Source organism: Lynx canadensis, chromosome D3, assembly GCF_007474595.2.
Source record: "Lynx canadensis isolate LIC74 chromosome D3, mLynCan4.pri.v2, whole genome shotgun sequence".
Taxonomy (NCBI): domain Eukaryota; kingdom Metazoa; phylum Chordata; class Mammalia; order Carnivora; family Felidae; genus Lynx; species Lynx canadensis.
The window spans coordinates 54,375,675-54,447,763 of NC_044314.2; positions in this window are offsets into that span (position 1 = coordinate 54,375,675).

Genomic DNA, 72,089 nt, shown 5'->3' on the forward strand with positions numbered 1-72,089 from the left:
ACAGGGTAGGTAGGGCCTGGGAGTCTGTGTTCATAATTACTCGCAGATGACTCACAGGTAACTCTAACATAGCACATCTGGAATTTGGGAAGCAAGGATGGGGTCAGAATTGGGACAAGCACTTGACCCAGTGGGAACAATCTAAACAGAGGATTATCTGTCCAAATGGAAGTAATTATGGCAATAATTAACTGCACTTAAAGAAGATATTGTTATTATTATTATTATTATTATTATGCAAGTTTAGACTATAAATACACACGAAAGGCATTTAGGAGTTCACATTTTGCTTCCTACATCATCTTGGCCTTCATTGTGACTCATTTCCCTCTTCCAGCAATGGTAGGATGGATTCATCTGCCCCCCTCTGGCTTGCATGCCCTTAGGAGTGCACCCTGGGTCTCTGAGCATTCCCTCCCATCTTGCTGCACCGATTGCTTCCTTATGTGCATGTCTCTCTTAAGGAGACCGGCTGCGGCAGACCCCAAACACCCACAGGCCTGGTCACAGAAGTAGAAAGGTGGTATGAGGGTGATCGGAATGCACTTAAACAGTCTACTAAGGCTCCTTCCCAACTCCCAGAGGGTTATATCTAAGGAGATCAGGGATGTCCCTGTCCTTTTGGGAAGGGCCATTTGAAAGCCATTGGGCAGATGGAGGTTGTCCTAGCAGCTTGAGGTGGGTAGGTGAGTGAGGGGATACATCCTAAACCAAAGAAGTCATGACATTCCACCTCCCATAGATGGTGGGGTCAAAAAGTCCTCCTGCATTTTTGCCGCCTCTGCAGGTCTAGCCAACAACAACAACAACAACCAAATGCTCAGTGGCAGGTGGGAACAACCCTCCCTCTCCCAAAGGTTTGTGCTAGACTGACGCTGTGGTATTGGTTCCTAAAAAGGAAAGATGCAGAAAAAGCCTTGGGAAGAGCTCAGGCCCTGCTCTCCAGCAGATGGCAAATCCCCACCTCCTGAGATCCCTAAAGGGCTCAAGAAGTGTGGCTGGCAAGGAAGTCAACGTATGGGATGTGACAAGGGCAGCAGGGATGGAGCCACATTTGGAGAGGACATATCCTCTCTGTTCAGAATATGTCATGGAGAAAAATGGAATCAAGGGGCACGACTGGAACATGAACAGGACCAATGAACAAAATGACTTTAGCATTGGCTTTCCCTATCCCTAAATTCTGATTCCATATCCATTTGACCACTCGATGCCAGGCACTCCCTGGCCAGAAATAGAAAACATTTAAATCAATGGTACCTGTCACTAGGGGGGGAAAAAGATTCAGTTTCAAGAGCATGTACCTGGGGTGTAGTGTGGGAAGTCAGGTAAGGCAAGCTGGATTTCTACTTGAACATTGAAAAGGGAGGCTGGTGATAGGGGTAAGGAGTATAGGACAGAGGTTAGGGATTCAGTTTGCTGTGTAGGTAGGCTCTACAATTTACGGATGGTGAATGGGAAAATTTGACCCTGGGAGTTGGGGTGGATTTAAGATAATAGATGAGTGGGTGATGTACTGCCCTTGGGAATTCATCCATTTATGCAACTAATATTCTAAGACTCCGGCCCTCTATCTTCAGAGCTGTATCCTTGATCAGTCTGCCTCTTGTTGCTCTGGAGAGCACTCATTGAGCTCAGAGCTGAGGATAAAATGAGAGGAAAGTACAATGGCCTCTGTCGTCTTTGTAGCTTATAGTCTGGTGAGGGAAATGGACATGAATAAAATGGCCAAACACACGCAGCAGAGTCACAATTTAGAATCACAATTTAGGTGACCGAATGCAATGTTCTGTTTTTCCATATCTGGACTCCATTTGTTCTCAAGACCCCATTTCTGCTAAGGAGTTGGAGTCTTTTTCATAACCTTTTTGGTAATTTCAAATAAAGAGGTCAATCTAGAAATCAAGTTTAATTCAAAATCACAAATCTCTTTCTACCTTTGCTTCTGGGAGCAGAGAAAACGACAGAACAGTGTAGCCCTGGCCAGGGGCTTTCTCCTTCTGCCTGATTATTGTTCTCTTTCTGAAAGCCTGGCCCTCCTGGTCATTGGCTACTGGCCTTAATCACAGCCTGCTTACCCTGTTGTCTAGTCCCCCCTGAGAGAGGAACTGAAGACCTTGGGTGCAAGCTCCCTTTCTCATAACTCACTCAGTTGGTCTGGAACCTGATCTCTTGTTCAGACAGAATTGAGGGACACATTGAAGGGGTAGGCTAAAGGAGGGGAGCTGGTACAATGTTTTCCAGGAGCCACAATTACAACAGAAAAGCCGGTAGACTCCTCACATGGAAAGTCTTTTAATTTTTTTTTTCAACGTTTTTTTATTTATTTTTGGGACAGAGAGAGACAGAGCATGAACGGGGGAGGGGCAGAGAGAGAGGGAGACACAGAATCGGAAGCAGGCTCCAGGCTCTGAGCCATCAGCCCAGAGCCTGACTCGGGGCTCGAACCCACGGACCGCGAGATCATGACCTGGCTGAAGTCGGACGCTTAACCGACTGCGCCACCCAGGCGCCCCTGGAAAGTCTTTTAGAAAGAGATGGTATCTTTGGCACAGTACTCAAACTGTCTCCCGTAGACCCACTGGTCTCTAGACCCTAGGTTGCTGAGTCTTGGTCACATGAAGTCATCACAAGCAGTTGAGTGAGCTCCTGAGGTTATGGATGTGATCTATGCATCATCCCCGGCAGGGAGCAGCCATGCAGGAAGAACCATCTCCCTGGATTAGATATGCTAGCTAAGTGTTATTTTTATTTAGTGACTTTGCCTAGTCACTTAAAAATGGAACTGCATTTACTAAAAAAGAGGTAGTGACAAAGTACAGGCATTTCTGTTGTAGTTCATTCATTTGAATTAGTGATCATGCCTGTGATGCTGTAAAAGCAGATTGCAGCTGTGTGAATTTCCCTCCAGGTTCTGGACCTGAACAGAATGCTTTCAAGGTCTACATACAGGAGGCAAGCTAGTAGGCTCCCTGGAAAGAGGAGGCCCTCCAGAGGAGACTCACAAAGATAAGATGATTTAAACTCCCGGTCGGTTGACTCCTTCACTCCTCCATTCATTCCATTCATGTGTAAATATCTAGAGGCATCTACCATATGTTGGTGAAGATAGACGGATGGATCAATAGTTAGGATGCTAGGCATTACAGAAAAGGGGTAGTCTCTGTCTTCAAAAAACGTAGAGACTTACCGAAGAGATAAGAGTATATATAAAGTAAGATTTTTAGAGTTAAGGGGAATACCAGACAGTAGTACAAAAGATTCCTCGTGCTGTCTGTATTATGAGTTAGTGTCAAATAAAGAGGTCAGGGGGAGGGGACATGACTGGTTGTTTGGGATGTAGTTGGGTACAAAGCAGAGCCATGAGGAGGGGATACAGTTTGGGTAGACAGCAAAGAGAAAATGTGTTCACGGAGCAGGAACTCGATAAGTCTGGATAGAGTGGAGGGGAGGGTACTTTTTTTTTTTTTTTTTTTTTTTTTTTTTAAGAAGCATGAAACACAATGAGGAATCAAAAAAAAGAAAAAGCTATTCTGAACTCAAACCTCTATTTCATTCCTGAGAGCCATGCATCTTTCCCCAAGGGACGTAATCTTGTTGAGCCTCAGATTATTTTTAATCTTTGAAAATGGGACCAAAAAAAAACCTGTTACTATAATGACTGTAAGAAAGAATACATACTTGCCTGGCGTACAGTAGGCCCTCAGTGAGTGCTGTTTCCTTTTTTTTCTTTAATAGTTTATAAAACACTTTATAGACACTATCTCCTGCGATCCTCACCACAAGCTTGTGAAGTGGATAAAGCAGGTATGAATACCCTCATTTTATAGGTCCTTATGAGATTTCTACTATGCCACCCCTCCTTAGGGAAATAGAAATGAAACAATACGCTATGGTTAGGTCAAACGTAGACTTGAGAATTAGTTAAGTTGTTGGGGTTTTAATTCAATAGGTGATGGGATATCCCTGAACATGCTAAAACAGAAATGGAATAGCAGTAGTCGGGAGAGGTAAATCTGGCAATGGTGGGCAAAATGAATTGAGAAGCACTTATTCAAGGGTGACTCAAACAAGCGTCTTGGTATTTGTTGTTTGTAGGAATAACAGGTTACCACACCCAAGGGTGGGCGGATGACGCAGTTTGACGTTTCCTCACATCAACAAGACAGGTGCGGTGGTCTATCTGCTGCTCCTGCCTACTTCTTTGCAAAGCAAAAATGGTGTTAATAACAGTAATGCAAATAACATAATAGCTACCAGGTCCGAGTACCAATGGTATATTACAACTGTGTATATATATGGTAAACCATTACAGATGAGGATAGTCATGATCAGAGAGCTTTGATAACTTATCTAGGGTCACACAGCTAGTGCTAGAACAAAGATTTGAACCCAGCTCTCATTCCAAAGTTCAATCCTTTTCCATTCTGCCATTTTCCCCTTTAGGGTTTGGGAGGTTGTCTTTTGCCAAAGAAAGTATTTTACTCATACAAACGCTGTACAAGGGTCAAACCTTTAACGATGGCTTTAGTAACTACTTCCAAAAAGAGACTTAAACAGCCTCTAATACATAGTTGTCCCTTTGGAGTTATTCTGGGCTCATCCTCTAGAGGTCAAACCGCCATCTTACAGATGGGGTTAGAGCCTGGACCACTCAGACTCATGAGGGGCCTCCTACCACTTTCCCTTTGCAAGTCTAATCTCTACACCGACTTTAGACATGTTCAACCGTTGTTCTCATCGTGGCATGAATGTGCTGAAAACCTTCAGTTCTGTGTGCCTTCCCTGTACCAAAGCCTTTGTGATCCAACCTGTGCCTCTCTCTGTTTCACTCCATGTTGTCGTTCTAAAGTTTTCACCTCAGAGACATGTGAGTTGTGGTTTGCCCCCACTGATCATGTCATTTCTGGCTGGGATAGAAAAGCCTTTCCTTTTCTATCCCATTGCTTTTCACTTGCCTAATTACCCCTTGTTCCAGGATGGGTGCTAACTCCCCCGAGTGCCTCCATTATTCCATGCGCATTTTGTCATTATTTCACTAATGCTGTGTTGAAATCGGGGTATACTCCTGTCTATTAGATTGTGACTGCCTTGAGAAAGGGTCCTCTCATCTGTCTGACCACCCTTGCAAAATTTCTAGTCAACAGTAAGGGTTTACATACGATGTTTGAATGAATGAATGAGTGAGGGAATGAATGAATAAGATGATCTCGGAATGCTGAAATTTTGTGAAATGCTGTTTAATATGTATAAAACTGTTCACAATTTGGAGAGATGTATGGGGTATGTGGCAATTGTTAGATTATCCAAGAACCGAGAACTAGGAAAGAGGACCCCAACTGAGAAGTTCTAACCTGGAAAGAGCCCAAATGTCCTTTGACTGATGGATGGATTTGGTACATATTTATAATGGAATACTACTCAGTAATGAAAAAGAATGAAATTTTGCCATTTGCAACAATATGGATGGAACTGGAGGGTATTACGTTAAGTGAAATGAGTCACAGAAAGAGATATTATATGATTTCACTCATGTGGAATTTGAGAAACTCAATGAGCGTAGGGGGAAGGGAAGGAAAAATAAGATAAAAACCGAAAAGGAGGCAAAGCATGAGAGACTCTTTAAATACAGAGAACAAGCTGAGGGTTGATGGGGGTGAGGGCTGGGGGGGATGAATTAAATGGGTGACCGGCATTAAGGAGGGCACTTGTTAAGATGAGCACTGGGTGTCCTAGGTAAGAGATGAATCACTGGGTTCTACTGAAGCCAAGATTACACTGTATGCTAACTAACTTCAATATAAACAAAAAGAAAAAAACCTGAAGAAGGTGGATGGAGGGAGAAAGACTCAATCTGCATGGGTATTTGAAGTCTGTCATCTCTGACACATGAGCTACATGCCTCAGCACTTACTAAAAATGAGTTTGCAGGGAAATCATGGAGGGAGCACATGGAGGGCTTATGAGATCTGAATGGAGGGAATGAGCTCTGAACGGAGGCTGAAACATGGGTATACCTTGGAGGAGCCAGCTTCTTAAATAATGTGTGGAGGAAGGGAAGGGAAGGGGGTGCTCTAGCCTGCGTTACTGTCCATATGCTTTCAGGTCAGTATTGTGCATTTTGTTGCAATCCCTGCCTATAGAAGATGACAATTTGCATATCTAGAATTGAGCCATCTAATCCTTTCACCTCTCTGAGACGCAGTGCTAGGTCAGAAGTAACCAAAACAGGTATGTCCCCGAATTCTTGCATTAGCATGCCTTTCACTCCTAGGAGGTCCCCTGAGACACTTACAGTCAGTTTATCTGCATTTTCCATGCACTTGTAGAAAGGGATAGGTACGTGTTACAGTGCTGAAGGGCGAGTGCATTTGAGCCAGACTGCATTCATTCTAACCTGGCTCTGGCATTTATTAGCTGAGTCACCATGTGCCAGCTCTTTATATTCTGTGCCGCAGTGGCCTGAACTGTACGGTGGAAAGAAGAATAGATCACAACAGGGCTGTTGTGAGAATGGAGGCATGGGACAGACACTGGCTATTATAAAGTGTGGTCATCTAGCGTCTAAGCTCAGAGTGGAGCAGAAGCAGGGAATGAAATGGCCCTGCTAAGGAAGATGTGCTGACGGCAGAGTCAGCTGGGGTCTTGGCAGCAATGTGGGCATGAAACAAAACAGACCTAAAAAGGTCAATACTTTGGGGCCCCCAAAATGGAAAAGATGAAAAAGTGCCCTGTCTTCTTGGATCTTCCAGTCTGACCAGGAAGCTGGACATATGAACACGTGAACATAGAATGAACATAGAATGTCAGCTATAATGGGTGGTTTGAGGGAAAATGAAGCAGAGCATGGAGAAAGTGGGGAGGGGGTCAGAGAAAGCCTCTCTGAGGAGAAGGCTGGGCTGAGACCTAAAGGATGTGAGGATGTGGCTAGGAAAGTACGAAGAACATTCTAGGCAAGGAGCCTTGGGATGCCTGGTGGGCATTCAGACATTGGAACAAAAGTTCCATGAGGCAGATTTGTTTTTTGTTGTTGTTGTTGTTCACTGCTGTATCCCAGGAACCTAGGAGAATGTTGGACACATAGTACTTGATGAATTAATGTTTTCTAAAGAATGATTCAAGGAATTCAGTGTAGGTGGGGCATCAGAAGCAAGAAGTGTAGGGGAAGACAAGGTCAGCAAGATAGGGTTCAGATGATGGAAGGCCCCTGTGGGCCATGGTGGGAGCTTCGGCATTGGTCTACGAACAATGGGAGGCTGCTAGGGAGGAGCAAGTGAATGGCATGATCAACAACATGTGGGCTGGTGCCTTGCTGTCTTGGATCACTGAATTTAGGGGAAGCTGGTTGCCATGTTGTAAGGGCACTCAAGCAGCTCCATGGAGAGGTCCATGTGGCCAGTAACTGAGGCTTTCCACCAACAGCCAGAATGACCTTGCCAGTCATGTGAGTAAACCATCTCAGCACCAAATCCCACAGTCCCTGTGACGTTAACGGATGACTTACAAGCACCAATACCTTGAACACAACCTCATCAGAGACCAAGCCACAGCACTCAAATAAACGACTCCTGGAATTCTTGGCCCACAGAAACTATATGGGTACTAAATGGTTATTGTTGTTTAAAGTTGCTGACTTCTGGGGTAATTTGTTATATAACAGTAGATTAAATGGACCCTACTTTAGTCAGTACCTTCAACTCTTTTACTCAGTACTGCCTTACTAAGAGTTGCTAAGGACCAAAACCACATTTGACTTGGGACTGATTGATGGCTTCTTGTCCTCTCCTCATTCCCACCCATTGATAAAGGTGTTAAAAGCAGTAGCTTAAGTCAAAAAGGGAGAACTGTGTGGTTCAGGTGAAATCAAGTCCTGTAAAACTGGTCTCTGTAAATCAAGTGTTGGGCACTGCAGTCAACTTTTGCATCTTTAAGAGACAAATTAATCCTAAAATTACACAGCCGTTTTCATTAAAGCTTCCTTTTCTTCGTCCAGATTTCTAAAAAAAACAAAAAAAAAAAAAACAAAAAAAACCCCAAAAAACAAAAAAAAAAACAACACCTCGCTTTGAAACCTCTTCTGTTTGCTCTCTTTATAGAGCTTTTTAAGGCAGATGTATAGAATACAATAAAGACACGAGCTTAAATGAGTGAAAACATCTAGCATTTTGTGACTTTTAGCAGGGACGTAAAAATTTCCCACAGAGAGAGATGAGAGAGAGAGAGAGAAAGAGAGAATGGTATATGAAAGATCCTTTTAGTCAATTAAGGAACTTGGCAGGAACAAATGAACACCTTAGTGCATCACAGCGGAGAAAGCCACAGGCTATGAAGTGGGAATAGCATCTTCTTCCCTTGTTGAAAATGATGTCTACTCGTTGCCCTAATACTTCAAATAAAGGTGCAGTAAAAGACAAAACGATGATTAAGTTCTAGTAAATCAGAAGACAAGGATGTAAATGGAACTTGTAACCTGGGGCAAAAAACCTTTAGCTTGACCTGAATTTGCAATTTGCCAATGATTTCTACTTGGCCAATGATTTGCACTTGTCAGATATGTAACAAGGTGTAGAACACCAGGCTTAAAATGGAAATGGAGCCTACGGAGACGAGGAGAGGGATGTGCGCTGGCATCTGGAGTAAGGTCAGGCTTCGGGATGTGTTATTTCTCCCATGGGGCCACTTGGTCTAAAGTGAGATGCTGGCTGAGAGCCTTGGGGACAGGAGCCAAAGTGAGCAGAGGTGAAAGGAGTCTTAACAATTGGAAGATAAATACAACAGGCTGGAGGGAAGCAGATTGAGAAAGGTTGATTCCCAGAATCTGAAGACCATTGTAGAAAAGGCGAAAGGGAAAGCCGTAAGATCAGAAGCTTGGAAGACTTCTGAGATTCAGAGGGAGAAATGCCTTCTTTATCCAAGAGAAGCATTAGGGGTCACCCATTCAATTAACAGCAACATAAGTTAATATTTATTGAGAGCCAGGCACTGTGCCCAGGGACCTGCACACATGTCCCTGCTGGATTCCAACAGCGACCCTCTGAGTATTATTCTTCCAATTTATGAATGAGGAAACTGAGGTAAAAGAGCAGCTAAGGACTTTTGCCCAAGGACTCCCAACTAAAAGCGTGGGTGTGTCAGGGCAGGCATCTGACTATAGAGCCTGAACTCTCCAACTCTATGTTAGATGTCTTCCCACCGACAAGAAAGCTATAGAATATAGTCAGCATTGCGGGACCTGAAGACTGAAGACATTATCTGGGAAAATCCTACTCCGACTGGGAACTCTCATATTTAGATTTGAGCTGTTGGAAGAATACACAAACGGATTGGATCTGAACCTGTGACCACCAAATTTGCCTTAAGAAAGGACTGTGGTATCTGTGTGTCACCACCATCCTGGACAGGAGGGAAGGGGTGCAGGTACCCCTTCACGGAGAGTCAGGACAGTCTGCAGCCAGAGTTAGGACCAGAAACCTTTATCTGTTTGGGTTTTTTTTTTTCCCCTTTGAGGACAGAAATTCATTTATACGGTTCTAACACCTAGTAGTTCATGAACATTTCTCGAGTTGAAATTATTCTCAAAATTCTACAGTTCTTTGTTCTGTCTAAACGATGAAAAAAATTTTTCTACACCTAAAATACCCTCTAGGGATTGCCCAAGGTGGCGGGCAGTTTGGGTAAAACTTGGAAGACAGGGAACTTAGTGGGGGGAATTCAGCCTAAGGAAGAGAATGACTGGAGACCGGTTACATTCTTGGCTTTTCCTAAGAATTCTCTTGATGTTATTAAAAAAAAATGGTTTCATATTCAGCTTTCTTTACCATTCACTTTCAGAGAAAACTGGTTACCATTTTCTTTCATGCTCTTTAGTCCGTTTCCTATCTCCTGTCTCTTTTCTGGTTATTTAGTTCTCTGGGATCCATCCTTGTCTTTATTTCACTGACTCCTATCATCTGCCATTTCTGAATTTGCTTGCCTCTGTCATTTTCCAAGGATCAAAGAGGTTAAACTGACAAATGCATATTTTAGAAGGAAGGAAGGAAGGAAAAAAAAAGGAAAAACAAACTTGGAGGTTTGGCTCCACCGATGGTCAGGCTTTGCTGGTTTAATTATGAAACATTATTTTGATTTTTGGCATCATCAAAGAACTTATTCATGTCAAGGTTTTAAAGGTGATCAACTACAAAAATGGAGGATTATCTACTGTGAAAAAGATTTTTTTTTTCTGGCATGAAGAAAAGAACATCGCTGCCAGGAATTGGTCACAAACCAGGAATCAGTTTGTGAATTTGCAAATGAGTAGAACTGCTCAGCCATTGGAAAGGGGAGATAACTCAGACTGCAAACTGTACCTAAGAAATACTGGCATTAAAAATAAACCCAGATTCAAATAACAACCAATATCTCAATTTTCTTCTAAGTGATTCTATTTAATCTAATAAAGCAATTAGAGTGATACTGTATAATCTTTTCAAATTTATGTGTGTGATTCATATCTCCTCAGTGTCACAGTGCTTGGATTTAAGTCTCTGTTCTGGGCCAAATGGTGTTCCCCCCAGATTCATAGGTTGGAAGTCCTAACCTCCAGTATCACAAAAGGTGACTGTATTTGGAAATAGTCCTTAAATGGGATAATTAAAGTCAACTGAAGTCATTAAGGTGAACCCCAATTCAATATGATTGAGGTTCCTTCCAAGAAGAAGACACCAGGGCCCAGACCAAAACAGGGGTGACCATGTGGAAACAGAAGATGCCCATCTACAAGTCAAGGACAGGAGTCTCGGAAGAAACCAAGACTGCTAGCACCCTGATCTTGGATTTGTAGCCTCCAGAATTGAGAGAGAATGAATTTGTGTTAACTACCCAGCCTATGGTACTTCGTTATGGCAACTGTAGCCAACTAAAGTCTTTCATGCATATTTCATCACATGTCTCTCTGTCTCTCTGTCTCTCTCTCTCTCTCTCTCACACACACACACACACACACACACACACACACACACACTATGATTGGAGAAAATGGAAGAAAAATGCCTTTACCTTTCTTCCTGCTCAGTACTCTCCAAACTAAAAATATGAAAAAAGGACAAGATTTTGGCTACTCCAAAAAATAGTGAGAGTGGCCCCCTTCCCTAAGAGCATTTCTAATGTTGACCCTAAGCTGACCCAGCCAACTTTCTGCTTATGGGAGGAGCTGGGGCCAAGGCCACATAAGACTGACAGATCCCATTTCCAGGGCATTCTTGGTTTAAGAATTACTGCCTGTAATAAGCACAGCTACTGAAGACAGTGTATTTCCTTCAAAGGAAGGGTGTGAAAGCATCAAGAAGTTAAGACTTGTCTTGTCATTGAGAGGGTTCTTGCTGTGCTTCTACGTTGGGCCTTTGGGGTGGACAGAGGGACAAACTTGATGACTGAGGGACCTACTAAGCCTTTTGCCCAGATGAGGTGGGATTGGAACCTGTCCATGGTATCCCTGGAGAAAATGGTGAATGTGGCTCATGTTCTAATAATCAAGTTTGGTTGCTTTTAATAAGCAATTGGGTGGACTTTTATTAACTTTGTTTTCATTTCAAAAACACCTTGAATTCCTTACATCTAGGGTAAGAATCTCAGAGGCTGTACGGGGAGAGAGCATGGGTCGGAATCCCACAAGCTTTAACTAACCTCTCTATGTTTTTAGTTTGCTGGTCTGTAAAAGAGAATAACAATATTAAAAAAAATTTTTTTTTACATTTATTTATTTTTGATAGAGCACAAGTGGGGGAGGGACAGAGAGAGAAGGAGACACAGAATCCAAAGCAGGCTCCAGGCTCCGAGCTGTCAGCACAGAGCCCGACGTGGGGCTTGAACTCACAAACCCGTAGGATCATGACCTGAGCCGAAGTCAGACGCTCAACCGACGGAGCCACCCAGGCTCCCCGAGAATAACAATATTTACTTCATCAGATTGAAGTGAAGGTTAAATGAGTTAATGCACATAACCTCCTTAGAACAGTGCCTGGCATCTGAATTCATTAACATTACTTCTGATAGAATATCTCCAATGGTACCTAATAGTGTACTTTAAGAAGAAAATAGGACTCGTCAGCCAGAGTATCAGCCATCTTACAGAAGCAAACTTGAAGCAACAAACATATACCACCTTTTGATCTCTTCATATCTCACTGGAAATACATAACACTTTAAAATTGTTTTGTTTGGAGAAGGATACAAGACTTGAAAGTATCATGAGCACTAGGGTTGACTCTAACATTTATGTAGAAGTAAAAAAGGTTAAAGGGAATTTCAAGGTAAAATTTCAAAGGAAAAAAAAAAAACCTTCCAAGAGTTCTTGAACATACTTGCACAGGATCTTTTGTATAAAAGAAAGACAATAGCATCTTCTTGTGGAATTTCAAGAGTTACTATGTTCTCTAAAGCAGTGGTTTCAAATAATGAGGTTTCCTTCAAATATAATGAATATATTAACATACAGTTCTAAGAATAGATGCCAAAGATAATTTTAGGCCATGTATTTAGAATCTCTGTAGGGGAAATTATTAGACAAGACTGAGGACAATACTATTAGCAACTTCATCTTCTAGGAAATGGGTTCTCAAAACTTGAATCTTAAGAGCATCCGGGTGGCTCAGTCAGTTGAGCGTCCCACTTCTGATTTCAGCTCAGGTCACAATCCCGGGGTTGTGGGATCTGCTCCAGGCTGAGCATGGAGGCTGCTTAAGATTCTCTTTCTCCCCCTCTACCCCTCTCCTTCACTCATACGCATATGCGCTCTCTCTCTCTCTCTCTCTCTCTAAAAAAAAAAAAAAAAAAAAAACCCAAAACTTTGATCTTAATGTTGGATAATGGTCTTGACTTTGGTAGAAAGCTGTAACATATATACTTAATATCAACATTTGTCTGATTAGGGATTTCATACCTTAGGTTACTTTATTCTCTCGTTTTTCCTTGAATCGTTTGGTTGCAAAAATGACTTTAAAAGAATGGTAAATAATGAGCTCCTCCTCTGAAAGCCTCTTCATTCTCTATTGCTGTCTCAGATGGCTGGGCAACTGTGGATTTTCTCTGGCCAATGGATGATAATAGTTATTTTTTTTTTTTTAATTTTTTTTTTTCAACGTTTATTTATTTTTGGGACAGAGAGAGACAGAGCATGAACGGGGGAGGGGCAGAGAGAGAGGGAGACACAGAATCAGAAACAGGCTCCAGGCTCTGAGCCATCAGCCCAGAGCCTGACGCGGGGCTCGAACTCCCGAACCGCGAGATCGTGAACTGGCTGAAGTCGGACGCTTAACCGACTGCGCCACCCAGGCGCCCCGATAATAGTTATTAAACCAGATTAGTTCAGGGCCTTAACTAATGTGTCAGCTGTCTGCTTTCCACAAGCAATGGGGATCAGTGAAAAGGAAATCAACATCTTACATATAAAGCCAAACATTAAGAAAGAAGAAATAAGTCCTTTCCCAAGCCCAAAATATATTTGATCAATTTTATATGTGCCTTATCGCCTGGTCAAATTACTTACATTACTATATTTGCAGAGAGTTTCTTCTGGGAATTTACCAGATCTAAAGCAAGCAAACAGATAACAACAAATCTTATGAGTATTTCCTCTGGTGAAGAAAATTATTAAGCATTAGAATGATTTGGTCTGTAACTGATGAAAACCTTTTTGAAAAAGTCCTATCATTTTCTTTATGGGTTGAAGTTCTTCAAAATGAAAGAGTCTGGTTTGTTGCTAATAAAGGATGCCAGCGATGAGTTGAGTCACCACTAAAATTAACACCAAATTTTGACTGAAAAAAAAACCCAAACAAAACCTAATCACATTTTTCTCATTTTGTTTCAACCCTGACATGCTTTTGGACCTGCTGCTTTAATTTGAAGATAGATTTATAAGATTTTGCACTAAGCTCTTGATAGTGTTAGAAAGCAGTCTTACTTCATGGGGGCGCCTGGGTGGCGCAGTCGGTTAAGCGTCCGACTTCAGCCAGGTCACGATCTCGCGGTCTGGGAGTTCGAGCCCCGCATCAGGCTCTGGGCTGATGGCTCAGAGCCTGGAGCCTGTTTCCGATTCTGTGTCTCCTTCTCTCTCTGCCCCTCCCCCGTTCATGCTCTGTCTCTCTCTGTCCCAAAAATAAATAAACGTTGAAAGCAGTCTTACGTCATGAATGGATATATCTCCTTGTTTTGTTCTTTGGATGGATCTTCAACAATAAAGAAGGCAGGCTGAAGGAGAGAAAAGATGTCTCTAGGTTGGGCCTCCGTGCTCTGCTCCCCTCAATCCTTAAACCCACAATTCCACAGTTTTCCTCCCACTGGGGGGCGGAGCGGGGGTGGTGGCAACCACTGCATTCTCGTCTACACGTTTTGGGTCATGTATAGACTAGTTCCTCTTGCCCATTGTCCACCCTGCCGTCAGAGTTATGCAGAATTCTTTCTTTGCACTATGCATGTGACTGTGTGTGTTGCCTTAGCGTGGCTTCTCAAGCACTGCAGGTGAGTGGAGCCAGTTAGTCTGGTGTCTTTTACAGGGGAATAGTCAAATATGAATGTCTAACATTGGTGAAGGCATAGAAGGAAAAATAACCTATTCAATAAGGGACCACTAAAAATTGCTCTAAGGAGAGATTGTTTTGAAGAAAAGCTTAAGAAAAGAAGCACCTATAGTCCTAGGGCCCTGTATCTTTATGCCTGGTACCAATCATCATTGTCTTCTGGCTCTGTGCCAGTCATCTGTCTGCCCTCAGGCTCATTTCTTGCCTTTCCCCTGCTTTGCATCATGGGTCTGGTTGCAAATTCCATATCCCAGCCTTCCTTACAAATGGCTAGAGTTAGGTCGAATTGGTGGGAAATTGAAGGGCAGGAGCAAGTAAGAAGCCAGGGTATTTCTCCCTCATCTTGCTTCAAGTGACTTCAGTGGCTGAGGAACCCAGATGTGGTTTTGGGTTCTGGTTACACATCTTTCCTGTGTGTCTCCTTCCCCCAGCTCTAGGGTGGTAAAGGCTTCCTGCTGCTACTGTGTTTTTGTTTTTTTTTTTTTTTTTTTTTAATTTTTTAATGTTTGTTTATTTTTGAGACAGAGGCAGAGCATAAATGGGGGAGGGTCAGAGAGAGAGGGAGACACAGAATCTGAAGCAGGCTCCAGGCTCTGAGCTGTCAGCACAGAGCCTGACGCGGGGCTCGAACTCACAGACCGCGAGATCATGACCTGAGCCAAAGTCGGACGCCTAACCGACTGAGCCACCCAGGCGCCTCTGCTGCTACTGTTTTAAAGCTCTTGTCACCATCCTTGTAACCCATTCCCTGTATCAGTTTACCTCCATTGAATCATGTGGCACAGGTGGCTTTTTTCACAGGACTGTGGCTGTTGTCTCTCCATTGTCTTACTAGAGATGATTTCACTGGTCAGAACATGTTTTCTTGTATTTTATCAAATAACATTTTTTTCTTTTCTTTTTCTTTTTTCTTTTCTTTTCTTTTCTCTTTCTTTTCTCTTTCTTTTCTCTATCTATCTATCTATCTTAGGACAGCATCACCTCTTGAGTTCTGTAGGATTGAATCGGGTGCGTGTGGTAAGCCCAATAAAACATTTAATTGCTTGTATTCGATATCACATAGATACAACATGTGGCATAAATACGAGTTTATTCTTTGTTCCCAAAAAGAAATCTGTTATTTTCTATCTTTCTAAGATGATCGTGTATAAGATGGGTGAGGTGTTAGTAATAATTAGACTAAATGGTAGCACAAATCACATTAGGGAAAAATGTATCTTATGGAAGACCACCTGTCTGCATGTTTTGTAGTCCACATATTTTATTTTTGTAAGGAAAACAAATTCATTTATTTAAATCTTCAAACAGATGGTGTATGCTAGGAAAAACATTAGAATAAATGCAGCTTTATAACAATATCTGAGAGCGGAAGGCAGAGTGAGAAGTGAATTCAGATTTCTCATGCCATTAGTTAAATAAATTCCAAGTTCAGGAACAAACTGGCGCTCGTTGCCTATTAGATTTAATTGCTTGAGTATGCCTAAAAACCTTACAGGACTCGTTACTAAACCTTACCGGACAAATAATCCAAAAATGAGACAGAAGCCAATGTTGCATCATTTGTGGAACGCCAGGTCACCATCATTGTTGGTCCCAGATTAAGGGATAAATTCACACACACGTACTTTATCTTGGAATGATGTTCTACCTTCTGCCTCATTAACTCCTCTCATCCTTCAAATCTGTGTCAGTTGTACCCCTTCATGGAGTCCAGTCTCCTCTGTTATAGTCAAGTCGCACAGACCGTGCCTGCCTTCAGTAGCACATAGCTAGGCCAATATTAAAAAAAAAAAAAAAAAAAAAAGCAACCATAGGTATCAATATGAATGAATTACGTGGGATGACCGTTATCCATGTGTGAGAAATGGAAAGATTGGTAAGGACTCCAAACCTGGAAGCGAAGGTGAGAAAAGTGTTCCTTATCAGCAGCCCATGAAGGCAAATAATTATTCAAGTAAGAAGTGGCCTTGTCTGGCCTTTAAAAAAAATCAAGTGTTTTCAGGTCAGCAGACCCTAGACAGCAATGGAAGAAAGCTCATGTCATTCTTGCATGTGTGCCCCATGCTTTTAGACAAATGCAACATATCTAGAGCTTATTTAAGCATTAAGGATCCAGTCAGAACAAAATGAATGAATTAAAATGTATCGACAGTGGTTTTATAGTGGTTCTGTGTTTTCGGTGTTAAAAGCATCACATTACACATGCGTACAAATACACGCAAAAGTATTTCTAAAAGGAGGAAGTCACTAGAATGCAGTAGAAATGGACATCTAATATGCTAAAGTTGGTATTTTATAATTTTTAAAGTGTGGATTTTTAAGTGTTAGTGTAAAATGTGTCTCCTAATGAATATACTAAAAAATTTTTGGAGACTGGTTGAAATCTCTTGAAATTGGTATATGGGTTCTTCATTAACTTTTTTCTTTTATTTATTGATTTATTGTTTAGTCCAACTCCCTAACTGAATTTAATTTCAGATGCCTCCAAGTAAATCTTTTGTAATTCCAAAAATCTCTTTGGTTTACAAAGAATAAGCTTATTAATGGAGAGTGAATTTTCTTGAAGACTTAGGTTATTAGAATTATTGAGATATTTTATAGGAAATGCAGGATAGTAAAAAAAAAAAAAAGGAAAATTGCTGTACTAGAGGGAGACAGCTGCTAATGATATATCACATTCTTATTAATGATTAGTTGTTTTTTTCAAATTATTTTTATGTTTATTTTTGAGAGGGAGCATGCGTGCGCACGTGTGCAAGCAGGGGAAGGGCAGAGAGAGGGGGAGAGAGAATCCCAAGCAGGATCTGCACTGATAGAATAGGGCTCAATCCCATGAACTGTGATCATGACCTGAGCTGAAATCAAGCATCAGATGCTTAACTGACTGAGCTACCCAGGCATCCCTAATGATTTTTTTTTTTAATTTATTATTTATTTATTTTATTTTATTTTTTATTTTTTAAAATTTACATCTAAATTAGCATATAGCGCAACAATGATTTCAGGAGTAGATTCCTTACCCATTTAGCCCATCCCCTCCCTCCCATGACCCCTCCAGTAACCCTCTGTTTATTCTCCATGTTTAAGAGTCTCTTCTGTTTTGTCCCCCTTCCTGTTTTTGTATTATTTTTGTTTCCCTTCCCTTATGTTCATCTGTTTTGTCTCTTAAAGTCCTCATATGAGTGAAGTTATATGATTTTTGTCTTTCTTTGACTAACTAATTTCACTTAGCATAATACCCTCCAGTTCTATCCATGTAGTTGCAAATGGAAAGATTTCATTTTTTGATTGCTGAGTAATACTCCATTGTATATATACTACATTCTCTTTATCCATTCATCCATCGATGGACATTTGAGCTCTTTCCATACTTTGGCTATTGCTGATAGTGCTGCTATAAACATGGGGGTGCTTATGTCCCTTTGAGACAGCACACCTGTATCCCGTGGATAAATGCCTAGTAGTGAAACTTCTGGGTCATAGGGTAGTTCTATTTTTAGTTTTTTGAGGAACCTCCATACAGTTTTCCAGAGTGGCTGCACCAGCTTGCATTCCGACCTACTGCTTTTATTTTTTAATGTCAGATGGAAAAATATCAAGGAAGTTTCCTTTAAATTCCTTGGGTTTTTTTTTTTTTTGTTTTTTTTTTTTTACCATTATGTGTGAAATAATGGTGCTTTGGCATTGTGACCAAGTCTACACCTTTGGAGCAGGTTTTCCCATTGGTGGCAAAGGAATTAACACACAAGTGTCTAGTCTGCCCAAGTGCCTGAATGGAGATAACTGGGTGGCCTATGACCACTGCAAGGACCTGAGTTTTCACCTCCGTGAACTGGCTGACCTTGACGATAAACATGCAGCCTGGACCACAGTAACCTTGTGTTTCAACTGACTGTGCTGAGAGGTACACAAAAGAGTGCTGAGCATAGAAACAAAACCACAGCAAATGTTCACAGAGAAGAGAATAAATTAATATTGATCATTTAAGTGAACAAAGACTCATTTGTCAAACTTCAGTGAGATTATCTTACATAAAGAAAGATGGTTATCAGGTGAATAATTGCACCCTTAAGTATATGAAAGATTTTGGGGGATACTGAGCAAATGTCTTTAATTGCAACAGAATAATAAGCAATGGAATAAAATTACGGGCAGGAGAGAGTTTACAATAAGTAAATAAGCACTTGGCATCTCTTTAAACCACTCAGGATGGATCACTACACGTTGCTCTCTTGATGTCCAGGGCACTCGCCTACTTAACCACGAAAGAATTCATTTACCTACAGGTTAGGCTCCACGGTCACACCTAGAAGAAGGACGGCCCTCTCCTCCAAGTCTTAGTTGTAAACCAAATATACAACATAGAAAAGAAGCTAAGTCTTTCAAAATAAATTGTCCTAAGAAAATGCTTTATCTCAGATTTTTGAATAAACAATCCTTTGTTCTATTCTGTATTTTCCAAACGGAAACATTTTAACCATTGAAATATTGATGCTTTAATGATGATAGTAAGGTGTAAGATTTCAGTATAAAACACACAGTAAGCTTTTATGTCACTGCAATATTGTGATTTATAATAAGAAATATCTATTTGGTCTTCCTTCCTTCCAGGCAGAGCTCTTACAGCCCTTGGAATTTCCTAAGTGATTGACAAAAGTGTCTTTTGTTATGTTAATGAGGCGACTTTTGGAAAGCACCTAAGGATGGGGGCTGGTTGGGAGGAGGACTAACCAGGTGGTTGGAGGGTTGGAACTTACAGTCCAAGGAAGAAGAGGGGTTGGCGGTTGAGTTCGATCACCAGCGGTCAATGATTTAATCAATCGTACCTATATAACGAAGCCATCACAAAAACCCAAAAGGACGGAGCTTTCATTCTGGTGGACGCATAGGTGTTTGGGGACAGTGGAGTGCTAGGAGAGGTCATGGAAGCTCTGCATCCCTGCCCCATGCCTTGCCCCATGTATCACTTTATCTGCCCCTTGATTGGGATATTTTAATATCCTTTGTCATACACTGGTAATCTAGGGAACTCTAGCAAAATTAATCAAACACAAGAAGGGAGTTGTGGGAACCTCTGATTTATAGCTAATCAGTCAGAAGTACAGGTAACTGGGAATTGATATCCTATCTGAAGGAGGGGCGGGAAGAGCACAGTCTTGCAGAACTGAGTCTTTTGCTTGGGGGTCTGAGGTTATCTCCAGGTTAATAGTGTCAGAATTGAGCAAACCTGTAGGACACCCAAATGGTGTCAGAGAATTGTGTGGTGGTGCTGGGAAACCTCCAGCCCCTGCACTGAAATTGGGTGTAGAACCCTATAGTCGTCTCTTGGGAATTCTCACAAATTAAATGGAAGGAAAATGGCTGAGGGGACTCAATGGGTTGGATGAAGTCATTTCATCATCCTTTTTACTTGGAACTTTTTATCTCCACCAATTGTGAGACAGTACTGAAGAAAGAAAACTAGTTTTAACAGCATTATTAAGACATTTCATCTCTTGTCCTTAATATTTAAATGTTGATATTTGTTTTTTTTTTTTTTTTTTTTTTTTTGTGTATAAAGGCTATAGGCAGCTTATCATCTGCAAATGCATAGGTATTTTAAGGACTAAAATTGCCCAATGTGGAAAAGATAGACTTAGAGAATTAAAAGATCAAAACGACAGCTATCTTCCTAAAAAGATGTCATCTTAATAACATTTCTCATTTTATCATAAACTAGAATGCTGTTTATATGATGCCACTCAAGGGATGAAAATAAAAGTCCCTGCAGGGCACTGTCTCCATTCAGAAGCCTCTGATTCCAAACTGCCAAAACACAACTTTTGATGTTAAGTTGTGTGAACAGATTTTATTTTAGTTGACACATTTGAAGATTGTAATAGGATGAGTGAAGGATCAAACCGTGAATGTACTTCAATAAAAGTTAATATTTTTACTAATAAGTAAAATAAACTATTTCACACTAGAAAGTTCCAGTCACACTTAAGTCAAATAACTTTTTGCTTTAAAATCATTATCTCTAGTGCCACAGCATTGTGTTCAAGTAAGTGGAAAGTCTCAATTGTCTCTAAGAAACATGTGAAGGAACTTTTTCAGATAATAACTTCTCAAAGAGTCCACAAATGGCTGAAGGGATGAGGTACTTCTGCCCAAGGTAGAGTCACAAGCTACCAGACTTCCTTCCTGCCTGCAACAACCAAAAACACTGGACCAAATATAAGAAACAACAGATTTCAAAGCACTGGCCATTAGGCAAGGAAGGATAATGATGCCTGAGAGATGGGAAAGCAATGAGGTGAACTTGCCCCATTTATTCCAAAGAGGTTTCCAGGCTCTGGTGCAGGGAGGGGAATCCAGAGCCTACCTGACTCCAAGTTTAGGAGAGAGTGTCAAGGGAGACCACGACAGATGGAGTTCTCAGGACAGAGTATCAAAGAGGAGACAGCTACACAGAGAAGCCCAGATTTCTGCATAGGGTCTGACCAGCAAATGTATATGAAGACACTACTCAAGGCTGGGGGAGGGGGAACATCAAAAGAGATTCGCCAACAGCGTATGATCCTCATTTCAGCACCGGGAACAGTGCCTATTCATACCAGACAAATTGGAAGAATACAGAATTCATGGGGCATAGGGTGTAGTACTCAGGAAGATCTTGTTTCAGTAGCGGTAAGAATTAGCCTTACCTTGAACACTGGTCTGGACTTGTCTAATAAGAATTACAAAACAGATCAAACTGTTTCACGGTGATTTAACTGCTCCAGAGAACAAAGCTCAGGAATGCTTGCTTATAGGAATACAAAAAAAAAATCCATCACCTAACAAAGTAAAATTCACAAGGTTTGGTAATCAATCAAAAAGTTAATGACACAGAAGATATAAGAGAGACCCAAATGGGATTTCTGGAGGCAAAACTGTGTGTTAGATGAAAAATACACTTGATGGGATTAATGGCAGATTATATGTGGCAGGAGACCAGACTGGTGGAACTGAAGACCTAGAAACAGAAACTATGCAAAATGAAATGTACGGAGGGGAAAGAATTCCTCAAAAACAAGCACTGGCAAGTTGGGACTATCAGTGGATTAGTATCTGTGTAATTGGAGCCCTTGAAGGGGTTTTTGAAGAAATTATGGCTGAAATTTAATGAAAACTGTAACTCTAAGAAGTTCAATGAACATGAGAAATAGGAAAACTATACCAAAGCACATGATAATCAAATTGTATAAAGCCAGTAATAAAGAGGAAATCTTAAAAGCAGCCAAAGAAAGAGACACTATACACAGAAGAATAAAGATTAAAATGACCTATTTCTCACAGAAACAATGTAACCCAGATCAATCTTTAAATTACTGGAAGGGGGAAAAAAAACTATCAACCTAGAACTTTATACGCAGAGAAAACATCTTTCAAAAGTGGAGGTGAAATAAAGATGTTTCACTCTAAAGGAATTCCTCTTAGAATCATTTACTCATTTCCTTTTCAGCAAGTAAACTTGTTAGAACCCTACTGTGCAGGCAAAATAATGCTCCCCACCCCCCAAATGTCCATGTCTTAATCCTCAGAGTCTGTTACTGTCTGTTACTATGTATGTTACTATCACTTCTGAGTGCTATAACAAAAATAACCACAGTTGGGGGTTTAAACAACAAACATTTATTTCCTACAGCTCTGGAAAATGGAAGTCTGAGATCAGGATGGTTGAATTCTGGCGAGAGCCCTCTTTCAAGTTGTAGATTGTCAACTAATTGTCGTATTCTCATGTCACAGAAGGAGACCTAGAGAGAGTGTGGAGAGCTGTGTTGGGTCTCTTTTCTAAGGGCACTAATGCCATTCTCCCAAAGGTCCCACTCCCTAATATCACATTGGGGGTTAGAATTTCAGCATATGGATTATGGGAGGACATGAACATTCAGTCCATAACAGTTACCTTACATGGTGAAAGGAGCTTTGCAGGAGGGATTAAGAAAAAATCTTGAGATTAGGAGAATATCCTGGATAATCTGGTGGGCCAAATGTAACTAGAAGTATCCTTGTAAAACAGGAAAGCTGAGTCACAGCCAGAGATTGATTTGAAGATGCTCTGAGCTTTGGAGGAAGGGGTCACGGGCCATGGAATGCAGGTGAGCTCTAGAAGCTGGAAAAAGCAATACTTTTCCCTAGAGCCTCCAGTAGAAACACAGCCCAGTTTACACCTTGACTTGAGCCCAGTGAGACTCCTTTTGGACTTTGGACCCTCAGAAGTGTAGGATAACAGGTTTGTGCAGTTTTAAGCCATTACATTTGTGGTAATCTGTTGTAGCAGCAATAAGAAATTAATACATTTATGTTCAGGGGATGTGTTGAAATTGACCAACCAGGTAGATTTTACATGTGTCAGATATTTTCAAAACCTTTACCTGTTTATAACCACACTGATAATCCCCTTCTATTTTGTTAACCTTGAAAATGTATTCAATGTGTTTGGCTTCAAAATTCTCTTACACTGGTTACTTGAAAATTTGAAATCTGACTATTAGAAGTTTTGCCATTGTAAGCAAAGAAGGTAAATTGATAGTCCTAATGAAAGACATTTCCTTCTTACAGGCTTAGTCGTTCATCTCCATATTAAATCATGTTGAGCCCAGTATGAGAATATCCAGGTCTGTATTTGACGGGAGTGCATTCTACAGTGAGGTCATTGTTACATTCTTGCCTCTTTCACACGTTTTTAAATAATAAGGAAGCTGTGGTTACATGGGAAGAGTAGGTAGAGGAAATCGGAGGAGGGGGCAGTCTGGTTTTGTAGCTGGAACCTAAATGCCATTATTAAGAGAATGCAATTTGGAGGAGGCAAGAAGACGTTCGAGAATAAATAAGTCCTCTCGTGGCCAAGTCAAGTACTTAGGATTGGCCAAAAAAACCAAATGAGGATTGGAAAAAAAAGGCAAGGAGAGTTTTCAATTTTAGAAACGGAAGGTGTGAGGCAGTTTAATCTTCTTTAGGAAAGATGCCTTTGTGGCAGGTTTTGCGGAATTGAGGAATATGGAGTTATAAATAGGATTTTTAGCATTATTTCTCTCACCGGTGTTGCTCTAAGCATTGAGAGGAATTGTTTTGAGTGACAGCTTCTCAGGAGGTAACATAAGGCCTTTCTCAAAAGTCCCCACTGAGCACCCTCCTCCTGTTTGCCTTAGTCATTGGGACCAGATTCTTCCTAAGCAAGTCCTGTGTGGAGAGGTTTGGTGCGTTTCTGAAATCCTATCACAAGGGAGACTCAACCTCTTATTCTCCTATCTTGACCTTTCCCTTCCAAGCATGGAACCAAAAAAGCAAGGGACGGTGTTTGATCCTTTTTCTTCCTTCACCCACCAAAAGTTCAGTACAACCTACTGAAGACTTCTTTCAAACACAGAAATTTCAGCACCAAAATTATACCCTTACCCAATGAATTCAACTCTTCCTTGTCAGTTTTAAATTTCTAGCCAGTCTTCTCCAGGCTAACTTTTGTATCTTTATAATTTCCTTTTTTTTTTTTTTTTTCCTTTCTAAGGGGCAGAAACATTTCTCACTCTTTTAAGTCACAATTTAACATGGGAAGAATCTTGAAAGAATTGCACATGGTATGTTCCTTAGGCCCTTATACTGATCCGAAACTTTTAAACTCTTTCACCTTTTTTTTTTTTTTTTTTTTTTTTTTTCCAAACCTATCCGACTCTCTTTTGCTCTAGACCGGAATTCTCCATCACACGGTGTGAGCCACAAGTGTAATTAAAATGGTTTTAATGGCCACATGCAGAAACCCTGAAATTAATTTTAATACTTAACCCCAAATATCAAAAAGTACTTCGACATGCAATGAATATAAAGTAATTACTGCGTTATTGTCTGTCCTTTATTTTTATAGTAAGGCTTGGGATCCAGGGTGTTTTTCCCATCCACAGCGTGCATGGTTCAATTCAGAAAGGCCTCACTGCAAGCATTTGACAGTCACACACGGCAGGTGGTTAATGTACTGGCCAGTGTGGTCTAATTTCTCCTGCCGGTCCTCGGGGAAACTCCTCCCCTGGGTATTACTTTATTTCCAGTATCTCTAGCTTCCCATTGGTTTCTTTTCCTCTGCCTTTAAACTGCACGGGCTTCCCCTGAAAGCTCTTGACTTGAAATGTAACAGCTTTAAGTTCCATTTCCCAATTTCCTATCCCTGAGAAGCCCTTTAAATAAAACCCGGGACTTCTTTATTGCATTAGACACAGCTTGACAACTCTCTCCTTCCTGCCCATGGTTGCTCTTGCCGCTGCCTCCTTGTTCCGCTCCGCCACCCCCCTTTCTCCCTTGTGGATTGACCTTAATGGGGTGGGGGGTTAGGGACAGACAGCAGTTCTCAAACTTTGGAGTGCCTTGGAGCCCCCTGGAGGGCTTAATCAAACACTAAGTCCTGGGCCTCACTTCCAGAGTGTCTGATTCCAGAGATCTGAGGTGAAGCTAGAGAATTTGCATTTCTAGGTGCTGCTACTGCTGCTGGTCTGGGGCCCCACTTTGAGAACCACTGCTCTAAGGTTCAGTCCTTGGCACTCCGGCCTTTCTCCCTTGAGGTGTCTGCTCAGCAGCCATGCCCCCCTCTTCTGGCTGACATAGCCACATTTGGTCCAGGGCCAGCTGGCCCTCGCAGGTGTCAGGGCTGACCTTGTATCAGCCTGAGTCTGTCCTGATCATCGGTAAATGCACTTTCTCTAACCAGCGATGGGTTCTGGAAGATAAGACCTGGGAGAGGTGGGCGACATGGGAGTTTTTAGGAGCTTCTCATACTCTATAAAAAGATACAGGGCAGTGGTGCCTGCGTGGCTCAGTCGGTTAAATGTCCCACCCTTGATTTCAGCTCAGGTCATGATCTCACGGTTCGTGGGATCCAGCCCCATGTGGGGCTCTGCACTGTCAGCGCTTGGGATTCTCTCTCTCTGCCTCTCTCTCCTGCTTGTGTAGGTTCTGTCTCTCTCTTTCTCAAAATAAATAAAGTTAAAAAAAGAAAAAACAAAAAGGACACCTGACAGCCTTGGTGTTTTCCTGCTTCTGGACACTGTTGACTAGGTGCCTCTCTCAGAGTTATGGTCGTCATCCTGGACCCCTGAGGGGAGTGGCCAAAGAGGCCAAGACAGGTACCGAACACGGACACGGGGATGAGAAGTAGAAAGGAGATAGGTTACTGAGGATTTCACAGAAGCCGTCCTGAGGCTTTCCTCCTGAGGTATGAACAATACGAGTACACGTCACTTAGGCCACTACTAACTGAATTTTCTGTCATTGGCTGCAGGAAACCCCTGACATTCCCTCTGAGAGGTTTCGTTTCTTCTCTCTCCAGTTGCTATGTCTGGTTGGTGCTATTCCTAAGTCCGCTTTTGACCCCACTTCTTTGTTTACGGATTTCCCTCTTCCCTTCCTGCCTGTCTTCTGTCAAAGATGAGTGCAGGCCGGTTTTTAATATTTTCGACATTTACAAGACAAATTAAAGGGTCCCAACTTGTGGCCTTGCCCATTTCTCTTTCCACACCTGGATCACGCCGTGCCACGCCACGAGCAACATGTACACGGACATCTGGACAGGGTCCAGGCTCTGCTGTAACTCCCCACTCCCTGTGAACCACGACCCCTGGCCTGCCTTTTTGCGGAGTACACGCATCGGTGCCTGGTCGGCCTCAGAAGGGCAGACTCAGGAAAGAGCGAGGCAGGCACTGGAAGGGGGCTCAGAGCCACTTGGCAGGGGGTTCCAGCATGCCAGGTACCTGAAGCACGGCCTAAAGTGGGGCCGGGAGACGCATAGACTTTGAAGGACCCCCAGACTCCTCATGCAACTAGGAGGCTCATGGCCAGAGGAGGGCCCCAGGGTCGGGACCCCAGTTGCTCAGGTCTTGGGCCTGGATGAGGCATGCTCACACGACTGAGTGGATTCTCAGACTGAGTCACACAGCGAAGGCTTCCGTGGCTGAAGAGTAACAGACCACGTCTGAGACTTTGATGCTTCTTTGGAACAAGGTGATACCTTAGTGAATTAACTCTGTGAAGAGATCTCTGAGACTTTTTGAGATTTGTGTTTCAAATGCCTACAACTAGGCATCTGAAACTCAGTGGTAATGTTTTCTTTTAGTATCATTTCTAGTACCCTTATTCTTTCTCCTTCCTTGGATTCATTTGCTAAAATTTCGCAGTTATTTTTTCAGAAAGATCCTCATTTGGTAAATTCTGTTCAAAGCACCCTTCCCCCCCCCCCCCCGACCCCCATGTTACATTTGAGTATAAATTAGATGCAAGCTAGTACTCCGTTTCCCTCGGCACTTTAGCAAATTGATCCTATGACTGCTGAGCACAGAATCAGTGCTGACGTATCTGGCTGACCGGTTCCACACACCGTTGTATATAATCCGTGTTCACCCCTCCCCCTACCCAGCCTGGAACCTTTTATTTATTCACCTATTTATTTATGTCTGAATATTCTGGAAGTGAACCGTGGTGTGTCCTTCGGGGAAATTTTCTTTTTGTTATAACTTTTTTTTTTTTTTTTAACATTTTTTTGAGACAGAGAGAGACAGAGCATGAACAGGGGAGGGGCAGAGAGAGAGGGAGACACAGAATCTGAAACAGGCTCCAGGCTCTGAGCTGTCAGCACAGAGCCCGACGCGGGGCTCGAACTCACAGACCTCGAGATCATGACCTGAGCCGAAGTCGGCCGCTCAACTGACTGAGCCACCCAGGTGCCCCGGAAATTTTCTTTTAATGTGCTCAGCGTTTTCTCTCTTTCAGGTTTTGCTCTTCTAAAACTCCGATCATTAACCTGTGCTAAGAGTTTTGAGTTAGAACTTCTTCTCCGTGTGCGTGTACGTATGAGGATGCATGTGTTGCGAGAGGGGGCTGTTGCACGGACACTGGTTTTACATGTATTTCTCATGAACATGTTAGTATGCCGGTAAATACATAGCTCTATCGTTATACGTGATGATCCACTACACGGATGTTCCGTTTGTTCAATTCTTGACTATTTAGGTAATAAATCTGTATGCCCATGTACACACATATTCACCACCCCCCCCAACTAATTAACTGAAGCTCCTATCAGACAGATGTTTGTCATTGGGCTCTATTTTCTGTTCCTACATCGTGACTCTTCCCATGCTTTCCATTGTCATGTTTGCTTGCATGATATTTTAGAGAATTCTTCCAGAACATTCATTCTTTTAGCTGTTTTCACTCCACTGTCCGGGCTTTGAGAGTGTATTTTTGTTTCTTGATCATATGGTTAAATCCCAGGAATTAAAAAAACCAAAAAACAAAACCAGTGTCTTCTGATTTATTAAGTATTGAGTATTTGAAGGTAAAATTACATATTTTTATATATTTAAAGTTGTCTGAGTCTTGGCCGTTAACCGTGTTCCCTTGGGGTTACTTTTTCAGTTGGTTGAATTTAATGTTTCTCTTTGAAGGTGTTGATTTTCTTTCAAAGTCTGGCAATTCTTGGTTGTCTGTTCACACTTAGGTTGAAGGAGCGGATTCAAGACTGAATCTTGTCAGCTCACGTCAGAAACCCTGTTAATTTTGCTATTAATAAGGGTTCTGATCTCCGCGGTCTGCAGTCTAGAGTGGCGGGGAAGGTAGGAGGGGTGAAGCTGCCTCCCTTTGGGGGTGGACGAGAGGGAATGTTTCCTTACCCGCAGCATAGCCCTCACAGCCTCTCTTGTTGGGAGTCCCCACCTCTGAATACATACGCAGGGCCCTCCCTTGGGGACCAATGCCGTTTTGGACCACGCCACTTCTCCCACCCCGGACCCGCCACGGTTTCCAATCTGCTTCTCTCTGAGACCAACCAGCAGAGGGGCTTTCCCTTTGTTGAGAGAACAGTCCTGGGGTCATTCGCCTGGAGGAAGAGTATCACGGCTGCACAGGGTCATGGGTGCATGGGCATGATGTTCCCCTACTTACCTTTTCTTAAGGCCGTTTCTGAATGATTGCTGCACTTGCCCCTGGGCCCTTGATTGTGTTTGGTCTGCCGAGCTACTCTAGTGAGATTTATTTATTTATTTTTACTTTACTTGCGAAACTGCCTTCTCTTTGTCTTTTGGGCGTTATTATTTTTACTATTTTTTAATATTGAGATGTAACTGGCACATAACGTTGTGTAAGTTTCAGGTGCACAACATGTGAACTTGCACACGCTTCTCCGTTACGATATGAATGCCGCTGTAGCATTAGCTAAAGCCTCTACTGGGTCACGTAATTGCCATTTCTTTCCTGTGGTGAGAAGACTTAAGATCTAGTCTGTTAGCAATTTTGAAGTATGCAGTATTGACTATAATCGTGATGCTGTGCATGAGATCTCCAAAACTTATTCATTGTCTTGTTGCAAGTCTGTACCCTAAAACAACATCTCCCCAGTTTGGGCTACGGTTTTATCCTCAATTTGATTCCATCTGCTTTCCAAGTTCCCTGCTAATAGCTCCCCTTCCTGTTTTCCAGTGTGGTTACGGATTGAGTCTCACTGCCAGTACCTTAATATGTGGTCTCATCTCTTACTGAAGCTTTAGGTATATCCTTCTATATGCGTGTGAGCCCCACGCCAGCTCACCCCTGCATCTGTGTTGTCTAATGTGATAGCCACGAGCCACATGTGGTCACTAGCACTTGGTTTTCAAGACTTTGTACCAAGAAGAAGAAATGTAAAATACCTATTATTGAACACTTCATATTAATTATAGTATGAAATTTTAACATTTTATACGTATTGGCTTAAATAAGATCTTTAAAAAAGATTTTTAAAGTCTTTAAAAAAGGTTTTTTAAAGTGTATTTATGTTGAGAGACAGGAAGTGAGAGAGAGAGAGAGCAGGGGAGGGCAGAGAGAGAAAGAGAGAGAGAGAGAGAGATTGAATCCCAAGCAGGCTCTGCACCATCAGCATAGAGCCCACTGTGGGGCTGCAACTCAAACTGTGAGATCATGATCTGAGCTGAAACCGAGAGTCAGATACTTAACTGAGCCACCCAGGCAACCCCTTATATAAGACAGTCTTAAAGTTAATTTCACTTGTTTCTTTTTTCACACGTCATAACACGGTCACTAGGAAATGTCACATTGCTTATGTGTCTCACGTTCTTTTTCTCCTGAACAGTGCTGCTCACGGCTACAGGAGCCATTCCCAACATAAAATCAGGAGGAGGGGGCCGAGATAATGAACCGAATATGAATATAGGCTACCCATCCATGCTCAGATCTCCTCACAAACACCAAAAGAGTGAGATAAATTATGCTCCTCAGGGGAGAGTGTGGGTGGAAAGGAGAAGTCAGACTAGAGGGATAGTCTTGACTACAACTTATGTGATTTAGGGATCCGTTTATTTTGGGTAGAAAGCTCAAGGAAAAATTCATTGTTTCCAGCTTGGGGAAATGGGTTAGTGATAGTCCTGTTAAACCTGTAAATTGGGATCTTCATACAGGAAGGAAGAAGTCAGAGCAAGTACGTCAGGGGAGGTATGAAGATAATGAGTTTGGTGTTGGATTTGCAGTATCTGAGGCATCCCTGGGCTATCTTCATGTCCGATAGATGAGCATAAGCAATGCTAGGAGAAGAGCAGGGGGCTAGGGACAAATAGATGGAGGTCATGGGTGGAGTGGATGAAATCACCCCCGGGGGTGTGCACATTGATGGTGGTGCTTTGGGAAACCCACCATTTAAGAGTGGGCTGATGAGGAAGAGCCTTGAGGGAGTATTGGCAAAAAGAACCTTGATAAATTTGTATCCTCCGAAATCTAGCAGAGCCCCAGGTGGGTGCTTGTGTCATTTAACTTCTAAAGTGCAAACCATAGCTTTCAACACACTTGATGTTTCAGGAGTCAGTACAGCATGAGGTATGTTTTAACCGGTAGAAGCTTTTATCAGTCAAGGGTTTTTAAGAGGTGGCACATAAATATGAGGAGAAAGTGCAAACCCGTGAACACAGGGAGTTTGCCATGGAAACAACAGAGTCTCTTCTTGGTTGAGATTAGGATGAATGAATCTTGCCCTTTTTCCTGCATGTTTATGGAAGATTCTACTAGAGAATTAACTGACCATGGTAGGAGATGTGACCAAATTATGCTACCTCCAAATCTAAAGCAGAGTACAGTAATGTTTCACATCCTAAGCACCTGGCCAAAGGGAGATTCCTGTTGTTTTTAAGTTTATACTAATAGAATTTCAACACGGGGGAAAAACAACTTTGCAAACAGCTTGAGGCATGGATTCTCTTTATGTCTTTTCTGTGGCCTAAATTTGGAACTCCAAATGCTGAACACCACCACAAAGTGTATAATCACTGTCAAATATGTTGAGCTGAGGCCCTCGGTCAATATCAAAACTTCCACTAATTCTTAAGTTGAAATCTATCTAGAATATTCTAGAGGACCTGAATGAAAGAAACTTGACCTTGTTTGTAACGTTTTCAAAAATACTAGCCATAAGGACTTTATCTTGAGTTAAAAGCATAATGGGGCGCCTGGGTGGCTCAGTCGGTTAAGGATCTGACTTCGGCTGAGGTCACGATCTCACGGTCCGTGAGTTCGAGCCCCGCGTCGGGCTCTGGGCTGATGGCTCAGAGCCTGGAGCCTGCTTCCGATTCTGTGTCTCCTTCTCTCTGCCCCTCCCCCATTCATGCTCTGTCTCTCTCTGTCTCAAAAATAAATAAAAACGTTAAAAAAATTTTTTTAAAGCATAGTCTATGATCTGGAATGAAATACTCAGGACAACGTAAAGACAATGGCACAAGACTTCTGTTAAGCAGCCCAAGCATCGGTCCTTGGAATTACGGCTTCTGGGATTCAAGAAAAACAAATTTGAGTTATGAATTTGTCACTGATTAGGACAATCTGTTATCCAGGTATTAGAGTAGATTCTGATCAGATTATGAAATGGTGCCTAAAGAGGCACCGTTATGAGCTTGTGTCATGTACGAGGTTCTAAATACTATTCTAAACGATCCTGCAACGAAGAATACAAAATCCCTGCCTGCTTGGAGTTTACATTCTAGTTGCCAGATAAATATTTAAACACATAGCTATATAAACAATTTCAAATAAGTGGTGTGAAGGAAATAAATGCAGGTTAGAGACTGGGGCGGTAGGGAACCGCAACCACTTTGGTCAAGAAAGGCCTAGGTTGGTAGGGGGCACTGCAGGCAGAGGGAACAGCAGCTATAAAGGAGGGAAGCTCAGAGGCAGAAGAAGCTTGTTATGGCCAAGAGAGACAGAAATAAGGCCTAAGTGGCTGTGTCGGGGAGTGGGAGAGGGTCAAGTGGTGGAGAATTAGACCCCTTCAGGCACCATATGGTGAGAGACTGGATTCTATCCTATTTGAGAGGAGCCTCTGGGAGGTTATAATCAGATAATCAGACAATCGCTGAGGTCTGATTCTCCCTAAAACCAAATCACTCCAGCTGCTCTCTGGGGCACGGAGCGATGGAGACAACGACAAGTGCAAGATGAAGCTACGGCCACGGATTAGGGGAAGAGAGGAGGCAGTTCCACCTGTGGCCGCAGCAGGGGAGATGGTACCAAGGAGTCTGTCCAGAAACCATTTGGGTGCAAACACTGATCCACGGGGTTTATGGGAAGTTAGTGCACAAAAGAGATCCAAAATGACACCTAAGGTTTTGTCCTGAGCAACTGCTATCTGGGGGTCCTAGCTACCCAAATGAGAAGTAGGTTCGAGGCAAGTAAGGACTCTGTTTTGGACTGGTTCCCTTGGAGATGCTTATTAGATATTCCAGGGGAGATGCCCCGTTGGCAGTTGGATAAACGAGTGTGGAGCCGGGTCCAGGCTGGAGGTGCAGATTTGGGGGATATCAACCTGCATGTATGCATGGCTGCAGCCGGACTATATGAGGTCATCAAGGGACAGAGGAGGAGGCAGCCAGGAAACGGGCTCCCTGGGGCATTCCAATATTTCAAGGTCCAGGTGACAGGGAGAAAGCAAGGCTTTCTAAAACGAGCAGAAGGGAATGTAGGAGGTAAGGTGGCCCAGAGCCTAGAGAAGAAAGTGGTCTAAAAAAAGAAGGGCTAGTCAGCTAGCTCAGAACTGCTGAGTGACTGCGTATGCAACAGAAAACTGCCACAGGGACCTGGCGAGACATAGGTCAGTGGTGACATGATGAGGACTGAAACCCCGTGGCCCTAGTCTTAGTGCTGCTGGTGGCTATGCATCAGTGACTTGAGGTTTTCCCCAAAATGGGGATTATAATACCAAGAGAGTGCCCTGCTTAGAGGAGCACACGGTATACTTTTTGACATTTTGTGGTTTTCAGAGATTTACATTTTTAGGTGTGACCTTTTATTATCTTCATACAGCGCTAAGATTGCATTCTGGAGCAAATGCCATTAGCTGAGGAGTCTGGGGTATATCGATGAGTCACCATTTCATACCTTTGGCAGAGAAGTACCAAGCAGCTAATTTTTCCCTGTATGTGGAAGGGCCTCTCTGGCCTTCACAGAACTGTGCCCGCCCCACTCGGAGAGGGCATTCAGGAAAGGCGAGTACACCGTCCTTCTCAACACCGTGACCCGGTGCCAGTTACATATGCCGGGCACTGTGGTAGGCCAGGGCAGAAGCAGCAATGAGTGAGCAACGGATCTGAACACAGGAGCTCCGGTGACTTTCGCTATCGCACGTGTGCATCCTGGTGGTGGCAGAGTTTGATTTAGAGCAGGGGCATCTGACCAACAGTCTCAGCAGAACCGGGGAACTTATTAGAAATGCAAGTTCCAGGGCCCCACCCCAGACCCACTGGATCGCAAACTAAGTCAGCAGTCTGTTTCAGCAAGCGCCCTCCCCACTCCTCGATGATTCCAGTGCACTCTCCATTTGAGAATCACTGCTGAGGACAGAGTTTGCTCATTTAAGCTCCATTTAATAATTATAGTATCTAAAGAGCATCTAACACATATGCGTTGTATACCAACCATGATGGTGGTATTTATCACTCTGTTCTGTTTCCGAATCCCCTACTTAGTTATCTTGGCTTAAGGCATATTTGAGTCTACCTCTGGCTTCAGACTTTGTGGATCTATTTAAAAATTGGGGGGTTTATTTATTTCCATTATGTAAGTAAAACTGAGAGCTCCTGAGAAAATCACCCAATTGTGCAGACTGGCCCCAAGATAAGTGCACGGCTTTAAAGACATGTTTATTCATTTTGAGAGGGGGAGGGCGGGGGGAGAGAATCCCAAGCAGGCTCCGCACCATCAGCACAGAGCCTGACACGGGGCTGGATCTCGCAAACTGTGAGATCACGACCCGAGTCGAAATCAAGAGTCAGACGCTTAGCCAGCTGAGCCACCGGGTGCCTAAGTGCTTGGCTTTCAACTGCGTTGGAAACCTGACGCCAAGCAGGAGCCCCACGTTTTCCTTGTCAACCCTTCCTCATTTTCTTCCGGCAGCTGTTTTGAACATTGGCCTATTTGCTTATCATTCCCAGCTAGTAAGCATGCCTTTTACTCCTCACAGGTAAAATGAGTTACTGAAGAAAGTTCCTGACACTAATCCTGGAAGTTTACCTAACTCGTTCACATCTTTTGTCCTTCAGTGAGGTTTCCATGGAGGAGCTTTACCTGCTCCAGATATAAGCGTAAGTTCACTAGGCCCCCACCCCTGCTTTTTCTTTCTCCTAGATCCTAAACCCTTGACTGCCCCATCAGTAGCTTTCGTTAAGGATTTAAATATGTGAAGGGGCTCTTTCCTTATAAAAGGAAAAGCCAAATCTTGTCCCAGTTTTACATCATTTTCAAACTGTTGATCTCGATCTTTTATTTGGTGTAGTAAAATTTCTTGTACCTGTCTATCCCTGTTCTCTTTAAAACCCCATCAAAGAACATGTCATTTGGCCCGTGGCAAGCAGTCAACTAATATTTGCTAACTAAAATGGCTGAAAACACTGGGTGGCTCAGTCGGTTAAGCGTCCGACTTCAGCCTAGGTCATGATCTCATTGCTCCTGAGTTCAAGCCCTGCGTCGGGCTCTGTGCTGACGGCTCAGAGCCTGGAGCCTCTTTCAGATTCTGTCTCTCTCTCTCTCTGCCCCTCCTCCACTCACACTCTGTCTCTCAAAAATAAAATAAATAAACATTAAAAAAAAATTTGTTAATGAAATAAAATGGCTGAATACACACCTTGAAGAAAACTTGAAAATATAGAACGTTACCCCCCCCAAAATATTAATCCTCTCTTTATCTAAATAAAACCATCATGACAATTTTATATAGTTAATATATTTATATTCCTAGTCTTCAAAAGACACATCACAGTTTTGTAAAGTTTTGGAAAGAGCACAGTCATGTTTGGAAGAGACTTAGAACTGGTATTCAATTATTTGGGCAAACATCTGGGAAAAGTAGACATAATTGAAATTCAAAGAAAATACTTCAACTGAAAACTTTAAATCATCACACCCAATCCAACCTTTACTTGACAAGTAAGTAATACCATGTAAAAGAATTTTTTTTTGTATATCTTATTTTTCCTGCCCAACTTTATTGAGCTAATAATCAGAAAAACAGACATTTTGCATCAAGAAGACAAATAATGAATAGGAGCTAGTAATAAAACTGATTTTGATTTTTTTTTTTTGAAGAGGAACTTTGAAGTTCAAGTTTCTTTTAAGAGATCTAGGTTGCCTAGGAGACAAGAAGGAGAAAGAAATAATGAACAGCATCAGGAAGATAAGGAGTATGTTCCGAAAGAGAAATACTATTTTCAATATTCAAACAATGATTATTTTGTTACCATGAGAGGGTTTAGAGGAAACATATTGAAAGCTAAAGTGGTTTAACTCTCCAGGTCAAAGTAATTTAATTTACACACACCAAATTTTACAGTATTCTAATATTATGGAGCTATGCTAGAAATCTCATTAATTATTAGTTGGTCAACCAAAACACCCAATAATTCTCACCTTAAAAGAAATATAGTCTTTAATCATTCCTTAGTGAAGATCAAATGGCAGAGAAACATAATAAGGTCTCCTATTATACAGTGACCATTGGTTTTTGTAAAATCCTGCTGCATGTTCTATTCTATTCATACACTGACAGACCCCCATCTTAGGAATAGAATAGCAAAAAGAGAAGGGTACTTAACCAAACAAAGGAAGACACACATAGAAGAGAAAGGTCCAGAACAGAATTTATAAAAGGGATCAAGAATAAAGTTACCCGTACCCACAGAAAAGAAGCACCATGGCCCGAGCCACAGGAGTTTAACAACTTTCAGTGTCTTCTTAAAAAGACCTTCTATCACAGAGCACTCTGGGCGGGGACCTGGTTTGTGGCAACAGGACTATCTGCACCAGGGAGGTTGGAATCATGGGGCATGTTACGGTGCCTCCCTCAGGAAAAGGGTGAAGAAGCTTGAAATGAGCCAGCATGCCAAGTATACTCGAAAAGACCAGCTGTGAGGCTCTCACCCTGTGGTTCCTGCATGAAAAGCGTGCCTGTGGGTGCCTGGACCCATGACACCACTGCTTCCGTCACAGGAACGCCTGGCGTCACAAGACTGAAGGAGCAGAGGGAGACTGGAAGCTTCAGCGTTGGAAACGTTGCTAGCCTATAATGAATGCGTTAACTTCCATAACCACGGCCAAAAATTCTACCAAAGAAATTAGCACAGATGCAGTTCTTCACGTTTTTATTTTAGACGTGAATAGGGACAAATCTGTGGGAGAACAAAATTATTGCCCTTCATGAGTGTCAACTTCCTTCTGTCTATTATTCTGTGTCAGCTTGCAGCTAAGGAAGTTCTATCCTAAAGACAGTGCTTGTTGACTTTTCACATGCTTCCTGTACAGGGTCTCTTGTCTGTGGAATGTGTATAGGTAGGCCCTAGGAGTAACTATCCCTGATAAAATGTGTCTCTGACGTCTGTCTTGTGTGTGTGTGTTAAAATGGAAGGCACGTATAGAGAGGCGAGCGGATTTGTTGTGTTGGGATGTGGGCGTTTCATCAGTGCTTAATAACAATGGTAAGTTTGATTAATGTTTGTCATTGTGGGAAGAGAAACGACACAATTTTTCAGAGCAGGATGAAGCAAACATATTGCAAAGATGAAAACGCAGAATTTAAGAGGAGTTGAATACGACTGTACTTAGGCAATTCACCCTTTCCTTCTTTCACATAAAAGTACGATTTCAAAAAAAAAAAAAAGTACGATTTCAATGAGTTTTACTTTGGCTAAATGATCAGAGCTTTAGTTTCAAATCTCCTGGGGAAAAGACGAGATCATTTGTTTGCATTTTTCAAGTCCCGGGGCTCCAGAAAAATGTGCTAACTCCAGAAAGACTTCAACCTAGTGTTCTTATTGGGGTCATTAGACTCAGTTACGTAGCAACAATAATAAAAAGTCCTCCAAAAAGAAGTACGTTGGTAATAACCATGCTTCGTACTTTAATTTAGGTACAACTGTTAAAGGCTGTTTGTTTCACAGCAAATGTCATTGCTGCAAAATACAGCAAATATGTATCACAGGCATATAGAAGATGAGGAAGAAATACCAGACTAATCAATGAAACAAATCAAGTGGCGTACATTTTAGAAAATCTTAAGGGAAGCAAAGAAGGAAATAAGTATCTTGACCTGTTATTAGTCTGGCAAACAGTAGTATGGCTTTTAGTCTCTTTTTAATCTCACCTTTAAAAGGTACAAGATTTAGAATCAGGGATATTTTGGGGCACCTGCGTGGCTCAGTCGGTTGAGTGTCGGACTTTGGCTCTGGTCATGATCTCACGGTTCGTGGGTTCGAGCCCCGCGTCGGGCTCTGTGCTGACAGCTCAGAGCCTGGAGCCTGCTTCAGATTTTGTGTCTCCTTCTGTCTCTTCCCTTCCCCCATTCGTGCTCTCTCTCTCTCTCTCAAAAATAAATAAATGTAAAAAAAAAATTAAAAAAGAACCACGGATATCTTATAAAATTGTATTAGGAGTATCTTGGTATTAATATAAACATTGAAAATACACAGAAGAGTTTTTTCCAATGTAATTAAAATTCACTTTAAATGGAGATTCAGGAAGTAGATATAAGCCCACTCTCTTGGTCAGAGGACCCCACAGAAGTCGTGTACCCTGGACTTATGAGGTTTGCTTCCGTTCTATACTTTGGTCTAGCTGCACAAGGTTTCCCTGTAACCGAGAAAGCTGGAATACAGGCTTAAGGCCTAATCAAGCACTGGGATGGCTGCCTTAGCCTTTGACCCCACATTTGGCCCCCTGTGCTACTCCATCTCTGTTCTAGATTATTGTGACCAAAGAAGATCTACCCTCACTCACCTTCTTTCAGTAGCTAGGGGATAACTTTGAGTTGCTTTTCTCCACCCAGATTTCAGTCTTGTAGCCATGACCCAGAATATGAACCAGACTCTGGGCCTTTATGTTAGTTAGGTTTGGTGCTCTAAAAGGATAACGATGAAGCGTGGACTGAAGTAAGCAGTCTTGTCACACCCAACAGTTAATTAAAAAAAAAAAAAAAAAAAAACACCTCAAAAAATCACTGCCCAGGAAGACTTCATTTTGGCAGTATTAAGTTATCATCTGGTTCTCTTTATTCAAATTGGGTAATCAAATATGTATTGAATGCCTGCTACATTCAAAGCACTTTGATTGTATAAAGAACACGGAGAACCATAATATTGGTTCCTGCCCTTAAGCTGTTTATATCCAATTTGGAAAAAGCAATTTTCAGTAAAAGAGAATAGGCACAGCCAAAAGAATGACCAGGTTTTTCTTGTCTGTATTGGAGTTCTCCACAGAAATAGAACCAATGAGACAGAGTGTGTGTGTGTGTGTGTGTGTGTACATGTGTATACACATATATGCATAGAGATTTATCTTAAAGAAATGCCTCGTGTCTGTGGAGACTGTGACAAGTCCCAAATCTGTAGGATAGGCCAGCAGGAGGTCCAAGGAATGTTGCTGAAGTATGAAAGCAGTCTGGAGTCAGAATTCCCTCCTTTTTGGAGATCTACATCTTTCTTTTATTAAAGACTTCAACTGATTAGATAAGGCCCCCCACATTATGGGTACTCTATTTTACTCAAAGTCTACTGATTGAAAAATTTTTTTTAAGTTTAGTTATTTTTGAGAGAGAGGGAGAGAGGGAGAGAGAAAACACACAAGTGAGGGAGGGGCAGAGAGAGACGGAGAGAGAGAATCCCAAGCAGGCTGACAGTGTGGAGACTGATGTGGGGCTTGAACTCCCGAACTGCAAGATCATGACCTGAACTCAAGTGGGAGGCTTAACTGACTGAGCCACCCAGCCGCCCTACAATACGGTTTATATTTACTGTGCATTTGATCTCTAGGACTTAGTTGGTATTCATTCCAGGTTTGTATCCTTAAACAACATCTGCCTTATGCTTTTCCCCACCCCTCTTCCCGGTAACCACTATTTTGCTGTTGTTATGAGTTTGGCTTTGTAAGATTCCACATATGAATATTACCACACAGTATTGGTCTTTGACTCCTCTCACTTAAAATCACGTTTTCAAGATCTATCCACGTGGGCTTGTTATTTTTTTTTTGTTTTTTTGTTTTTTAAGATTCCACATGTAATCGAGATCATACAATATTTGTCTTTCCCTGTCTGACCTATTTCATTCAGCATAATGCTCTCAAAGTCCATTCGTGTTGCTGCACATGGCAGGGTTTTCTTTTATATGTTTAAATAATATTCCGTTGTATGTGTGTACATACGCCACATTTTCCTTATCCATTCATTCATCCACGGACATTTAGGCTGTTTGTCTGTCTTGGCTATTGTAAATAATGCTGCAGTGAACTGTGGGATGCAGATCTTTTCAAAATAGTGATTTCATTTCCTTTGGCTATATACTCCGAAGTGGGATTGCTCGAGTATACGGTAGTTGTATTTTTATATTTTGAGGAACCTCCGTTCTGTCTTCCATAGTGGCTGCGCCATTTACATTCCCACCAACAACGTCCAAAGGTTCCTTTTTGTTCACATCCTTCCCAACAGTTGTGATTTCTTGTCTTTTTGAAACTAGCCTTCCGAAAGGTGTGAAGTGATATCTCACGTGGTTTTGCATTTCCCCGATTGAGTGATGTTGAGCATCTTTTCATGTACCTGTTGGCCCTCTGTATTTCTTCTTTGAAAAAATGTTGCTGCAGACCCTCTGCCCATTTTTAATTGGATTTTTCTGTTGTATGAGGTTTCTCTGTATTTTTGGATATCAATTCCTTATCAGATATATGATTTGCAAATATTTCCTCCCATTCCATAGGCTGTCTTTTCATTTTGTTGATGATGTCCTTTGCTGTACAGAAGCTATTTAGTTTGATGTAGTTCCAATTGCTTATTTTTGCTTTTGTTGTCTTTTTTTCTATGAAATCCCCCTAAAATCATTGCCAAAATTAATGCTAAAGAGCTTACTCCTTATTATTTTCTTCTAGGAGTTTTTATGGTTTCAGGTATCAAGGTCAAGTCCTTAATCCATTTTGAGTTAATTTCTGTGTGTGGTGTATATAGTGGCCGAGTTTCATTCTTTGGCATATTGCTGTCCATTTCTCCCCAACACCATTTATTGAAGAGACTATATTTGTTTCCTTAGGATAATTTCTTACAATGGAATCATTGAGTCAAAGGCACGAATCCATTCTTAGCATTTAATGTATAAGCCAAATAGCTTTTCAAGAGATCTGTATTAAATCATAATGCTATCAGCAAGATATAAAGGTACTGTTATCATCAGACCTAATTTCTGATGACATACTAAAATACGGTAATATAATAAAATATTGCATCTCATGATCTAAACTTGTATTTCTTTAAATTATAGTGACCCTGAATCATGAACACGTTTGTATATTACTCTGTAGCGGCTGTATCTTCTCTCTTCAAAATAGTCTTGACATGTATGTTGATATTTTTATATAGCTTTTTATTAACATTTTTCATTTTATTTTAAAGTTGTATTGAAATACTAAAATGTCCTGTAATCGTGTTGATTCTTTCATGGTTTCTTCTACTGTTCCAAAAATGAAAAGTTCTTCCCCCTCTAGAACTTTTGAAGAGCGTTTCATCCCCCCTGCCCTTGCGACTTTTCTTATGGTTTGATTTTGCGTACTCCGTTCCTCTTCCATATGTGGAATTTACTGTGATGTATATAGGACAGATTTTAACGGGCCAGGAGGCAGGGGAGGGCAGAACTGGGGGAACAGCACAGCAAAATTTTAGAAGCAGATTTGAATGAACAATATATGGAAAGTCCATCCACTTGTCTGGGTGGGGTGGCTGCCCTGAGTATTGAAAATATAATGAGAGGCAGAAATGGTGAGGAGGGAGAAGAGGAATGGCCATAAGGATCTGATCTGATGCATCGCAGCCTACTAAACATGGGACCCGTTGCCTCAAGTGGGTCTCGGCTAATTGGAGGTAGCAGGACCTGAGAGCAGCGGCCCAGCTTTAACAGGAACATCAGTTAGGTAAGAAAGACTTTGCCAGATGAGAGGTACCAGGTTTTGGAGCAGTGCCTGATGAGTTAGGAGCAGAAAGCACTTATGTCTTAATAATTTCTGCCTAAAATGCGGTAGGACTTTCATCTGTGCCCATGATGATTTTGTTAAATGTGATTTAAATTGGTTTGCGAAACGAAAGACGTTTTACTGATTTCTAGCAGAATAATTGAGCTTTGCATTAGACGTGCAGGTGTTACTGCCACTGTCTTTCTTATTCCTCTCGGAAAAAACAAAAAAAAAAAACTCCACAATTTTCATTGCATTGTTCTTTCTCTAGAGTCCAGATAACATATCCATATGTTCACTACTGCCCATTTCTGAGATTATTTTTAAAAGGAAGACTTTAGTTCATTTTAACATACATTCCTATTTTTAAAGGATGTTTAAATAACACATTGGAAACAGTGAAATTTCTAAATATGAGAAAATTAAAAATTAGAAATGCCTGCCTACAAAAGGTCCGTATTTCTGGATAGGCAGAGTATAGGGTATTTGCCCCTGTAAGCAAAATATACTTTAATATACTGGAATGCCTTTAAAAAAGTTTTTTTTAATGTTTATTTATTTTTGAGAGAGAGACACAGCATGGGCAGGGGAGGGGCAAGGAGAGACAGAGACACAGAATCTGAAGCAGGCTCCAGGCTGTGAGCTGTCAGCACAGAGCGCGACGCGGGGCTCAAACTCAGGAATGGTGAGATCATGACCTGAGCTGAAGTTGGACGCTCAAACGACTGAGCCCCTCAGGCGCCCCAAATGCAATGCCTTTTAAAAGATTGGGATCATAGTTGTGTTTAGAGGTTTGGTTTTCCTCCCCTCTTCCTCCTCTGTCACCTTTTGTGATATGACTCAAAGCTATCAGAAAAAATACACACGCTAGCATAACTCAGACAAGGCTGAGACGATAACCCACACTGAGATGCTGTACAAGAGGAGGCAGCGCTTTGGCATGAGGCAATGAAAAGGCTGCAAAAGAACTTAGGAACCACAGGGGAAGGGAAGGAAGGACGAGTTCCCTAGGAATGTTCTCTGACCACTGCTACGGGGTAGCCCATCATGCTCTAGAAGGTCCTATAGCTAAGAGCAGGAGCCTGGAAAGAGCTCAGAGAATGAGTTGACTAGGTAAGAAAAGCTTGTTCCAAGTCTTTGGTGCCCTTTGGGTTTTATATGGGCTGGAATGAAAAGCTTGAAGTTGAAATAAAGAACTGATTGAGTATTGTCTGGTTTTCCCTGGATGAATAGACAATTTGTGATATACTGTGCCACATGTCGGTATGATATAGTGATGGGTTCTATTTCATAAGAGTTTCCTTATTCATCCTAATCCAATGATGCTTGCTTCCTCTGATTTGTTAAGACACATACTTTTTGTTCTTTTTAATGAAGTATAATCGACATAACATTCCTATTAGCTTTAGGTGTACATCATAGTGATTACATATTCTTGTACATTACAAAATGATCCCCACAAGTCTAGTTACCATTTGTCACCATACAAAGCTATTATAGTATTATTGACTATATTCCCTATGTAGCACATTATATCCCATGACTGACTTATAACAGGTTTGTACCTCTTAACCTCCTTCACCTATTTTCTTCCCCCCATCCCGTCCCCTCTCTAGTAAGTTTGTTTCTTGTATTTTCATAATACAAAACGTTTCTGTTTTTGTTTGTTCCTTGTATTTTATATTCCACGTAGAAGTGAAATCATATGGTATTTGTCTTTCTGTCTTATTTCACTCAGCATAATACCCTCTAGGTCCATCATGTTGTTGCAAATGGCAAGATCTCATCTTTCTGATGGCTGAGTAGTATTTCATTATATGTACATACACGAATTCTTTACTCATCTATGTATGGATACCAGGGTTGCTTCCATATCTTGGCTATTGTAAATAATGCTGTAATAAACCTAGGAGTGCATATATCCTTTCCAGTTAGTGTTTTAATATTATTTGGGGTAAGTACCCAGTAGTGAAATTACGGAATCATATGCTAGTTTATTTTTAACTTTCTGAGGAACCTCCCTACTGTTTTCCACAGCGACTACCCTAACTTACATTCCCACCAATAGTGCATGAGAATTCCTTTTTTTCCCACATATTTGTCAATACTTGCTGTTTCTTGTCTTTTTGATACTAGCCATTCTGACACCTATAAGGTGATACCTCATTGTGGTTTCGATTTGCATTTCCCTGATGATTAGTGATGTTGAGCATCTTTCCATGTACCTGTTGGCCATCTGTATGTCTTCTTTGGAAAAATGTCTTTCAGGTTTCTGTGCCCTGCCCTGCTTTTTTTTTTTTTTTTTTTTTTTAATGAGCTAATTTTATTGGTGTCGTAGCAGTTATTCATATGTTTTGGATATTAACCCCTTATTGGATATATCATTTGCAAACATCTTCTCCCAGTCAGCAGGTTGCCTTTTCATTTTGTTGATGATTTTCGTCTCTATGCAGAAGCTTTCTGTTTTGGTGTAGTCCCAATAGTTTAAGTTCTGCTTTTTCCCCCCTGGCCTTAGGAGTTACATGTAGGAAAGTGTTGCTATGGCTGATGTCAAGGAAATTACTATGCTCTTTTCTAGGAGAGTTACAGTTTCGGGTCTCACATTTAGGTCTTTAATCCATTCTGAGTTTATTTTTGTGGATGGTCTATGAAAGTGGTCATTTCATTTCTCTGTCAGAGATTGATTCACCATCTACATGCGAGCCTTTTTCTGGGCTCTCTGTTCTGCTCCATTGGTCAGCATGTGTGTCTTTGTGCCGGTAACATACGGTTTTGATTACTGAAGTTTTGAAGTATATCTTGAAAGCTGGAATTATGATAGCTTCAGCTTTGTTCTTCTTGAAGAACAAGGTTGCATTGGCTGTTTGGAGTCTTCCATGCTTGCGTACAAATTTTAGTGTTACTTGTTTTAGTTCTGTGACAACGGCTGTTGGTATTTGGATAGGAATTGCACTGAATCTGTAGACTGTTTTGGGTAGTATGGATGTTTTTAACAATGTTAATTCTTCCGGTCCATGAGCACGGAGCATCTTTCCATTTGTTTGTTTTAATCTTCAGTTTTGTTTCAGAGTGCAGGTCTTTCACCTCCTTGGTTAAGTTTATTCCTAGGTGTTTTATTCTTTTTGGTACAATTCTAAATGGAATTCTTCTCTTAATTTCTCTTTCCGCGAATCTGTTATTAGTGTATAGAAATGATTTCTGTATGTTCATTTTGTTTCCTGCAACTTTACTGAATTCATTTATTGCTTTTAATAGTTTTTTGATTGGACTCTAGGATTTTCTATGGATAGTATCATGTGATCTGTAAACAGATGTAGTTTTACTTCTTGCTTACCAACCTGGATGCCCGTCCTTCCTTCCTTCCTTCCTTCCTTCCTTCCTTCCTTCCTTCCTTCCTTCCTTCCTATATACATTCTTTTTCTAATCGCTGTGGCTAGAAACTTCTAGTAGTATTTTGAGTAAAACTGGTGAGGGTGGGCCTTCTTGTCTTGTTCCTGTTATTAAAGGAAAAGCTTTCAGCTTTTATCATGGAGTATGATGTTAGCTCTGGGTTTTCCATATATGGCCTTTATTACGTTGAAGTATGCTTCCTCTAAACCGACTTTGTTGAGCGTTTTTATCATGAATGGATGCTGAATTTCGTCCAATGCTTTTCCTGCAACTATTGAGATGAGACAATCATGATTTCTAGCTTTCGTTTTGTTAATGTGGTGTGTCACATTAATTGGTTTGTGGTTGTTGAACAATCCTTTCATCTCTGGGATAAATCCTACTTGAGAGTGTTGAATAATGCTTTTAATGTATTGTTGAATGTGGTTTGCTAATATTTTGTTCAAGATTTTTGCATTTCTGTTCATAGGTATATTGGCCTATAATTTTCTTTTTTGTAGTGTCCTTGTCTGTTTTTGGTATCCCAGTTATTCCATGTCTTCGAAATAACTTGGAAAAAATAGGTATTAGGCATTCTTTGAATATTTGGTAGAATGCACATGTGAAGCCACCTGGTCTTGGAATTTTGTTTGTTGGGAGGTTTTGTTTTGTTTTGTTTTTTATATTTTTTAATTAAAATTTTTTTTTAACGTTTATTTATTTTTGAGACAGAGAGAGACAAAGCATGAACGGGGGAGGGTCAGAGAGAGAGGGAGACACAGAATCTGAAACAGGCTCCAGGCTCTGAGTGGTCAGCACAGAGCCCGATGCGGGGCTCGAACTCACAGACCGCGAGATCGTGACCTGAGCCGAAGTTGGACGCTTAACCGACTGAGCCACCCAGGAGCCTCTGTTTTGTTTTGTTTTTTAAATAACTAGTTCAATTTTATTTCTAGTAATTGTTCTGTTCAGATTTTCTATTTCTTCCTAATTCAGTCTAGAAAGATTGCATGTTTCTAGAAATTTATCTGTTTCTTCCTAGATTGTCCAATTTGTTGGCATATAATTTATTTTAGTAGTATCTCACAATCTTTCATATTTCTGTGGTATTGGTTGTAACTAGTTTTCTTTCATTTCTGAATTTGAGTCATTTTCTCTCTTTTTTTTTCTCTTGATAAGCCTGGCTAACTAAATCCTCATGAGTGTTTACCTTTTCAAAGAACCAGCTCTTAGTTTCATTGACCTTTTCTGTTTTTGTCCCTATTTCACTTATTTTCATTCTGATTTTTGTTTTTTCGCTCTTTCTACAAGATGCATGTTTAATTTTTTTGTTCTTTTTCTAGTTTCTTAAGGTCTAAGGATTCACTATTTGGTATTTTTATTTTTTTCTTTTGTGTGTGTGTGTGTGTGTGTGTGTGTGTGTGTGTGTGTCTGTGGTAGACCTGCAATCCTATGACCATCACTCTTAGAATGACTTTTGCTTTGTCTCAAAGTTATTTTTTGAATTCCTCTTTGATATCTTTGTTGACACATTGGTTGTTTAGTGCCATGTTGTTTAGCCTCTAAGTGCTTATGGATTTTATCCCATTTTTTTTTCTTATAATTTCTAGTTTCACACAGTTGTGTTTGGAAAGGATGCTTGATATGACTTTAATCTACTTAAATTTGTTAAGACTTGCTTTGTGGCCTAACATGTATTCTATCCTGGAGAATGTATTCTATCTTGGAGAATGTTCCATGTGTACTTGAAAACATTGTGTGTTCTGTTAGTTTTGGATGGAATGTTCTGTATATATCTGTTATGTCCATCTGGTCTAATATGTTATTCAAAGCCATGGTCTCCTCATTGATTTTCTGTCAGGATGATCTATTTTTTTTTTTTTAATTTTTAATCTTTATTTTTGAGAGAGAGAGAGAGAGACAGAGTGTGAGTGGGGGAGGGGCACAGAGAGAGGGAGACACAGAATCCGAAGCAGACTCCAGGCTCTGAGCTGTCAGCACAGAGACCGATGCGGGGCTCGAACTCACAAACCATGAGATCATGACCTGAGCTGAAGCTGGATGCCCAACCGAATGCGCCACCCAGGTGCCCCAAAGATGATCTATCTATTGAGGCAAATGTGATGTTAAAGCTCCATAGTAGTTTTGGGTTATTGTCAATTTGTCCCTTTATGTCTTAATATTTGCTTTATATATTTAGGTGTTTTATGTTGGGTGCATACATATTTATGATTGTTATATCCTTTTGTTGGAATGATCTCTATCATTGTGTAATATCCTTCTTCCTCTCTTATTACAGTCATTGTTTTAAAGACTATTCCGAGTGCTATAAGTATTGCTACCCCTTATTTTTATTTTCACTTTCATTTGCATGGAATATCTTATCCCAGCCCTTTACTTTCAGTCTGTATCTTTAGGTCTGAAGTGAGTATCTTGTAGGTAGGCAGTCTATATATGGGTCTTGTTTTTTTTTTGTTTTTTTTTTTTTATCCAATAACCCTGTATCTTTTGATTGGAACATTTATTCCATTTAATTTTTTTAAAGTTAATTAGAGAGCGCACATGTGCACATGAATTGGGGAGGGCAGGGCAAGAGGGAGAAACCAAGAGAATACCAGGCAGGCTCCACACTCTCAGTGCAGAGCCCGATGCAGGGCTTGGACTCATGAACCATGAGATCATGACCTGAGCAGAAGTCGGAAGCTTACCTGACTGAGCCACCCAGGCACCCCAGTCCATTTAATTTTAAAGTAATTATTGATAGGTATTTACTTACTGCTATTTTGTTAATTGTTTTCTGGCTGTTTTTCCAACTTTTCTGTTCCTGTTTTCTTCTCTTGCTCTCTTCCCTTGTGATCTGATTACTGTCCTTAGCGTTATGGTTGGATACATTTATTTATTTATCTATTTATTTGAGAGGGAGAGAGACAGACAGAATGAACATGAGAGTGAATGGGGGCAGAGCAGAAGAGAGAACCTCAAGCAGGCTCTATGCCTAGCATGAAGCCTGACATGGGGCTCTATCTCACCACCGTGAGATCATGACCTGAGCAGAAATCAAGAGTTGGATGTTTAACTGAGCCACTTAGGTGCCCCTCTTTACTTTTTGTGTAACTATTACAGGTTTTTTGGTTTGTGGTTACCATGGAGTTCACGTAGAACATCCTATATATAGTAGTCTATTTTAAATTGATAGTTGCTTCTGTTTGAACACATTAAGAAAGCACTACATTTTTACACTCTCTCTGCCTTTTTGGTATATGACATCATATTTTATATCTTTTTCTTCTGTGGATCCCTTAATTAGAAACTTTAGATATATTTGATTTTACTACTTTTGTCTTTTAACCTTCATACTAGCTTTATAAGTGATTGACCTACTGCTTACCTTTACTTACTACTTGCTTTTACTAGTGAAATTGGTCCTTTCATCATTTTCTTCTAATTACAGTGTTTTCTGCCTTAAAAGGTCTTTTTAACATTTCTTGTAAGGCCAGGTTAGTGGTGATGAATTCCTTTAAGGTTTGTTTAAGAAAAAGTTTTCTTTGTGTGGGAAGCTATCCTTTAATTCTGAATTCAGAATGTCTGCTGAAAAAAATCAGCCGAAATCTTCTGGGCATTCTCTTGTAATTAGTTGCTTTTCTTTTGTGACTTTAAGGGTCTCTTTTTATCTTTGATTTTTTTCCATTTTAATTATTTAATTATTTTGTCCATTTAATTATTTAATTAGGTGTCCATTTAATTATTTAATTATGTGTCCATTTAATTACTTGACTACTTCCATTTAATTATTAAATAAATAACTGTTATTAATGATTCTATTTAATTATTTCCATTTAATTATTTAATTTTGATAAAATATTTTCAGTTTATCGAAGTCTTAGGTCTCCCACTCTTTTTTTTTTTTTTTTTTTTTTTTTTATGTCAGGTCAGCATCTTTGTGGCCATTAATTTGAATTCTTTATCAGGTAGATGGCTTACCTCCGTTTCGTGTGGTTCTTTTTCGCTGTTCTGTCACGTTCTTTCATTCAGAACATATTCCTCTGTTGCCTCACTTTGTCTCCCTCTTTGTGTGTTAGGTAGGTCAGTTAGGTCTCCTGGTCTTGAAAGTCGTAGCCTTAATATGGAAGTCTTCCTGTTGGCCAGTCCTTCCAATTGTCAGAACCAGGTGCTCCAGGGGTGTCCTCTGTGTGGGCTCCATGCACCTTCCTGCTGTGACCGGACCTTGACTGCTGCAAGCATATTTGTGGACAAAGATGGCCCCCGGCCCAGCTCTCAGCAATGACCAGCTGCAACGACTACAGGCACACTGCTGGGCAGCGCTGGCTGGGTGGTCCAGCCGCAGCTGTTGCTGGCACGCTGGCAGATGGGGTGAACCTCCAAGTACAGCTGGCTGAGAGGCCCGGCCACAACTGTTGAGGGTCTGCTGATGTGCAGGGCCAGTTCCCGCCCTCCCTAGGGTAGGAAGTGCTTCGGGGGGCCGGGGGGGGTGTGTCGGGGACACTGGTCTCGGCCAGGGCTGCCCGCCACACGTAATGGAGTGGTCGTTGCTGTGGGGGATGGCTGGTCTCTACCAAGTCTGCCTACCATATATGGCAGGTGGGAGTTACTTTGGAGAGACACCTGGCAAGGTGGGTGGGGTGAGTCCACAGGGGGATGTCCAACGTGGGGCAAATGGCGCTGGCAAGGTAGATGGAGTGTCGGAACTGGCTTCCACCAGCGCTGGGCCAGAGGGGCTAAAAGAGGGCAAGAAAAATGGCCCCTATCAACACTTACATTCCTACACAACATTCCCATGGATCCTTGCCCCTCTGGCACATGTCCTAAAATCAATAAATCTCCTTCTCAAATAATACAGATACTTTATAAACTGCTGCCTCCATGCTGGATCTCAGAGTGAGTGAAATTGTACACTGGCCCTTTAAGAGCAGTTTCTCACTGTCACAGTCTTGAAGTTCTTCTGGAGTTCAGGCCCTCCACATTCTGGAGGCATACGTTCCTGGTGTAGATCCCCAGAGCACGGTGGTACCCTTGCTCCTCAGGTAGGATGTCTATACCTGTGATAAGCCTTCTGGTTATGTGCTGCGCTGGGGGCTTAGTTCTCTATCGCATCCCTGCCCTTCTTACTTTTCTCAATGTGGCATTTTCTTTAGATCTTTAGGTGTGGCAGAGCTGTTCTGCTGGTCTCGATGTCATTTTCAGGCTGAGTTGCACTACACGTAGTTGCAGCCGAGACGTGTCTGTGAGAGGAGGTGAGCGCAGGATCCTCCTACTCTGCCGTCTTCTCAAGGAAGTCTACTTAGGTCATTTTTTGGCTCAACACAAGCACTCTGTTCCATGGCATGCAGAATTGAGGAACAAACACGTGATGTTAAAAATTAACTTTGTGATGTTATTATATAATGGGAGAGGTTTAATTGGGCAAGATCTGAGAGAACGCCAGTTCTGGTACCACGAAACATACAAACAAAAAGAGGAGTTCTCTTACCTTCTGAGCTGAATTGTGTCCCTTTAAAATTCATATATTGAAGTCCTTCACCCCCCAGTACCTCAGAATATGACTGTATTTGGAGATAGGGCTTTTACATAGGTTATTGCATTTAAAAGGAAGTCCTATGAGTGGGCTTTAATCCCAAAGGACTGGTGTTCTTACAAGAAGAGGAGATTGGGACCAGACATGTATAGAGGGATGGCCACGTGAAGACTTCCAAGTATAAGCCAAGGAAAAGAGGGCTCAGGAGAAGCCAACATCTTGATCTTGGACTTCTAGCCTCCAGAGCTGTGAGCAAATCTGTGTCTGTTGTTTAGGCCATTCGTTTTGTGGTACGTGGTTACAGCAGTCCTAGAAAACTGATGTGTTTCTCCAGTGCATGCAATCTTTAACAGTCCCCCTCAAATCAGGGTTCTTTTTTCTCATTGTCTCAGAGATCTCATCATGTCAAGTATCCCAAGTCTCCATGTAGCTATGGAGGTGCCTTTCCACATATTCTAGATGCTGGCGAGACTGTTTGACGTGTCTGTCCCTGGCAGTCCATCACTGGTTGGTTCTCTAAGCGCCATGTCTGAAATAATGGTTTGTCCAGTGAGACAGATTTACTCCTCTCACTTCCACCTGCTCACCCAGGCTTCAGATGCTAAAGCATCTTTAGTTGTTTTCTCTCGGTGCGTGTCACGGCATAGCAGTTATCATCATTCTATCTGCCTCAACTTTGGTAAGCCCTGTGGCGTCTTTTCCCCAGCAGTCTACAGTAAGCTTCTAACCAGGATCCGGCTTTCAGACATACCATATAGCTATGCACGTTGCGCTCAACCAGAATAATCTTCCTGCTCCCTTTGTTTGTCTTTGATGCTTTTTTCCACTCTGAAGCCTCCGATTCCTGACCACTCTTGCTGCCCTTCATTCCCCACATATGTCCACCATCCTGATAAAAAGGGTCTATGTTCTGATCTGAGCATCGCCTTGCTCAGTCACTGAGCAATGAATCTCTCCTATTTCTGTCTCGCTGTTTTTGCCCAAGCCATTTTCTCTTCTCAAAAACCCCCTTGTACTTTTCACATATTACCCATGCTTCAAAGGCAATTTCAGATCTAATTCCTGTGTGGACGCTTATTCAAAGACACCAGCTCGATGATCTGCCTCCTTAAGCTTCCATAACATATCCTGTTTCCTTTTCTATCTTGAGTAGCAAGTACCTCTGAGCCAAATACAATGCTCCACCCCAAGAGCCATCTCTCATCTTAGGCTACAGTCACACTTCTCTTCTCAATGTGATTTTATTTCTTTTAAGAGTTCCATTTAACACATGCTTTTCTTTTACTTTTGAGCTTTATTTAAGTAATCTCTATACCCAATGTGGGGCTCGAACTCATGACCCCGAGATGAAGAGTTTCACGCTCTTCCAACTTAGCCAGTTCAGTGCCCTGGAACACGTGCTTTTCCAACAGGAGGCCTCCAAGGCACAAGGCTTGGCTCATAGTAAGCTCTCAGTAAATACCCACTGTTAATTATGAGCTATTATCAATTACATATTAGTTATATTAATACACAGAACATAGTAGTATAGATTTAGAGAAATATACTTAACAATTGTATAGAATATATAGTTAAATAATCTGTTTATAATTATTATAAGCAAATAAAAAATTATGTCAATTATAGCCTATGGCCATACATGTGGCCCTTTTTATTTTATTTTTTATGTTGTTTTTTAAATATCATTTTCATTATTGTATTTTTGGGGTAAACAATGTAACTTTATCAGACTTTACTCATTGATGGGGCTTTTGTCTTACTGTCTTACTTTTTTTTTTTTTTTTTTTTTTGCATAGAACAATGCTTGGCATAAAATAACTAATCTGTAAACGTTCCCTGTTCAGTGAAAATAAATGTAAGACTTCTTAAGAAGACTCCCATGTTTTCATAGATAAGTTGGCAGCCCTGATGGAAGACCTTACTGTTCACCAGTACTTTTTCTCATAAATGCATAAACATCTGCTTTTGGATCTTAGGGAGACTTTTTTTACTTCACATTTTTACAGGCTTGAAAAATAGTTGTGCTCCAAAAATATCCCAGGATGAGTCATTTGCTTAACCAAACAGCTGCTTACTCATTAGCCAAATGCTCTTCATTTTAAGTCACACACTTAAATGAATTTTCTCCCGTGCCTCTCTCCTTCCCCCAGGAGCCAGAAAGTGATGCACAGACATTTTTCTGGAATACTAAAGATCTGCTTTTGAGAGGGGGTAGTCTAAACTTCAAGAAGTGGCAGGAAGCTATCCTAGCTCCAATTAGTGAGCTCTTTGTGTATGCTTTGATTGTCCCACTAACTTCTCATCTCTCCCCACACACCTCCGGAACATCCTCCTCCTCGTTCAGATCCAACCTACCGGTTCTCTCATTCAGGCCACCTGCACATCTACGTTCTTGTTTTTCTCCCATCACCATCATCTGCCTGTTATGTAGGTAGACCGTCTGTGTCAAAAACCACTAGCAGAAGTCACTTATTTCAGTATGTACACGAAAATGACAAGTTGTTTTGCAATTAAAAGCAATTTTAATGTTTATTTATTTTTGAGAGAGAAAGAGAGCGTGAGTGGGAGAGGGGCAGAGAGAGTGGGAGACACAGAACTCGAAGCGGGCTCAAGGCTCTAGGCTGTCAGCAAAGAGCCCGATGCGGGGCTCAAACTCATGAACAGCAAGATCATGACCTGAGCCAAAGTTGGACGCTTAACCAACTGAGCCACCCAGGTGCCCCCCTGCCCTGACTTGTTAAAAAATTAAAAAAAAATTTTTTTTAAATATTTGGTTATTTTTTAGAGAGTATGTAATTTTTTTTTTTTAAAGATGGAGCTACAGATCGACTCTTACAATAAGTAGCTTTCAGCTGTCACTTTGGACCCTTCAACTTATTTTAGATGATAAACACAAAGCAATCATTTACAATTTCTATCCCAGACAACTACTGTTCAACTGACTGCAGTAACCTGGTTTTAAGAATTTTATTTTAACTTAACAATGCTGCTTTAGTACAAATTCATTTATGACCATGGGTATTTGGTTTATTCTCTCCCTTCTAAGAGAAGTGATTTGTAGGATTACCTTCTTTAAACATGGTGAACGTCATTAGTAGTTCCTTCTTTTGGAAGACAATAAATGCCTACATGCTTTGGAAGGGGAGAGCAGAACTTTAATTTCTAGAAAGAGCAAATGAGGGAAATAGATACTGTTCTCCAGAGATTCCATTTATAGTATAGCTTTACTCAACAGGGTTCCGATCTGATGTGGATTTTTTCCAGCCTGCAGAAGACATCTCAAACACCCAGAACTGGTATTCAGTATGACTACACATGGTTGAAATCACCAGTTGTTAAAACTGGTGCCGATTTTATGTTATTGTCCTGAGCCCTCTAGCTCCTCAGCCTTTCCACTGTAACACGGTGCCTCTCAAAAAAATCCTTTCCAAGTTAGCAACAAACGAGTTAATACCTGACACCAGAGTGATCAGTAGCAGCAGACCGGTGCCAGGCAGAGATAGTTTTGCTGGTTACTTGGTTAAATATTTTGAGGATTGTCCTGCAGAGAACATTTGTTTCCAGGTAGATTTGGTATTAGTTATTTTCTGGAAAGCAATCTAAATGTGCTAGCTTTAAGAATGAGGGCATTTACTTCCCTAGGGTTTATTTCCCTCATCTTTGAACTGGTAAGGGTACCCTGGCTTAGTTTTCAGACTGGGTTCCAGAGTTGCCTGAAGGGGAGAATCCTGATGCTGGAGATCTGGGCCCCACTTCAAGCAGAGAGGGTCCTGTTTATTTGGCCTACCCACTGGGATCCACTCTGCCTTCTTGGTTGGCAAAAAGGATTTTTGAAAAATGGCTTTTGCTGTTTAAAAAAGTTGAAAGCCACTGATTCAAGTGAATGCTAACCTTTCATCCTATTTTACATTTCTAAAATTCAATTATAACCATAACTATTAAAAATTATATCTGTATAATAATAGCAAGTTCTTATATTGGGTCTACTGTGGGCCAGGCATTATTCCAAGTACTTTATATATATAAACTCAGTCCATAGATGAGCTAGTATTGTAATTAATTTTTTTTAAGTTTTTTAAAATTTATTTTGAGAGAGAGAGAGTGCAAGTGGGGAAGGGACAGAAAGAGCGGGAGGGAGAGAATCCCAAGCAGGCTCTGCACTGTCAGCCCAGAGCCTGATGTGGGGCTTGATCTTGCAAACCATGAGATCATGACCTGAGCCAAAATCAAGAGTTGGATGGTCAACCAACTGAGCCACCCAGGTGCCCTGCTAGTGTTGTAATTATTATTATGACTATTAAAGTTTAAAAAGTATATGTTCAGATAGATCTATTTTCACTTTTATAATTTCCTTAGATACATTTGTAGTCATAATTGATTCAAAGGCAATAATCCTACAATGACTAACGAAATATAAACCGGACATTGTCTTATTTACTATACAGATTTCTAGACACATTTTCTTTTGAATTTTTAAAAGGATTTTGTGTTTTGTAAAGTTTATTTATTTATGTTGAGAGGGAGAGAGTGTGTGAGCTGGGGAGAGGCAGAGAGAGAGAGGGAGAGAGAATCCCCAGTAGGCCCCATGCTGTCAGCATGGAGCCCAACTTGGTGCTCGATATAACCTGAGCCAAAATCAAGAGTCAGATGCTTAACTGACTGAGCCACCCAGGCACCCCAGGAGCATTCTGTCTTTAGCTCATGGATATCATTAGACTAACAGAGTAGCAACTGTGCGTGCACTTTCCCTATGGATTGTACAGCTTTTCCTTACTTTTTAATGACAATCCATGGACACGGGTTGGGGTAGCTCTTGGTGTGCTTGGAGATTTTCTGAGTACCAGTTCTCGACTCTCACTACTTACCTGGGGTAAATAGCTGGATGCAAACCTTAGCATGACGTTCCTCAATGCTGTCCTTTGTCCATGAATTTATGGAAGAGACCCTGGGCCCGTTGCTCACCTCACCTACTCTCCATTGTAGTGCTAAGATTCTTAGGCCCCTGGGTCTGAGTATCTTTTTGTGCTTCTCTCTCCAACAGCCCCATCTAAATAAGCTTCTGTCTGAGAGGGATGGAATATGGCTGTTGTTTGCGTCATCAGTGCTGGGCAGGCTCATGTTGGCAGTCAGCAGTGACTTTTCTGAGTCCAGCAGTGGAGGGGAATGGTAACTAATGCTGTACAGGATGACGAGGAGAAGGTTCCAGAGGCTCTTGTATTTTAATAAAGTGGTGGAGCACACAGGAGAGAGACTATACCGATTCATGCAGCTGCTATGGGCAGGAATCAAGCTGATGAGGAGCGGGGTGTTACTGGAGGAAGAGAATACTAGCCACTGGAGGTACTCACGTGGAGGCTGTTTGAGAACTCGCCTGGGATGACAAATGAATTTAAACAGGATACGTGGATGGACCAAATGAGCTTTCTACAGCATTAACTATCCATCCCTGATTCCAATTATTCTGTCCTACTAATCCCAAAAGTATACATTGACTTCATTGACTTATTATCATCCCGATTTTGGGTTAAAAAGCTCATTTCCTGAATCTCTAAAGCATCAGTCCATTCTGAGACTTTATGAATTTTATCTGATATCTTGCTCAGGCTTTCTCAATAAATATTCAAATGACTAGAATTATTAATTTTTTTTAGAGAGAGAGAGAGAGCACAGGCAGGGGAGGGGCAGAGGGAGAGAGGCAGAATCCCAAGCAGCCCCAACGTGGAGCTCGAACTCATGAACTGTGAGGTCATGACCTGAGCTTCAACCAAGATTTGGATGCTTAGCTGACTGAGCCACCCAAACACCCCTCAAATAACTAGAATTAAATTGGACTCTTAGATATTTGTTTTTGTATATCTCCCACTCTATCTTTGGCGATGGGTTAGAGTTGAACAGAAGGGGTTAGAGACATTGTTTCTTCATAGCAGGAGTCAAAGCCTTAAGCTAGCGGGGAAGCTTTGCCAGGGGAATTTCTAGCATTGGCCAGTGGAAGCCCTGGGAACCTGGGGGTCAGGGTCCTTGAAACCACACAGCAGAGGCAGTGAGCTACCCTGCCTACTCCTGCAGTCAGTGCCTGGAAGAGCCCGACCCCTGTGTGTGTGTGTGTGTGCAGGCCTGGTGGGGGGGGGGGTGCAGTGCGGTCTATCCTGGAAGCTACAGGCTGAGCTGTCTAGAGTATCTGGGAGGTACTTTCTGGTTGGCTTTGTCTTTCTCCCTTCTCTCCAGCCCCCATTTGGGCTTAGGCAGCTAGCAATACACAACGCATGTTTTAGCACATTCCTGCTTTAATATGTTAATATTGCACCCAGCTTCCAGGTTTGGCTCTAAGATCTTCTACCCTTTTCTCCACAGAAAGAAAACTGTATTACATGTAGACTGAGAACATGTGTTGGTTATCTCCTTATAACTAGTCATTTTAACTTCCCTTTTTTCCCCTGCCTGACATACTTTCTATATTGACGACTCTGGAAAAATGCATTTCTTTGTGATATTTCTAAAAATGATACATTGAAGAAAAATTAGAGACTGGGCTTCTACATCACAGAGAACTTCTCTTCCCTGATGGCCAATAAATAGTATAAATCTGGCTTAATAGGACATTTATGCCCCAAATGCCTAAAAACCCACTTAGTTTTTGCAATTTCCGCATGCCTTAAAAATGTTCATGAAAAAAGCTTATCTTTTTTGTGGTTTAGCTCCCTAGACTTGTTTCCACTATTTTGGTGATTTAAAGCCTCTTTTGAAAATATTACTTGCTTGGAACATCTGTGGTCAAGCAACTCCTTTGCAAAATAGGGAAAAGGTGGCCTTACTTGCTCTTTAAAACTGAGGTTGTAGGTATTGGTTTGAAGACACAAATCTGTTACCTTTTCTTTTCATTCTTTCCCAAAATAAAAATCGTATAAAAGCTACCACCTCTTTATATTAGGTCTTGTTAGTAACTTTTACAACCTGTCCAAAGAAGCTGAACTGTAAATATTGGCATTGATAATTGCACAAGTTTTTTTTTTTTTTTTTTAAATGAAAAACGTCTTTGTAATAACTCTCAAGATTCCTTGGCTAACAAGTAGTCCCTGAAAGACCTTTAAGACCTATTTGTAAGTGATGTGAGGAAGTGTACCTTGGTAATCCCAAGAGCATCCAGCAATATAAAATCTGAGTCAATGCAGGTAACAGAATCCAGTTTTTAACTTTGGTCAGAATAGTTAGAAGGTAACTATTGTTACCTAGTTAGAAGGTAACAAAAAAGGTAACCCATTTTTGTTGTTGGGTTGCATTATACGAAGGCTGTAAGATATCATAAAATAGCCTCATCCCTGGCAGAAATGTACAAAACCATTTGTTTTGCATTTCCTTGTAGGATTTATCTTCAGAACCTAGTAGATGGAGAAGCAAAGCTTACATGTGCGAAGCCCTCTCACACAGGACCCACTTAGTGAGCCAGTATTGCAGGTGGGAGGCAGGCAGGAACCAACAGTGCAGGGCAAAGAAAAAGGAAAAGAGCCTGGGAACAAAATAAGACAAAGCTTCCCTTGAATAATGCAGAGGACTCTTAGGAAAGAGAAAAATAACAAAATAAATTTTCATTCACTGTTTAATTTCAGGGCAGAATATGCTTTTTGAAAGAGCTGTTGGCTTTAATCAACTGGTTTCTTCAAGAGCTTTGTCCATACATCTGTGACAAAAATCACAGTCACTTAATAATTGTTAGTGTAATTGGAACAAAACCACCAAGAGTTCCTTTCCCTTTATCCTTTCAGTAAAAATCAGGAAGCGGGGAGGTAAGGAGGCATGGAGGGTGGGTCACAATAAGAGCAGTATTTTATGAAAGGGACTACATGTTTTGCATTTTTTTTCCCTGCTGGAGTGTAAAGTAGATTATGGGTAGGAAAAGAAAAGCAATAAATTAGCCAAATGAGAAGGTGAGATTCCAGTGGTCCAGGCTGGTGGTGATTATTGTAGCCGGGGCTTGAACTGGAACTCCTTAGGGATACAGGAGAAAATGAGTCGTCTCGCATCTCACCAGATCACTGATTGAGCTCTCCAAACTCAGCAGTGATTTCATGGAATCCACTCAAAAGCTTGTCATGTCACGGTGATGAGAAGAAGGTTTTAGATTTCGTATCATGGAAAATGCTTCCTCTTGGATCACACAAAAGACAAGCTAGAAGATGGAATAAAAAGCTTCCATCTAGAAGCTTGACATTTGTAAGAAAGAGTTTCCTTAAAATAATGCTTTCTCTTTGATTTGGTAAGGATATGATGAGTGAAGCACAAAGCTAAGGAAGAAACCTCCCATGGGAAGGGTTGTAGACAACCTCCAATGGGAAGACTGTCTTTATTAAGTCAGTATATGTTGTGGTCCTGTATTTCTCCACTTGCTGTGGCCACTCCCACTCCCGAGTTGTCCACCCTTCCCTGCCCAGCTCTGGGTGGTCAAATGAGGTACTGCCTGAAGAGCAGAGCGGGGAGATGGACAGGTCTGGGTCTATCTGGACCATGTCTTCCAGCTCCAGTGTTTCTGCAGTGGTCCCTCTAGGACCACAGCTCCTCTATGGCTCCAGCTACTACAGGCTCAGGACACATGATTTCTTCCCCTCTTCTCTCCCTTCAGGCCTTGGGTTGGGACCACTCCCCACTGTGCTTATTTCAGGGTAACTCAACCTCCGTGACCACTTTCTTTTAACCTGGCCCACTGGTCTGTAAATAGCCCCCCCCTTTAAATTCGCATTTCAACCCTTTGAAGTGAAGTCTCTTTCCCATGGGATTCTGACAGAGACTAAAAATACCCCAAATCTGGTAGAAACCATGGTGAGCTGCAATTTCTAGTTCCAAACGCTAATGATTGCCACTGTATAAAAGAGGGTGAACCATTTATTGTTCATAAAACCCCAAGACAAATAGGCTATAGAAATTCCAGGTACAATTTCAAAGTCAAAAAACTTTGAAGAAAGGAATCAAAATCATCTAGTAGTAATTATATTAATCATGCACTTTTATAATCACCTGAACCACCTGCTGCTAAATTACATATTCCAAACAGACTTCAAGAATTGTTCAGAAGTAAATAATGTGGCCTCTCTGGAAGGATTTACAAAAAACTTAAGTAGGTCAAACCCACTATTGAGAGTATAGCTCATATAATACTTATAGATTCTAATATTCCAAAAGAAAAAAAAATGGATTTGTTGCTCATTAGAATATTCACTGCATATTAAAAAGGCATTGAGACTTAGCTGTCTCCTTGTTCTGAGTCTGGCATGTAAATGTTTATCTTATTACCACATATTATGCATCTGTAGACTGTACCCAATACTCTGAAAAATGTACCATAAAGTCACTGCTCACAAGAATTTTATGCCCTTAAAATAGACAAACATTTTAGAAGATGTAAAAAGGCTTTCTTAGCTTTTCATCTTTTTAGTTTTGACCTTTTGGTTTTGGCCATGTTCTTTTTGTAGGTAAGGAGGTGGTATTATGGATTAATTACTTAATATACTTTGGTTGACTTGCAATTCAACCGAGTTGAATTGAGGAGATTACTGAGATTGTCACCAACCTAATGGGCTCAGGGTTTGAGCAAAGTGTCTCTTCCAAGAGGTTGAAACTAATAAATATATATATATATATATATATATATATATATACACACACACACACACATATTATAATATATATATGTACATATATTATAATATATATACGTATATATATTATATATACAGTTCTGATAACTTTAGAAAAGGTAGGTTAAACAAATTGTTTCGTCACATTAGAGTCCATTTATCTCATTAGTGGTTGGTAATTTGATGCGAACTGTTCTTTCCACTTCCTGCAGAGATCATTGAGCTGCCCGCACTGCCCCCTAGTGTTCTCTCGCTTTCATGCAGTGTGAGTAAAGTGGAAAAATTCTAAGATTTATTTTCAATATATACACTGTATTAGTGTATTGCTATGTGGGTATGTAATATATATTTCTGTGGGTTTGTTAGACGTCTTATTATATTTTTCTTGATTAAAGGTTAAAGCGTGCTAAAGTCACATAAATTTTACAAATGAGTAAAAACAGAGTTTAGATACCAATATATAATTTTTGATTTAATGAACTGAGAGGCAAATTATCTAATGTTTTGGGTCCCTATTATGTTAGGTGTATAAGAAATATATTAAAATTGAAGTCTGAGTAAACTTAATATGTAGCTTTGCAGTTTCCAAAATTTTATATATATTTATTAATTTGATCTCTAATTTGGGGGAAATACTAAATATGGAAGAGATGACAGGGAAGATTAAACAATTTTACATATCTAACTTGTTTTTTTTAGTATATTTTAACCAGGAAAATTACTATTTTTTAAAATTTTATTGAAATCCAAGTTAGTTAACATATAGTGTAATAATGGTTTTAGGAGTAGAACTTAGTGACTCATTGCTTACATATGACATCCACTGTTCATCCCAACAAATGGCCTCCTTCATGCCCATTGCCTATTTAGTCTATCCCCCCACCCAACACCCTTCCAGCAATGCTCAGTTTAACACTCTCTTATGGTTTGCCTTTCTGTTTTTTTTTTTTTTGTCTTCTTTTTCCTTCCCTTTTCCTATGTTCATCTGTTGTGTTTCTTAAATTCCATACATGAGTGAAATCATGATATTTGTCCTTCTCTGACTTATTTGCTTAGCATAATACATGTAGTTCCATCCACATTGTTGCAAATGGCAAAATTTCATTCTTTTTGATTGGCAAGTAATATTCCACTGTGTGTGTGTGTGTGTGTGTGTGTGTGTGTGTGTGCGCGCGCGCGCACCCATCCACCCACCCACACACACCACATCTTCTTTATCCATTCATCAGTCGATAGACATTTGGGCTCTTTCCATACTTTGGCTATTGTTGATAGTGCTGCTATAAACATTGGGGTGCATGTGCCCATTCGAATCAGCATTTTGTATCCTTTGGATAAATTCCTGGTAGTGCAATTGCTTAGTTGTAGGGTAGCCCTATTTTTAATTTTTTGAGGAACCCCCATACTGTTCTCCAGAGTGGCTGCACCAATTTGCATTCTTACCAACAATACAAAAGTGTTCCCCTAAGAAAATTATTTTAAAAATTTCATTTTCATGAAGGTAGAAATGAGATTTGAAGTTTTAGAACATAGTGAATATTAAACAGAGGTTTCCTTTCTTTTTTAAGAAAAAAATTCAAATTATATTATTTTTAAAATATAATTCATTGTCAAGTTAGCTAACATATAGTGTATACAGTGTGCTCTTGGTTTTGGGGGTAGGTTCCTGTGATTCATCGCTTACATACAACACCCAGTACTCATCCCAACAAGTGCCCTCCTCAATGCTCATCGCCCATTTTACCCTCTCCCCCGCCTCCCCATCAACCCTCAGTTTATTCTCTGTATTTAAGAGTTTTTTATGGTTTGCTTCCCTCTCTCAAACAGAGGTTTTTTAATGGTAAGAAATAACTATGTATTTATTTTTCCATAGTGCAGCTCACACACACTGAGGATAAATTGCCTTATACAATGCTAACATAGATGTTTTTAATTGTCATACACTCATTTTTATAAGCCATAGTGAAAATGTAACAGATAGCAAACCCATGGTTTCACAGATATTAATATTTAGGGCTACCTTACACATGAACCACAATGCTTAGGCGCATACATTTTTAGTTACTTTAAGTCTCTCATTAAAGCAAATTTAAAATATGCATTGCAGAGTTTCTGAAAGCCTACATTTTTCTGTTTTCATTCTTCTGGTGTCATCCAACATGTTCTTCTGTCTAAGGTATTTCCTTATTTCCTATAAATTGTAGTTAGAACTGTAGCAGGACTCATTTGTCATATAGAAATGCCATATGAACCATAAGTATTTTAAAATAAGACCTTTTATTTTTTTAAAGAGGTTATTTTGATTGATTGATTGATCTTATTTATTTATTATAATTATTTTTAGAGAGCGAGAGTGCAAGTTGGGGAGAAGGGCAGAGAGAGAGAGAGAGAGAGAGAGAGAGAGAGAGAGAATCTTAAGCAGGCTCTATGCTAAGCATAGATGCGGGGTTCGATCCCACAACCTTGGGATCATGACCTAAGCTGTAACAAGAACTGGACCCTCAAACAATTGAGCCACCCAGGCGCCCCTAAAATAAGACATCTTTAAAAAACAGTTGAAATCAGTTCTAATGATATAACTTTTAACCTACTATATCCAAGTATTATTTTAGTACGTAGTCAATATTAAAAATTATTGAGGTAGTTTACATACCAGCTTGCAAAAACTTAGTATAAAAAATGTATTTTACACTTATAGCATGTCTTGGTGTGGACTAGTCACATTTCATATGCTCAGTAGCCACATGTGGTTAGTGTTGGATAGTTCTAGGGATGTCCTCAGATTAAGGTTCAATTTTTGGCACAGATATGCCATAGCCTTTGTATATACCTCCATCCAGAAGCACCTGTCCGGTGGCTTTTCTTGTGATTTTGTGTGTGTGTGTGTGTGTGTGTGTGTGATATTTTGTGATACTGTCATTGATTACCATTGTCCAGATTTAATAACTAATTAAAGGTTGTATAATGGATAGATTGAAATTTAAAAATTCCTTCATTTATCAGATGGAATCTTCCTTAGGGAAATATCTCATCAACTACTTGGTTGCTTCGAATAGTCTGTGTAGAGAAGGTAGAGTAAATGATCTCTTCCTTTTATTTGCTAGCTGGTAAAATAATGATTGTGGTCTCCTCACATTTTCCAAGGATAATCATTAGTATTTTATTTTCAGAATACCATTAGGAATTCATGAATTTTAACCCCTCGGATGTGTTTCAATCTACTGCAGTTATTATATTTATTATTCAAATGTTCCCATCTTTGGCCCCTGGGAGCCTCTTTAACTTGGTATCACTGACGCAGCCTTGATATTCTAGGCTTATATGGTACATTTCTTGCCACAGGCCTGAAATCAGCTATTTCTTCGGGGAGCCCGTTCCTTTTAGTGGTAGGGGATTTTTTTTTTCCCTGGGTTTCCTTTTTCCATGTCAAATATTAAAGTTTTTAATGACACCAGTATGATTACTCATTTGCTTGATCCAGAATACACACACAACAGTCTCAGAATAGGTATTAAGTCTCCCACCTACAAAATGATTGAAAAAAATTAAGCTTCTTTGTGGTCGTTTTTGTCCTTATGATAACATGTCACCTAGAATGAATAGTCAAATCACTATTACTCTCCTCTTAGTGTTGTTATGCCACCTACTGGATACACAGGCATACTCGCCTTCTTTGGCTTTTGATATTTAGGGATTGCTTTATTTTCAATTTAATTTTGTTTTATAATTAGGTAAAGTTTTGTATGACGCTAAAGTCAAATTCGCAAAATAAGTCTAGTTTCTTTCCCTATCCCCTCTGTCCTATTTCCTTTCTCTACCTTTAGGTAATTCTTTTATTTTTAAATGCTGTGACTCATATTTTTAATACATGCTTATATATAAATATATAAAATTAATACCTATAAATCACATATTTTATTCGCCCTCCTCTTTATTAGGTAAATGATGGCTTATTTTTCAGACCTTTCTCCACTTGAAATAAATATATATTTTATTTCCAAGTGGAGAAAAAATAATGTAAACTAATATACAGAATATGTAATTATACAAAATATAGAAACATATAAACATAAAATATAAATATATACAAGTTTATAATAACCTGGAGTTTTGGATTTTGCTTTGTTAGCTAATCTGAAAATCCTTTTTAAAAAATAGGTGAATTAAGCTCTTTTACAGTTACTGCTAGAATCTAAATGGTTGATGTGCTAAAAGATAAACTGAGGCATGTTAAAACTTTTAAGAGTTTATTTGAGCAAAAATCAATTCTAACTGGGCAGCACAAAACTGGAAGTGGCCTGCAGCCCGGATCAGGAGCTGGGAGAGAGACTTTTACAGAGTAAAGAAGGAAGCAAAGTAAGGACATTACTGATTGGCTAATGCTTACGACTAGTTAGCTGTTTGTGATTGGTTTTTCTTAGGTTTCAATTCTGTAACCTTGAGGCATTTACAAGGCTTAGATTTTGGGTTGCTTACATAAGGCCACCAAGGAATTAGTTACCTCAGCTGACCGCCTTCTTGTTTAATTTATGTAAATCAGTTTTGTCATATTTATGTTACGCCTATTTCCATATATACAGCAGTATATATATGTATATATATTTCCATATATACAGCAGTATGTATATGCACACATATATACACACATTATCTATTTATCTATATTGATACTGCTCTTACACTCCTATTGTTTCACTGTGTGGTCTATACCAGTGCTGGTCCATGAACTGTTGGTTACCAAGCCATGATAAGTGTACAGGAAGTGAAAGAAAACATTTGGAAATATTTAGTTGATTTGCTACAAACATACTACAAAGCACGGCAAATCCAAGCATGTGATTTTGTACTTTACAAGTGCTGACCTGCAATGGACTGGAACAGTCAATAGCTGGTTCTTCACTGCAGAGTCTGAGAAGCACCTGTCTATATTATTTGCTTACACTGTTTTGTATATCCTTTATGCACTTAGAAAAGTTGGTGTTTCTTTGTGCTGATGCCTTTTTACTAATTTCTTCACATAAGTTTATGATTGATTGATGATTTTATTAATATCTGCGATGACTTTAATTTCCTTTTTACTACTGTCTCTTAATATCCCACTTTGAATAAAATTGAAATTAGCTACTGACCCATTCTTCACCTTGTTCCCAACGGCCCAGAATCTACTTTCAACCAATACGTTTTACTCCCCATTGATATCTTTGAGGCAGCGAGCTTATTCTACTTTGCATATTCTTTTTTTTAAATTTTTTTTAATATTTTTCTACTTTGCATATTCTTTCTGATCTGTCCTTCTTTATTTTTAGATAATTCAATTAAATGCATATATAGCAGGGGCGCCTGGGTGGCGCAGTCGGTTAAGCGTCCGACGTCAGCCAGGTCACCATCTCGCGGTCCGTGAGTTCGAGCCCCGCGTCGGGCTCTGGGCTGATGGCTCGAAGCCTGGAGCCTGTTTCCGATTCTGTGTCTCCCTCTCTCTCTGCCCCTCCCCCGTTCATGCTCTGTCTCTCTCTGTCCCCAAAATAAATAAACGTTGAAAAAAAAAATTAAAAAAATAAAAATAAAAAAAAATGTATATATAGCAAATGACCATTACATTTTATAACTTCTCCCTTACAATTCACAGTTACTTGGAGTTATACAAATAAATACCTATTTAATGTTTACTCAAGTTGTATGGTTCAGGCCTTTTCAATCATTTTGGTTGCTTGAACTTGTTCTCCGGTAATTTCCTCAGGAAAAGCTCGTCCTGAGTTCTTACACGTGCATAAAAATTGTGACTATTATATTTAAAGATCAGTGTAGCTGGATATAAAACCCTTAACTCACATTCATTTTCCTTGTATTTCTTAAATGTGCTACCTCATTGTCTTTCGGCATAAAGCCCTTCTATCTAGAAGTCTGATGACAGTCTCATTCTCTTTCTTTTGTAAAGGATACTGACCTTTTAATGGGGTGCCAAAAGGAATTTTTATTTAAAGATAGGCAGTTTCAGTAGACTATGTTTAGGTGTAGCCCATCCTGGCTCAATATTGCCAGGTGTGTCTTTTTAATATGTAGTGCGAGTCTTTTTTTAATCTCAGAAAAGTAGTTTTGAATTATAATTCATAACATTCTCTTCTGTTAAGGGATTTCTGTTATATGTATCCTGGATCTCCTTGCCATATATATTATATATATGTAATAGTTATATATATTTATATTTTCATCTATTACATATATTTATATATATATACTATTTTTATTTATTTAAAAATATTCTTTCATTTTTCTGAAGGCATTTTCTGTGGTTTTCATTCACAGTTTTATTTCTTGTTTAGTTGGAAATTCTGAAATGAATTTCTCTTCTCAGATATTTTCTTACCTTCTATAAACTCCCTTTGTAAGTCTCTGTCTTCTCCAATTAGCTTCTCATTGAGTTTTTCCAATTCTGGTTTATGCTGTTGTTTTTCAAAGCTCCCGTCATTGTTTTCCAAGTTTTTTTTTTGATTCGAAATATTAGACTGTGATTTTGTTCGCATGTCTTTCTGGCATGCTTTTAGTGTCTGCAGAGACATTATTGTGTTTCTCGGGCCTTTTTTCCTTCGGACACCTTTGCCATTTTTTTCTTTACTAACGTTTGAGTGGCAGGAATTTTCCAGTACCCTTCGAAGGGAACGGTGAGCCAGGACAGCCTCAGCGTCACAGCTCCATAGCAACTGTATCTATCGTTTTGAGAAGTGTTTAAAATCTGATATCTGCTGCCTCTTCCCCCTTCCCACTTTTTCCTGCATCTTGTTTTTCCCTTGCAGCCAGTCTTTCTTTCCTGTTCAGTGTGGATTCCATTTGCCGCTGTTTTTCTTCTTCTCCTTCTCCTTCTCCTTCTCCTTCTCCTTCTCCTCCTCCTCCTCCTCCTCCTCCTCCTCCTCCTCCTCCTCCCCCTCTTTTTTTAATGCTTGTTTATTTATTGAGAGAGAGAGAGAGTGAGCACAGTCAGGAAAGGGGCAAAGAGAGGGAGACAGAATCCTAAGCAGGGGACGACGTGGGGCTCGATACCATGAACTGGGAGACCGTGACCTGAGCTGAAATCAAGAGTCAGACACTTAACCAACTGAGCCACCCAGGCGCCCCTGCAGCTGTTTATTTGTCTTGGAGAGGAACTTCAATTATGTCCTTTAAGCGTCTCTTGTAACGGCCCAAGGGCCCAGGCAGTTCAAGCACAATCTGATCTCACTGGTTCTCTTGTGTTTACTCACAGATTGGAGCCGGGAAGCTTCTACTGCCTCTCAGGGCCAGCAGAAGTGCTTTTGTTCTCTTTCTGTTTCCTTTAACACATGTGCTGATACCATGAAGATTTTAATATCATCAGTAATCTATTCCAACCCACATATACTGCGGGGTTCACAGGGACATGCTTTGCCACCACTTTATTGAAAATGTCTGCGGGAGTTTGCTTTCCCTAGCCTAGCTGCTCTGTTTCAGGCGGTTATTTGGGGAGGTCAAAAAATGATGTCACCTTGGCACCATTTTCAGATTACTTTTAGACAGCCAAACTTGTCATCTTTTTCTGTTTTGCGCTGTTAGGAAGCATGTGTATGCCTTTGTGTATGTGAACAGTTTCTCTGATATACTCGAATCATAGTGGTTGTATTGGTGCCCATGTGTGTTAACACCTGAGTTCTCGATGGTGAGAGATCTAGTGATGTCTTTTCACACTGCCAGACCTCTAGCTCCCTGTCCTCAGTCTATGAAGAATCTCTGAACATCCCCTTCTTGATACTGTCCTGAGTGCTCGGGATGCAGACGCAATTGCACTTCTGAATTCTGAAGGGATCCTGCATGATCTCCAGGCTTTGGAATGGTCATGACGTTCCTTCTTCCCTTCTTCCACCAACAGGGTATCAGCACTGATTTTTAATTGGGGTTGGTAGAAGATAAGGCCTAGAGAAGTGTGGCCCCAGTGGGAACATGGGAAAATGGAGAGGGAATACACCAGAAGGAAGCAGTAGTCTGATAACATGCCTCCCAAGGGATTCTAATGGGCCTCTAATTGGGTTGTATTTGGATTCTCTGCTCTGGGTGAGAGACAGAGAGGGAGAGGGCACCATGAGAATGGGCCCTGGTTCTGGACCATACGGGCAGCCTTGGGCAGAGGAGTGGAAGGAGAATGACGGGGATTAAGAGATGGGGTGAAAGAAAGAGAAGGCTGTGGTCCAAGAATCTGATTGCTTTTGGGGGCCATTTTCCTCTTCTTCAGGCAGCTTAACATCTGAAGCAGATTGATCTTCAAGGTATTTATTAGTATTATTTTTATCTTCAAGACATTTAAAGTCATCTCTCTTTAATGCTCAGCTTAGGAATGCTTTCAACAGAAAACAGAATCTTTCGTTATACAGGTAGAGATTGGTTCATACAAGGCACTGAATGGGAGAGTTTGATAGAGGGTGGAATTTTGTCTAAAAGTGTTTCTATTGAAGACAGACTGATGCTAGCAAATCTGTTTCCTGTTTTAACAGAGGGAGAGAATACGGAAAGGCAGGGGGGTTGAGAGAAGGATACTATAGAGAAAAATTCCCAAGAGGAGGACAGGGATCAGCAAATAGACACTGGAAATCGCCATAAGCTTTGACAATTTCATAAAATGTTTATCTTCATTGTGCACAAACAGAGGTGCTGTGTGGGTGCATTAATGGTTTGGATGGATACCAGGGCTGGTATGGTCTCCACTTCTAGGAAGGAAGATCACCAAGTATTTGGTAACAGAGTTTGAAGGAAGAGAAGTGTCAGGGAACTGATAGTCTGATAAGTCCTAGTGCATGACTTAAGAGCATAATAGCACAGAATGTTCAGGATAAATCTTGAGGAATTTTTTTTTTTTAACGTTTATTTATTTTTGAGACAGAGAGAGACAGAGCATGAATGGGGGAGGGGCAGAGAGAGAGGGAGACACAGAATCGGAAGCAGGCTCCAGGCTCCGAGCCATCAGCCCAGAGCCCGACGTGGGGCTCGAACTCACGGACCGCGAGATCGTGACCTGGCTGAAGTCGGACGCTCAACCGACTGAGCCACCCAGGCGCCCCTAAATCTTGAGGAATTTATAGAAGCTACAGTTTCCAGGGAGTATTAGTAACTTAAGGTCCTATCCCAATTAAACAAATCATAAAGATGGTTCATAAGTAAGTAAGTAGACTTTTCTTTTGTAAGCATGACTATTCAGCATTTTGACTTCAGAAGGATAAGTAGCTTTACATTTCTGAGCCACTTTTGTCTGTTTCAGATGCTTTCTCTTCCACAATTAAAGAAGGATTGGGGCACCTGGGTGGCGCAGTCGGTTAAGCGTCCGACTTCAGCCAGGTCACGATCTCGCGCTCCGTGAGTTCGAGCCCCGCGTCGGGCTCTGGGCTGATGGCTCGGAGCCTGGAGCCTGTTTCCGATTCTGTGTCTCCCTCTCTCTCTGCCCCTCCCCCGTTCATGCTCTGTCTCTCTCTGTCCCAAAAATAAATAAACGTTGAAAAAAAAATTAAAAAAAAAGAAGGATCACAGGTCTGAAGGTAATTGCAAATCAGTTCTCTCTATGATATTAATATTTTTTGCTTGTTTCCTTGATATGACAGATGGGGCAGGTGGGTTAAGTACTGAAAAGGCAGAGGACTCCCCACCTCTTTCATAGTCTCAGTTGCCCTTCTTGATTTGTTAATTAACCCGTTCTTCACCTAGATGCTAACATTGGCCAGTCTTACCCTTAGTCAATGTTAATGTTGTATTGTAGCCCTGACATATGCATGAATAAGACTACTAAAATACTCACTGATCCATTTTGGGTGGGGAGGAGGAAAGGAAAATCATGTGAGTCAGAACAGGAAAAATGGTCACTAAAGAGAGGTTCTTTCTAGTCTTAATTTCAGCTACAAAGTATATAATCACCAAGATTTTCAACTTTCATCAAAATAACCTGTATGAAACCACTAAAAAAAATCAAGCTATAAATAATGGGGAACATTTTTAAAGTTAAAATGTTAGTGTTGAGCTTGGAGAAGTCAAAGATAGCACTGAGCTCTGACTGTGCAACGACCTTTTCCCTCTGACATATGATACTATGGTTCCCACAAAAGTCAGGAATTTACTCAGCAGGCTCTTGGGACCCATAGTTGCCTTTGAAGGTATGTGTGTTGTTGGGTGGGATGTGCTGGGTTGGAGAGGCTCAGCGGGAAGCTGGCAGCTTGCTCTGAAATGTAGATACACCTTCCCCACAGCCTTAATTTTTTTCCTGTTTTAATTTAGGACAGCTGCACCTCACAGGCTCTATTCTTTCCCCGTTGCTTCTCCATTGTGACTTGGTGTTCTCAGTGTCTTTGTCCATCGGGAGTTCGCTGTAGCAGAGATCACACCCTCTAGTGGCACTCAGTGGATCTCACGGTAGATTTAGCCTGTTTGAAGTGTAATGCTTATTTTAGTCTCCTGGTCACCCATAAATTGAACAGGAGGGGGTGATGGAAACTTACAGAAACCCAGGAGCCCTAGGACTTTCCTTTATATACACACATCAGATAGGCTTGTCAACTGTTTGAACCCTTATTATCATTGTCAGTTTAGTTGAACTTAGTAAGTCTGAAACTGAATTTACACCTTTTCTTAAACGTTCATCCTCCTGAGTTTCCCTATCGCATCTTGGGCATACCGTATTCCGCAGCTTCCGGCTTTCCAGATTGTTTTCATATATTTGTTCAGCTCTTTAGTCAACAAATATCTGTCCGGCTCTCATGTTGCATGAGTTGAGGTGTTGGCCACTCTGGCTTGGGCAGTGAATGTGGGTGTGTCCTCAGGAGTTTACAATAGAGCTGACCCCTGTTTGCATACTCCTTCCCTTGTATCCATTCACCATGCTCACCAGGGCACCTGTGTCTTTCAATTCTTCCTGTCCACCCATACTTAGTTCCTTGGATAGGGAGCCACTCCATCATGCCTGGTCCACAGCAGTCTGCTCACTGGCTTCACGTGATCTGAAATTGACAGCCTCTGTAATCCAGTTTCCATTGTCTGACCTGTTTCAGCGGTTCTCAACCCCGGTTGTGCATCCGGATCCACTGATCACTGTATTTGGCCACTTTGTTCTTAACACAAATATCCAGGAACCACCTGTAGAGCAGATGATTCAATAATGTTCCCTTTGGGGTTTCTGAGGTACAGCCAGATTTGAAAGGACCGACTTAAGTCTCTTACTGGTCACGTTCGTGAACCTTCGCCTTGTGCAGGCTGGTCAGATCCACAATAACCTTCTTCGCAAATATCACAACACCTCTTGCTCTGAGCCTGTGCTCCACTCAGCAGCTAGTGCTTCTCCTCTTCTCAAAGCCCTAAATTCTTCCTTCAAGCACTGAAGGCCAACACCAGGCCATATTTCTCTTTGACTTTCAGGGATTGAGAATTGTTTATTGAACCCGAAGGGTGGCGGAATATGCCATCCTAAACTATGCCTCTTTCGTGGAGGCTCTCTCTGAACCTGCCTTACCTGCCTAAGGCAGATCTTCCAAAAAAGGAACTCAAGTGACATCAATCCTTTCCCTGGAGTTTCATCATCAGGAAAAACCGATTCTTATCACAGGAGAAAAGACTAGAAGCGGACACTCCACCCAGATAAACTTGGTCACACATCATCGTACCTCCCATCTACCCTTCTGAGGGCCCGTTCTGCCTAAACATCATTTATGCCCACTTAAGTGGTCTACACCTCCTCCATCTCCCTGCCTTCCTTATCAATACATCAGTTCTCAAATCTCACATCTTTTCAGGGTATTCATTTTTTTTTCCTTCAATGCCCCCAGACATGTAACATTAAACATTAATGCATTTGTACACCTTTTGTCCTATTAAATTGCCTAGTCGTTTATTTCATAGACCTAGCTACTGAACCTAGGAGAATTTTTTTTTTAATTTTTTTTTTCAACGTTTTTTATTTATTTTGGGACAGAGAGAGACAGAGCATGAACGGGGGAGGGGCAGAGAGAGAGGGAGACACAGAATCGGAAACAGGCTCCAGGCTCCGAGCCATCAGCCCAGAGCCTGACTCGGGGCTCGAACTCACGGACCTCAAGATCGTGACCTGGCTGAAGTCGGACGCTTAACCGACTGCGCCACCCAGGCGCCCCTGAACCTAGGAGAATTGACTGAGTCTTTCCTCCCCTACAAATGCATGGCCCTGCTTAAATGCCACCTGCTCCTTAGTGCTTAAAGTCTTCATACTTTAGGGTGCCTGTGAGTGACTCAGTTGGTTGAGTGGTGGACTGTTGGTTTTGGCTCAGCTCATGATCTCATGGTTCATGGGATTGAACCCCGCATCAGGTTCCATGCTGACAGTGTGCGGAACCTGCTTCTGATTCTCTCTCTCTCTCTCTCTCTCTCTGTCCCTTTCCCTCTTACACTTGATTTCTATCAAAATAAATAAATAAACTAAAAAAAAAAAAGTCTTCATACTTAAGGTTTTATTTAAAGTCTTTAGGGAGCGAGTTCATAATTGAA